At 35.0% G+C, this 72,089-nt stretch overlaps 2 protein-coding genes and 1 pseudogene across 2 annotated transcripts in view; 2 read left to right on the top strand and 1 right to left on the bottom strand.

Annotated features, from left to right (window-relative positions):
- The window catches only part of LOC140859073 (membrane-associated progesterone-binding protein 4-like), an 8,919-nt gene extending 3,219 nt beyond the window's left edge, over positions 1 to 5,700 (bottom strand). The window contains exons 1-5 of the mRNA XM_073260424.1: positions 5,423 to 5,700; positions 5,038 to 5,114; positions 4,858 to 4,929; positions 2,413 to 2,450; positions 2,039 to 2,082 (exon numbers count right to left, since the gene is read on the bottom strand). Coding sequence (XP_073116525.1) covers positions 2,039 to 2,082; positions 2,413 to 2,450; positions 4,858 to 4,929; positions 5,038 to 5,114; positions 5,423 to 5,692 — 501 coding nt within the window. The 5' untranslated portion in view covers positions 5,693 to 5,700. The remainder of the gene's footprint in view (positions 1 to 2,038; positions 2,083 to 2,412; positions 2,451 to 4,857; positions 4,930 to 5,037; positions 5,115 to 5,422) is intronic.
- Positions 5,701 to 29,339: 23,639 nt separating this feature from the next.
- LOC105048190 (uncharacterized) lies at positions 29,340 to 39,309 on the top strand (annotated as a pseudogene).
- An 18,526-nt stretch (positions 39,310 to 57,835) lies between these two features.
- LOC105048191 (protein VERNALIZATION 3) lies at positions 57,836 to 58,976 on the top strand. Its single transcript, XM_010927410.4, has 4 exons — positions 57,836 to 58,046; positions 58,183 to 58,244; positions 58,332 to 58,372; positions 58,469 to 58,976. Exons 1-4 carry the CDS (start codon positions 57,849 to 57,851, stop codon positions 58,696 to 58,698), a joined length of 531 nt encoding a protein of 176 aa, XP_010925712.1. The 5' UTR covers positions 57,836 to 57,848; the 3' UTR covers positions 58,699 to 58,976.
- The last annotated feature ends 13,113 nt before the right edge of the window (positions 58,977 to 72,089 follow it).

Raw genomic sequence — 72,089 nt, 5'->3', positions numbered from 1 at the left:
ACCCTTACGCTCTCCCTCTATTCTCTCTCCCCTTCTCATCTATTGTGCCAAATTCCTGACTTGATCGTCGGAAGATCCCCGTCGAAGCCAACTCCGGTCGGAATTTGTTTTGCAAGAAGCGTTACTCCAGCGGCTCTAGCCTACTCCGACGGTAGCCGGGAATCTTTCGCAACATGATGCATGACCATGTTTATAGATGATACAGTTATAACTATGTAATATGCATAATTCTGGATTTTCCATGAGTAATTAGTTTCTTATATAAATAATATCGATGCATTTTAGCATACTTACTATTGTTACTCTACAAAAATATCGATCATCATTCACCATCTACCAATACTAAATAGTCAAAACATAGATACCCATCTCACCTCAACTCTGCCTATATTTTGTACATTGCTTTGTCATAAGCCTGGATGAAGGAGGAAGGTTGCAGTAGATTGATGGCAAGTGTCAAACTATAGTCATATTTGATGAACATGAATCCAGAGAATAGCCAGAACATGGATACCCATCTCAACTCAACTAAGCCTTAATCCCAAACTAGCTGTTTTTGGCTACATGAGTCCTTTTTCTTATGCTGCTCTATCTAGAGTCACACTTTCTGAAAGCTATAGCAATATTTAGTCCTTCCTTACTAGTTCATCTCCTATGATTCTCAGTCTACCTCGACCCCTCTTTCCTTCTACATGTATCAAATCACCCCTTTGCACTAATCAATTCCTTGAGCCATGTTGTACATGTCCAAACCAACTAAATCACCCTATTAATTTGTTCTCAATTAGTGCTACCTCTATTTTTTCATGAATGACTTCATTCATATTCTATCCTTCTTGTATTACCACACATCATAGCTGGTCGCAGCCACTATTCGAATTTCTTGGGAAAAACGAATCCTCTAATCAATTGGTGAGCCAAATTTTAAAACAGCAAACCAGCATTTTAGTATCTCGCATTGGTTTCCAATTCCAAATGAAAATCCCATGAATTCTAATGATGTCTTCAATCTTCACAAGATTAAAATCAACCTTAAAACATTCCAATATATCAACCACAAAATTTTCTATTTGTTACAACAAAGTTTACCAAATACATAGTGTCACTTATAATATGAAGGTGAGATAGGAGTTAAACCTAGCACTCGCATTTGTAACTTTTTCTCCATTTCCTTCACAACAAGAATAAAGAATGCATCCTTTTCACAGAACTTCTAAAAAACTGAAACATAACACGTATTGGTACTCTGTAAGTTATCACAAAGAAATAAGCATATGAAAGACTCAATGCACAGAAAAAAACAATGTTTAAGAAGCCTCATCCCTCCCTGTAGAAGATACAAAAGTTATATTGCAGATTATTTATGAAACCAGAGAATAGGTTCCACACCCCCCCCCCCTTCTTTTTGTGGTGGGGGGTGGGGGGAGCAAGAGGGTGAATGTGTTTGGTTGAGGTGAGAGAGACAATGTGTTTGTGTTTGACTCATTTGCATTGAACAACTTCTACAGTGAGATGATGATGGCATGTTCTCACATTCTAAATTACATAAAATTCATAGTATTCTGCCAAAAGTATCCTGAAGGCTTCTTCAAACAGCACTTTTTTTTGCTGTAAATGAACATTCTTCTTCAAAAGGCTTCTTCAACTCCCAGAAATCATTATTTCATCTTATGTAAAGTTTTATTATTTAGCTCTTTTCATTTATTCTTTATTTAGAACTGTAAGATTTTTAGAAATTACATTTCTCCCAGTGGTTACACTCTAATATCCACTTCATTTCATGCTATTTAGCTGAGGTACATCATAAGCAGTAAAAATTATTAGAGCAGCAAGCGAGACCTCTTTGTTCCAAATAAAAGGATTTTCTACAATGTTTCCAGTATCAACTTACTATCCACTAAGCATTCAAGTAAAACAGCAACAAGCATGCCACAGATAAGTTCACATACCATTTCATTTTCTACTGAATATTTCCAACAGAGTACATAGCAACAAGACTACAACTTAAAACCATACACAAACCTCAAAAATCTACTACCTCTGCACTAGATAGACCATGCAATGAGTCGGTCAATCCATCACCTACAAGAGAAGGACAAGTTGATCATTTTGATAGCATGAAAGAGACGGTAGATTTCATACTGACATTATTATTCACTAATATAACACATCAACTTGCTGAGGAGGTAAAAAGGTTCAAGTTTGCAGTATATTCTCCACATTAGGTACCATATTCATTACATCATAAATAACAAGCCTTTTACCATTAATTTCGTTTAAGATGTCATGTTATTTGAAAGAAATTTAAAAAAATTTGATTTTAAGATTTGTGTTAAAGAAATATTTGAAATATCAATAAAGTTTTGTACTTTCTAAAAAGTTGTGAACCATGAATAACTATAAAAAGTTTACCTGTAAAGTTTCCAGAAACAAATGCTCGTGATGCATCTCTGGTATCCACACAACAATTGTAGATTCAGTATAGAAAGGAGTAAAAACAAAGCCGCTGAAAGACAATTATATAAGGCATAAACCAAAAAGTGGATGTGACTGAAGTGTGATGCTAGTGATGACATGCACCCCAATTTAAGTCAACATTGTAGTCAAGTTGATATTCAATTGGACTCAGCAGTAACTTTATCTCTAGAGCTATGTCAAATATTTAATAGAACCGCAGAGTTGAATGTTAAGGTGTCCCAAAACTGAATTCAAGTTAGAGTTGGTTACTGTGGAACCAGCAAGACTATCTTGGGACTCATGAAACACAGAAAGGGTGTTTAGACCACTGATCTGATAGTCTTGTTTGAAGATGGACTACCGGCCCAAAGAGAGTCGAAGTCTGAAACCAAATTCTAACATGTCATATTCAAGATAAATAGTTGAGATAGGACAGCAATTGAACTACTGAAGAGTGCCTAAAATTATGAAAGAAAAAAAAAAATTATAACATTGGATCTTCAGTTCACTGCAGTGGCCAGTCATCTCAATTACATGATCCCAAAGTCCTGTCACCTATATTTTTGTTTAACTAACACTTAGTGCATCCTTGCTTTGCTTCCCAATTTAACCCTCTAAACATGAAGACTTCTGAAGTGAAGGCTATTAGGCAAACTTTTGTTGTCAACATCAAAATGCATCTGAGATAGTCCAATATATAATTCGAGGTCATCTTGTCTGCCTTCAGCCATCTAGTTTTTATGCCACTAGCAGATAACCAAAACTAGTTAACATGGTTTGTCCCAACAAGCTCCTTAGAATATCTTGTCAAGATGATGGAAAGACAACAATACATGATAAAGTGCAAGGGATATAAAGTGGCATTTGAGATGCCTATTATATAATTTAGTAACTCAAAGGTTCCAATAGCAATTGGTGGAGGTAGCTCGAAGTCGGCATGGTAGTTAGCAAGAATTGCATAGGGAATTGAACAATTTGAAAAGTAAACTGCACTGAAAAGGCAAATTATGTTGTACACAATGTGGCAGTATCCAAAGGACATGATTTTGTAACCTCCAAGTTGAGCTAGGAGTCTTACCCTCAATATGAGCCTTAACTACACTTTAGCAGTATCCAAAGGACATGATTTTGTAACCTCCAAGTTGAGCTAGGAGTCTTACCCTCAATATGAGCCTTAATTACACTTTATTTTGAATATAACGTTGCAGTAGCTAAAAGAAAAAACAAGGAGATGATTGTTTTATTTTTAAACATCGTCAAACAATAGTAGCTTGTTGTCCTCAAAAGGTGCACCTTTGAATTTCCAAGTCTATATAAGGTCTTGATGGAAATGAAATATGGTGACAGTAGAAAAATATTATTAACAAATCACACAGAAAATCAGCATGTAATTTTTATTTCTAACAACATGAGGGGATTATGCTAGGTTGTAGGAGCCTTTTGAGATGCAAATCTGATTCATATAGCAGGAGTATCTGGATTCAGATAGACACATGCATGGAAACTGGAAAAACATGGCGACGTGTTGTCTCTGATGACTATGGTTGTTCTCATTGAACCGAATGCTAAAGTTGGCAGTTGTGGGTTGTAGTTAGGGTTGAGGAATTTGAGGACATAGTATGAGTGCGATGAATATGCAAAAATTTAGTGAATCTGTGCTCAAATCAAGAGGATCAACAGAGAAATAAGTAGATGAGAGAGTGGAAATAAGCTGATGGTATGAACATAAGCAAAAAAGATTTAGGGAGGCTCCTGATAGGAAAGAGGGTCATATTTACGTTGAAGGAACAAAACAGTCAATACTTCACATAATAAAGTTGAAAATTGTGGGACAACTGACAACTTTTCTAGTTCAATAGTGAGAGCTACTAAGACTCTTAATAGGAACAAATGGCAATAAAAAATACAGAAAGGCAGCCCAAGTATTGGGGACAAAGATCGTTGGTAATGGTTGTTGCTTCTTCAAAATCAATTATAAACGACTTGTCATTGTCTCAAGCTGAATTCCATAAACCTCAAACTGAATTCTCTTACCTGAATCTCCTTTTCTTTTCTTCCTTTCTATGTTCTCCCTTTTTCCTACTTTCATTTTCAAAGGTTTAAAGTCTAGCAAGTCTTATGTACTTTCTCCATCATCATCATTTATCCTCATATTTTTCATTTAGCATCGCTTAAACTTCCATTTTCACAGAGAAAAATATAAACATGTTTTATTTATTAAAAAAAAAAGTATATAAGCACCATGTCTGGATCATTTGAGTTACTTCCTATGACTTGACCAACTAGCAAAAAAATCATTACCGCCTAGCTTCTGATGCAAAAAAGTAAGTATTTGTCCATGAAATCATTTCATAAAACTTGGACTAACATAAGAAACAAATCAAGTGAAAAGAAACTTACCTTCCAGAGAAGTGATGGTAGCCTCCTCCTGGACCATAATGCGATCTCCCTTTCGTAACATCAAATACCGAACTGCACCTCAAATCAGATCCAACTTACTCAGATAATTGAACCAAAAAAAAAAAAAATCTTACATTTTTATATTGAAAAAGAAGAAGATGAAAAAGAAGATTAGATCACCCGAGTATTCCTAATAGAATCGGTAATGCCTCATTCGTTCCATTATACAAAGCTAACTCTTCGACAGTCCACAGCCGCTGGTAATAACAGGAAGAAAAATAACAAAAGAACCAGAATGTCAAGAACCTCGAGAAAAACGCCTTTAGACAACAAGAAGGATTTCCTTAAATTACAAAGGCCAGCAAGAACCAATCATTCATAATTCTAGAGACTCGATTCATCAAATTCCTTCGGAACCAAAAACACAATCAAATCTTTAAATTCTTTAAAACAAAGTCCATCAAGAAGTCACCCAAATTTTTTTTTAAAAAAAAAAAAAATCTTGAATCAAGAACTTCCAACAGATAATTCAACGGAAGGATGTGGGCATTAGGAAGTAACGAACCGGTTGGAGCGGCTTCTTTGACGAGAATTGGAGGACAAAGGCGATCAGGGCGATGATAAACCCTAACACTAGAAGGAAAGGGGACAAGGCCCTTAGCCTCGAGGGCGACCCCTTCCCCACCTCGCTAGTCTCTTGCTTGGCTTCTCCTCGCGATGCCGTGGAGTCCATGAGGAGCCCAAGGCTTTGCTTGGAATCTGCTCCGCTTTCACGTCTCCGATACGAGCCACAGGTACCCGAGACAAACCAGAGGACGACTCCGATCGCTAGCATTTATAGGCCAAAGGGTCCGCGTGTAATGAATCTAGAGGGTTATATAGAAATAAATGTATGACTAATTTGAACTAGTCCCGGCAAGTCCATTGCAGGAACTAGCTCAAGTTTTAAGCATCATTGCTTTAACGAAAACCCCCTTGTATTACGTGACCATTCTGTACCATGTTGGGGATATAGAGAAATGTGTCTCTGTTTACTTGAACTAGTCCCGGCAGGCCGCTTGCAGGTACTAGTTCGAAATTCAAGTTAAGCTTAATTACCTTTACGGATGACCCCTTATGTTAAGCAAATTACGTCTGGTGTATTCAAGGTAAATGTAAGTTCTAGAAATGACCTCCCATCTTAAATAAATGATGTAAATAAGTCTATGTTTAGATCGAACTAATATTGATAAGCCATGTGTATTTTGTATATGGGTCCTTGTGTTATTGTACATGTTATGTCCGTTAAGTTACATTGCCGAGTTTGCAGCAGTCGTAAAGCAAGTCGTGGGCAGCAACAACAGCCTAGTCAAATGAGCATTTTCTACGTGTGATCCCTTGAATTATATAAATATGGATAGAATTAGATGAGATCGATCAAATTTAGATTCAGATCATATCAAAACTAGATAATCTGATTCCTACATCGATTATCAAAATCATTGGATATAATCTATTATCTCAAAATTATTTATACACTAAAAATCATATAATTTAAAGACCTCTAATCTATGCATCAAATGATCAAAAAATACATTTAATTCAATTTTATTTAAGCTATCCAATTTTTGATTACTTAATACATAAACTAGAGATCTCCAAATTATATGATTTTTTATATGTAAGCAATTTTGAAGTAATATATCACATTCAATAATTTAGATCATTGATATAGTATCCTTATTATAGAGTTTTAACCTAATCGAATCTGAATTAAAATTTGATCGATATGATTCTAGTTCGGCTCCATAAATATTATGTATGAGTTAATTGGATGTGCTGATTTAGTTTGAACATTTTCTTTTAACAAAATATTTAGTTTGAACTTTGCTGACAACTTGCATGTAAAAACCAGTAAAAGCCAAATATAAGAAGTTTTGCATATGACCTGCTATATTGCATAAATACTGGGTATAATTTTCTTGTACAAAGAGCTAGACTAATGCACATTTGAAAATCCATCAAAAAATGCATGCTTGAAAAATATAAAGTTTCAAATTATATTATGTAATAATTATAAATTGAATAGTATGCATTTTTTAGTTATTAAAAGGTGGGATATTTCTAAAAATAATCAGATTTATTTACATAATATAGGTCTAGAGCACGAGGCTCTCGGCATCATGGTGAGATTAGGGAAGGATCAGACGTATGCAACCTTATCTTCTATTATGGATTGTGTGTTTGAACTAGTTTAAATAATGCAAAAAGATATATTTGGAAAAAAAATTACTGACATATTTGGAATAACATATTCCTTAAATATACCAACAAACAAAAGGCTCTTACGTTCTGGTTGAACTAGTGCCTTAGACTGAATGCAAGAACTCGCTTGATGCCAAATATATATAAATGGGCTTCACCTCGGCCCATGTGTGGCTGGATTCCACTGCAAATAAGTTGGAGATGGGCCTTCCTGAGATTTGATTGGGTAGGCTAAGCAGGGATTTTTTTTTTTTTTGACGTGAGAACAGTCCAAAACATTAAGATATAAAATATTATGAAGTACCCATGGGCACACATCCCTATGATATCATGATCAATCTCTGTTGTAGCAGGGACTTTTTTTTTTTTTTTACCCACAGAAAAGATTGTGGAAACTTCTATTCATCACTCAAACTACATCCGAGCAGCTTTCCTATCATAGCTTGTTTCCCATACCTGTGCTGATGCGGGACGAGAAAGAAATCTTATATCTAAGATGCATGCAATCCTAATAATCAGATCGGTAAAAAGAATTAACACAAGCAATTAAGATTTAAATGTAGCATAGAGACTACGATGAGTGCAGAAATTATACAGAGGTTATTTTGCAAAGGTTAAAAGTAAATCAAAGAAGAAAACTCGGCACATACCATCAGAGATTTATTCTGATTGGATCGGAGGTCGTTAAAGAACTACCTCGTTTTAGATTATGGCTTTACTCCTAATAATTTTCAGATAGATCAAACAAAGTAGGTTCTCGTGCAGCCAATAATGATATGGAGGAACTATCTCGAAAGAAAACCTCCTCTAGCATGAGATCTTGTACCATCTGGAGGAGAAGACCAATCTGGTAGGAGTCGAAGGATGCCGTGGGGGTTCGACATCGAAGATATTGTCTTGTCTTTAGATCTGAATCACAAACTTGTTTTGGAAATCTGGATGCTCTGGATCTATTCAATCTTCAAGGAGGTGTGAATCTGGTTGTGGGTGGTAAGGAGAGGGCTATTGTTGATTGGGATAAATATTGATAATAAATTAGGAGATAGAGGATAGGGGAGAAGAGGCAGAGGAGGAGGGAGGGAAGAAGAAAGGGAAGGATGAAACAGATAGAAGAGAAAAAAGATGCACCAAAGAGATCTCAAAAAAAAAACTTTCTTATTCCAAATATGCTGCTTACAACCATACAATCGGTAGAAATAAAAAGAGGGAGGGTGCCCTCAACAAATCCCAGATCTCGCTCCTGAGATCGCGCGTGGAGGAAATCGCACCCAGCCCTTTCTTGGCGTGCGTGAAATCATGATAGAAAAGGAAGAGGGCGGCACTTTGGGCAAATCTTATGCTAATGTCCTAATTATTTGAAATTCATATTTCTTACTTCAATTTTAAATAATCCAGACTTAGTCTAGTCAAATAGAATGACCCACACAGGACTCATAGGACTCAAACTCACAGAACTCGAATATATTAGACTCAATTACATGACTCATAACTCAAAACAACTCAATCGATGATCAAACCAAATACATAAGACCAAACCAAGTACAGACACATAACAATCAAATCAAATATAAATAGGTGCTTCCATGATGAAGATGATGGCCACGATCTATCATGATGAAGATGATGGCTATGATCTACTGGTGCTCCTGTAATGAAGGTAACAGCTATGATCTGCTCTGATGAAGATGGTGTCCTCACCATGTGCCAAACATAATATTAATATACAAAATCACTAACAAGAGATATTTTCACATTAATTAGCCAATGCATCCTTATTTGATTAATTTTTCCACAGACATAATTCATTTTTGCCTCAATAAATATCTTCAGTATGTCCCGAGTGCAATCCAATAGCTTGCAGAGAACCCAAGAAATCCATGCCTCATCATTCAAAGTCTTATATTACTATGAAATATCTTGCATGTTTAAGTTAAGTAATTATTTGTGATAACTAGACAATATGATACACCATTATATTTTGGTAGACTTAGTTAAGGTTTTTGGGGTTAGGAAGCAGGGCTGGTCAACACTCGGTGTGTACTGAATATCAATGTAGGAGTAGGACATATCCAGAAGTTTTGGCATGCCAAGTTGCCAAACCATTTTTATCCGGACGCAGCCACTGGAAACGACAGATTTAAGGGGCAGCGGGCTGGCATGACCAGGTGCACATGCAACCTTGCTCGGGAGCACGTGAGTTGGATCTGGGTGTTACCAGATGCAGTGAAGGAGGTTTATGTGGACCTCGTGCATTGTCAATCATACTCTGCCGTGTCAGTGCATAAGTTTATGCTCGCACAGGCATAGGTTGGCTGGTTTTGATGTTCACAGTCAAAGTTGATCGAAATAATTGGCGAACAAGTTGGTTTTCATGAAATATATCTGGCTCTCACTGGTGCCACTGCTTCCAAACATATATGCTCCCTTTGGATCATGGCCATATGTGCTGTCGGCCAAGAGCAGGCTCCTTGGTTCCCACACGGACTATGGCATCACATGTCACTGCCTTTCTACGTTGGGAAGACTCAAGATTCACTGTGCTGCAGCTGCACGGATTGCATTCCAAGATGCCGTGCAGCGTTCGGCGGCTGACATTAAAAGATGAACGACTATTGATAGCTAGTAATACACTGTGTATACGCATAAGATTGCTAGATTTAATAGTTATTTATCTCTTGATGATAGTCATTGAATACCATACAACATTTTGTGATGCAATCAATCATGCACAGCAAAGGATCCCCGCTCCATTGGAAAATCCTGAAAAGTCCCAAACATCAGATAGAATCCCATAAGATGGAAATTGATGTCGTTTTTTTTTAAAATATTCTTTAATACTATCTTTTTATATTATATTAATATTAATATAATATTTATATTGATATATATTAATATAATAAATTATTATGGTTTAATATTATATTAATTAATATTATATTGATATTTAGATAATGTTTGGAAGCAAAAAGATATAATCTTATATCTATTGAGGATATACTAAATATTTTATATAATTTTTTTTAAAAATAGATGTTCAATCAAATATTAATTATTTTTTAATGAATCATATTTCTATCATCAATCAAATATGCTAAAATCATTTTTACTAGCAATATATCCAGAAAAATCAACTTATCAAAAGCCTTCCCACGAACCAAACGTGTCTCAAAGTAACAAGAATGGAAGATACGGTGCAAGGGCCACAGAGGCTTCTTTGTCCGATTTACTGAAGCTTTGGGTCTTTCCATCCACGTGGAAGAATGTAATGAATAAGATTATATCCTTGCTAAGCAAAGCACGGCGCGGGATAAAGAAAAGATGAAACGTTCACATGTATGCGGTCCCGAGAGTCCCATGTGCCATCGATGTGTCAGAAAGTAGGTATGGCAGTTAGAAGGGCCGCATCATGGGGAGGGATGTTGCGAGATAGACTCAGATGCGAACTTCGTTTGCGCTTTCATACACTGCACGCAATCACCAAAAAATGGCATTTTTTTTATTGGAATAATTTTAAGTAATTGTATCTGCTAATTTGGTCCACAATCACCTTAAGTGATTTGATGAGACTATTTGCATCAAGTGGCCATGACCCTCAGTCCACAGGGTGCGCAAATGAGCTTGGAGACAATAAGCCAATACATGAAATTGAGAACTATTCCATTCAAAGGAGGTTTCCTATTGTGAGGAATTTGATATGCATGAAGGGTTCAACAATTCTAAATCCACAAATCATATTATCACGTTCTTGGATCGTGACTCCTTAGAACCGTATGAAGAAGGCTTGGTGGTCCTCTGAGAGGATAACAGCTTAAGGAAGCTATACATACATACATATACATCTATGCATATATATGTATACATACATACATACATACATATATACATATACATATATATATACATATACATATATATATATATATATGTGTGTGTGTGTGTATGGAGAGAGAGAGTCAGGCTAGAATCTAATCGATCGGATTAGGATTCAGATCCGATCAAATCAAAACTCTATAATAAGGATCCTATATCAATGATCTAAAATATTAAATTTGATTTACTATCTTAAACTACTTGCACACAAAAATCATATGATTTGAAAATTCCTAACCTATGCATCAAATAGTCAAAATTTGAACACCCTAAATAAATTTGAATTATATATATATTTTTATCACTTGTTGTATTTGCTAGGGGTTTTCAAATCATATGATATTTGGTATACAACTAGTTTTGAAGTAGTAGATCGTATCCAATGGATTGGATCATCGATGTAGGACACTTATTATTCATTTTTTATCTGACTATATCCGAGCAAATCTAGTAAATCTTATTCAAGATTAAATCCATGAATATCATAGACAACTTTAGAGTAAAGGTCGTAAAAGCAAGCAGACAAGTGCATAATAAACGGCTGGAACAAATATATATATATATATATAACGCCTCAGTTAATTTTTTATACAAACAATTACATGATATACTATATCAAAGTTTTCCTCAGATAAAAATGTATATAAGAATTTTGTCATAGAGCAAAAATCCTAGCGCAACACTGGAGTCCAATATACAAATAATTACACAACCATCAGGACATTGTTCTTTCCCCCTACTAAAATCTCCTCTCACTAGTCACTAACAACTAATCATCTATGAATAATGAAAGACATAATTGCAACGCTGCATGCCAACTACATAACCTTTTACTTTGTTTATTTTTGTTACTGAAACATTTTTGCTCTATAACCATATAGACAAACCCTTATTACTTCTCTGTCCAATGGTAATTTGATGTATATCTTAAAAGGTATGCGGAAGTGTCTTCCTGCAAAGCTTCACCTAACAATTATCAAAAATAATTAAAAAAGAATGATCAATCCTATCATGAAATGCAAACGGCCATGCATCTTTTCTGCATAATACGGTGGAAAATGTACATAATGTTGTTATGTGGTGGCCTAATGAGCAAATGTCTGAAGCTAAACATAATAACAATGAAAGGTGAATATATAAATAAAATGTTTAATTTACAATCGGTCAATTAGTTCCTTTGGCTCTAGTGGATGGAGAAGATCATCTAAAAGTTGCAAATCCCTGACCTCAGCTTATCCATTTAGGAAAAAGGCACTAGATATATTAACAAAAATCTGAACCATCCGGTCTTAAAATACCTTGAAGTTTTTTCTTGTCACTTTTTTTCCTTGCGCCAGCACCCACGAGGCGTATCACCAATTCACCACCCACGCCATCAAATAGCCCGACTCTCTTACCAAATAAAAAAAAAAAAAAAGACCCGACTGCACGTCTTCCCTTCTTTAACCATATATTCTTTTCTTTTTCTTTTTTTTCATTTTTTGAGCTGCTCTCGGACCAGACTAGTCTTAACGCCCACCTGTAAAAAATATAAAATAGAAGGAGAAGAAGAAGAAGAAGAAGGAACTCATAAGTTATGTGCATGCGGCGGAGAAGAACCAGTAAACGCCTTCCCCGCGCAACGCTGAAGCTATGCTCTCCGGCTTGATTCTCCGCGCTGCACACGTATCACCGACGTTGCTCCAACGCCCTTCCACGTGTGTTCCGCCAACGTGTCATGATCTCTACCTAAATTAATCATTAATCAACGAATTAGTTAGTTGACAGTACCATTTTTTCCAAACCTCTCCCCCACCCCAGTCCTCGCCTCATTAAAACAACAGGATGGTCTCATATGGACAAGCACACAAGTCACAAGAAATGGAGATAGAAAAATTAAAACTATGGGTCTAAAGGCATAAAATATCATCATTTCTTATTATTTAATTCACGTGAAGTTTGTCTAATTCCAAACGTAACTGCTCTCTGTGGGAACATGTGGAAAAGAAAAGAAAAGAAAAGAGAAGAAAAGAAAAGGTGGTCGATTGACTCTAATCTGCATGGCCCACTATTGCGTTGCCACAAAGATATTTAGAAGCGGAATAAAAAGAAGTGGGTCTGTCGGCAACAGATACTTTTTCCGGTCTTTTTTCAAAACGTGGCTACCGAATTATCTCTACAGTCAATTTCACAACTTTCCTTACCGCTTTCTACACCGACATTCAAACTATGTTGACTGATGTGGACGTTTGTTTAATTCTACGTCAGCTATACCATATATATATATATATATATATATATATATATTAAAATAAGGACATCTATATTAACACAACCTCCATCAGCCACATGCGCAAAAAAAGAAAAAAAAATATGGTGGGATCTTGATCATCATAATCTTGATCATCATACCGCTCCTCAAAATAAATGTCAAAAAAAAAAAAAATTAGAACAGCATCTAGCCATGACGAAGACACTATAAAAAAAAATATATTTTTATGATAAAATTATTTACGATATAAATACTTTTATCATCACTAATTATATTTATGATGAAAAATATAATTATTCATAAATAATAAAATATTTATAACGAAAATAATTTTTGATCGCAAATAGTTGCTTATCAACGATGAAAAAATTATTCCATTATAAATACATACTATTTACGATGAATTTTTTCATCATAAATAATATATCATTTATTTTAATTTTAAATTTTTAAATATTCATGATGAAAATATTTTCATCGTAAATAATTTAAGTATTTATGACAGAAAATATTTTTTCGTCGGCAATAAGATTATTGTCCACGAAAATATTTTTATCATCAATATTTAGAATAAAATAAAAAATTTAAAAAATTTAAAAATTATAGATTATTTACGATAAAAATATTGCATCATAAATAATCGAGTATTTGCAATAAAACAAAATTTTGATCGTGAATACTTGATTATTTATGATGAAAATATTTTTATCATAAATAGTTAAAAAAATCTAAAAATTTAAAGAAATCAAAATTTACTCATTATTTATGATGAAAATTTTTCATCATAAATAAGTACTTTTTACGATGAAAATTTTTTTATCATAAATACTTGATTATTTACAACAAAAATAATTTCATTGTCAATAGTTAAAAAAATAAAAATTTAAAAAAATCAAAAGTTGCTCATTATTTACAATAAAAATTTTTCATCATAAATAAATAATTTTTACGATAAAAATAAAATTTTCATCATAAATACTCGATTATTTATGATGAAAATATTTTCATCATCAATATTTTAAAAAAATTAGTAATTTAAAAAAATCAAAAATTGCTTATTATTTGTGATAAATTTTTTTATCATAAATAAATAATTTTTATGATGAAAATAAAATTTTCATCATAAATACTCGATTATTTACGATGAAAATATTTTTGTTATCAATATTTAAAAAAAATCAGTAATTTAAAAAAATCAAAAGTTGTTTATTATTTGTGGTGAAAATTTTTTATCATAAATAATCGAATATTTACGATGAAATTTTTATTTTCATCATAAATACTTTTATTTATGATAAAAATATTTTCATCACGAATATATAAAAAATTAAAAATTTAAAAAAATTATAAAATTTAAAATTTTAATTTTATGTAAAGCAACTACATCTATTTTTTGTAGCGGCTGTATACATCTTTTATCCTTTTATATGGTGAAGCAAATGTGAGTTATGATCCAGACCAAACTTTTTGTATGAAAAAATCATATGAAAATGGATGAAATTCGTGGATTAGAATGAATAAATCTTTTTAAATTAAATGAGTTATATGTTTATTTGCGACGTAAAATTCATCTGCTCATCGCGGTCACTGTTACTAGTAATATCAATGAATCTTTTTGATGGAGTGTCTGCCTTAAGCTGTATGAAAGGAGCCTTCTGTCATGCAGAAATCATATAGTTAAGCAGCGTATTCTAGCATGCATGCAATATACGAGCTTTGATACTCACACAATTTCAGATAAATTTTTCAAGCTCGATCTTCACATGAATGTAATATACGAGCTTCTAGACCTCTAACTTTCTGTCCCTATCCTGTCTTTCAAATCTCAATTTTGATGGATTTCTCTCACGATCTCAAAATTACCGTGATATTATCATACTCTGACTTCTAGAATGAAGACTACAAGAAGAAGATGAAATCTTTGGAGATCGAAGACCTCAAAGCTATCGATCTCTCATAGTGCCCATTTTATTACGAAAATTGAAGAGCTGTTCTTATAACAATTATTAGCGACATAAATTGAACTTTTCGTTGCAATTATATTTTTTATGCACGTAATTTTTTTTAAAAAATCATAAATTAACTATTTATATAATTTTTTTTATTAATAAAAAATTATTTTTTTGATGAAATTATTTTGAAAATTTTTTTAAATCAAAAATTTTTTAGATTAAAAAAAATTAATTTTATTTTTCATCATGAATATTTTTTTAGTGTCATTTTTTTGTTAAATTTTTTGGATGGAAAAATTTTTGATGAAAAAATATAAAATTAATTTTTTATAAAATTATTATTAAAAAGATATTTAATTATTAGAGACGTAAAATAAATATTCATCATAAATAGTTTTAAAATTTTTTATAATTTTTTTTAAGAAAATATATTTGTGACATTAATTTATTTTTCATCGGCAACTATTTTTTAAAAATATTATTTTAATCAATTTTTATGAATAAAAAATTTGTTAAAAAAATTTATTAGCAATGAAAAGACATTTTCATCAAAAAAATTAGTTTAAAAATAATTTTTTTAATTTTTTTGAGAGAAAATTATTAGAGAAAAAAAATAATTTTTTTTGGACGGTATTTATTAACGACGGAAACTATATTTTCATCTCTAATAATCTTATTAATGATGAAATTATTTTTGTCGTCAATAATTTATCTTTGGATGAAATTCTTTTAGAAAAAAAAAATTTTTAGTAAAATTTTTTTGATAAAAATTATTGATGATAAAAATAAATTTTCATCGCTAATAATAGTATTAGCGATGAAAATTTTTGTCACTAATAATTCTGCATTAATTGGACGTCAACCCGATGTCCCTTCGCATGAAACCCTCTTCCTTCCCCCTCCCTCTTTGAGCATGATGGTATAGGAGAACTATTAGATGATTTATATCAGGATATTTGTTCAAATGTACATATGAGTACTAGTGCATCTGAAGGTAATTCTGATTATGAACACAATATCTGGTTTGAGCTAGAAGAGACTTCTGAATAGTTTGCAAAGCTTGTAAGGGATGCACGAGAACCACTCTATCCAAATTATGCAAAGTTCTCCAAGTTAGAGTTTTTGATAAAATTACTTCATATTAAAATCGTAAACTGATAGAGTCAGAAGTTATTTAATCAAATTTTGACATTGATTAAAGCAGCTCTTTCTGATGGAGAGAGACTTCCGAAATCGTATTTTGAAGCAAAAATATACATATGAAAATTGAGACTTGGCTATATTCCTATATATATCTACAAAAATGACTGTATATTATTTTATAAAGATAACGAACAGGCAACTAAATATACAAAATGCAATGAGCCTAGGTACAAGACTGATAACATGAAAGGAAAGAAGATACCTCAAAAGATTTTGAGATATTTTCTATTGATTCTAAGACTTCAAAGGTTGTATATGTCCACAAAGATAGCTGAAGAAATGAGATAGCATCATGAATAATAGGTTTTGGAGGAGAACATACTTAGCCACCCAGCAGACTCCATAGTGTGAAAAAACTTCGATGCAAAGCATCCGTACTTTGCAAGTGACCGCGTAATGTCTAGCTTAGTCTATCGACAGATGGATTTAATCTCTTTGGCAATTTGAGCACTTCTTAAATATGTGGCCTGTGATGCTAGTTGTATATAATATGTTACCTTGAAAGTGCATGAAAGAACCATTTATTTTTATGTCACTGTTTATTCCAGATTGAAAGCACTAAGTAATGAAATTGATATATATCTACGATTGTTAATCGATGATCTGAAGGAGCTATGAGAAAATATAGTACAGACATATGATTCTATGAGTGAAAAAATTTTAAGTTGCATACTTCGATTTTATGAATCATAAATATTTTTTTGATATAAAACTTATCTGGATGGAGCACCAAAGGATATCTGGCATGTCCAATATGCAACAAGGATGCATCCTCCATATATTTAAAGTATGGATAGAAAATATGCTTCATAGGTCATCGATGATTTCTACCTAGTAATCATTCTTGGAGGATCCATTACAACCGATACTTTGATAGCAAGTCCGATCGGCGTCCGCCACCTAAGGAGTTAAGTAGAGCAAAAATTTTAGAACAATTTGAAGTCATTAAAAATGTTCAATTTGAAAAAACTTCGAATACTCATAAGCAGAAGCGTATTGAAGCTGAGCTGAATTGGATGAAGCGAAGTATTTTTTTTGAATTACTGTATTAAAAATAGCTACTACTTCGTCATAATTTAGATGTAATGTACATTGTGAAAAATATTTATGATAATATCATCGGTATAGTATTGAATATTTCAGAAAAAATAAAAGATAGTACAAAAGCTTACTTTGATTTGTAGGAAATGAAAATCCGATCAGAGTTGTATTTAGTTTATCGAGGTGATAGATATTTTATGCCACCTGCATGTTATTCACTGTTTGGCGAAGACAAGAAGAGTTTCTATGGATGGTTTAAAACTGTAAAGTTTTATGATGCATACGCTTCAAACGTATTAGATGTGTTGGCAACAACGACGGTAATATCTCTGGCATGAAAAGTCATGACTTTCATGTGATGATGCAACACTTGCTTCCTATGGTCATCCGTGGCTATTTGGATGGTGATGTTCCAACTGCATTGATTGAGTTGGGAGTATTCTTCTGAGAACTATATTGTCGAAAATTGAAGATTAACTTACTTGAGAAGTTTGAGAATGATATCATGCTCATTCTTTATAAATTAGAAAAAAAAATTTCACCATCATTTTTTGATGTTGTGGTGCACCTCACTATTCATCTTCCAAAGAAAGTTCTTTTGGCCGAACCGGTACATTATCGATGGATGTATCCTATTGAAAGGTAAAAAAATTGTATGTACTTTATCATATCAATTATAAGATATAAATATATTTTTAAATTTTAAATTTATTTTTATTTATAGATTCTTGTGTATCTTAAAAAAGTATGTGCGCAATAAAGCACGGTCTGAAGATCTATAGCAGAAGCATACATAGCTACAAAGTGTATCACGTTTTGCTGATGTATCTTGATGATATCAAAATAAGATTCAATCATATAGATCATAATACAGACCATGAATGAGGTGACAATGAACCAATACTGTCTATATGTAAACAAACGGTTCGATCCATTGGTGGAAGAAGATATAAATTTATGGACGTGAATGAGCTATTCAAGGACACTTTTACGTTCTAAATAATTATGAAGAAATTAAAATTTCATTGGGTAAGTACCATCTTAGCATACTGTTTAATGTTCTAAGCAATTTTTTCATGTCGATGTAAAATTAAAAATCATGACTTATTGCAGTGAGCACAAGAGTATGCTATGTAGAGAGAATAATACGGATACTGATGATCAATATATGAGAAAATTTGTAAAATAGTTTGGTGATCTTGTAAGTTATACTAATAATATGTTATTTTTAATAATTATAAAAATAATTATTTAAACTAATATAATTTTTTATGTTATGGTGTAAATGAAATATAAGTATTTCAATAAAGAAGAGGATGCGACCGATCAGATGTATGATTTAGCATGTGACTCCGATTGAAAAGTTAACCACTACGTATTCTGTATCATTGGAGAAATGAGATTTCACACAAGAAAGCTTGAGATACAACAACGGATCCAGAATAGTGAGATTGCTAAGATAGGATATGAAGGAGAAGAAGAGATTGAATATTATAGTGTACTAATAGATATCATAGAACTGAAGTATGGGTCCAGTAATTATATATTCTTATTTCAGTGTGAATGGTGGGATATTAGCAATAAAAAGATCGGTATTCATATCGACCCATACTTTATCAGTATAAATTTACATGAACATAGTACAGAATGAGCTATATATATTAGCAACTCAAGTGAAACAAGTAATATATTTGAAGGATCTAAAGTATCAAGGTAATTGGCATGTCGTATAAAAAATAATACCTAGAGGCGTATATGATATACTAACCCGATTAGAGATGGATGAAAATTTGAATTTACCTAAAGAGGAAGCTTTTGAAGAGGAAGAACAAACATTAGTCGAGCTTCTTGTTGATGAAGAACTTGTAACAACTTCTTTGAATAGGACTGATCTACTGCCTAACGAAGTTGAAACTGATTTTATATTTAATCTTGATGAGTCAGAGGACAACGATCAGTTCATAAATGATGATGAGATAGAAAATGATACATATATCGATTATTGTGATTCGGAGGACCTACACATCGAAGAAGATACGAATATTGATGAGTAGATTTATATTCTTTGTTCAATCTTCTCTTACAATAATGGTATGCGATATAATTCTATTCATTAGAATATAATTTATTTTTTTTATTATTATTTAATATTATATTCATTTATATATCAAAAATTATAGGATGGCACTAGGAGATAGATGACGACGTTCGCGTTTGTAGTCTACCCCGAAGGCTGAGGCGCCTTCATTGATTTTCACTGTCGCACCAGCCCGTCGCCAGAGGGTCCTGCACTGGTAGGTCCCAGTGAGGTGGATCTGAGTGAGGTGGGTCCGAGTGATATTATTATATTTTTATATAATAAAATTTAATTTTTTTATTTGGATAGCTATCATACTAATAATTTATTTATTGTTGTTTCAGATCAGTCTCCACCAGTGGTGAGGCAAGAGCGAGGTCCATCAAGAATCTCACTCTAGAGAGTTGGAGATGCAAGCACCCAAGACAACGTCTCCATATTGAGATACTATCCGCTACATCAGACCGATTAGGAGATGGTGTGAGCTGTGACAGATCGAGCTGGGCATCATATGCCGCAGCTATGCCCTCGCGATGCTTTTTGATTGGCGTCACGTTATACAGCTCAGAGATAGATTTTGTATATTCAGTTATAGATAAAATAAATTATACTATAAATATTTAATTAGTATGATATTTTTCTAATATTTATTATTGATGGCAAGCTGTGGACGCTTATTTATGTTTGCATTTCAAAAAGTATCGTCACTGCATCCATCAACATTGGTGCCATGTGATGCAGGATCATGGGATGGAGGCAACGCGACAGCGGCCCTATAGCAATATAACTATAGATGATTGAGCTCTCATATGTCGGCATTACGAGAATCCGGCATATCAGGTTATACATCCAAATTTTTTTCAGAGTTTAATAATTGAATCATTTATTCTTAAATTCAGTTTGTTACCTACTAATTTGACTGCTAACTGTATAGAGACGATGTGCTCAAAATGTCATGAATCAGACGAGACAGACTATATCATATTGTGGGGTTCGAGGTCGTTCACTTGTCATATGGAGCAGATGGTAAGTCATTTTTAATTAATTTATTTTAATTCTCTAACTATTTAAAAATTATTTAATTAATTATTCTCGAATTAGAGAGAGATGCAGAGAATGGCAAGCTTCCTGGTAGGATCGATATCTACCAGTGGACCCACCAGCGACGGTCAGGAGAGTGGACGACGGAAAGTCAGAAGCTTTTTGTAAGTTTTTTCAATTATTTTTTTCATTCGCAGTTTAATTTTCAGTACAAAATTAAAATAATTATAATTTTAATTTTTAAGACCGTATGATAGGCATCAGATTCCAGCCTATCCCGAAGGGCTCGACCGCACCCACAGATGATAAGATCTGTGATCAGATGCTTAGTATGAATCCTATTATGTTAAGGATCTAAGATATGAGATCAGTGCTCCCTCATCCTCACACTCGTCAAGGGCTGATATCTATGCTGCCGTGATGTTCGACTGACGGAGGTGCAGAGACAGGCTGAGCAACGAGTTGATGAGTTGACTGCATACGTGATGAGTACCAGTAATTTCAGATCCAGATGATGAAGTGGATAGCACTGATGGAGCAGATAATGCAACTAATGAGGCAGCAGCAGGCCGGTCCGAGCTCTTCCGAGTGCTCTCTTTCTCCAGTTTGTTCCTCTTCTACAGATGTCGATACTTGACGGCCTCTTTATATAGCTTTTTATTTTTATTTTAGATCTCTTATAATTTTAATTTAATATAATAAAATGATAAAATTTATTTACAATTTATTGTATGAATTTTTTATTTTTATTTTTTATTTTAATTTATAAAAATATTATAAATATAAATTAAATATATATATTCATAAATTATATTTTAAAAAATATGTGTAAATTTTTAGCAATGGAATTATTTCTAACAAAATATTAGTCACCAAAAAATATATTAGCAATGAAAAATTGACCATAAATAAATTTTTTAATAAATTTAAAATATTAAAATTTTATATTAAATTAATAGTGATGAAAATATTTTTATCATAAATAATTGATAATTTATTAGTGATAAAAATTTACATCAAAAATTGATATATTTACGATGAAAAATTTATGTCACTAATATTTTTTAAATTTAATTTTTATAAAAAAATTTAATTAAATTAATAGCGACAAATGTGATTCATCACTATTAATTATTTTTTTATTAGCGATATAATATTTCATCATAAATTATCATTTTTTACGACTAAAATTTTTTAGCATAAATAATTTTAAAAAAAAAATTAACGATAAAAATTTTTGATCGGTAATATAAATTATTGGTGATGAATTTTTTTTTAACGTAAAAAATTATCAACGATGCCATTATTTACGATAAAATATTAGCAATGATAATTTCGTCGCTAATAACTATTACCGATGAAAATCTATTATTAGCAACGAATTTTTTGCGTCGTTAATATTCTGCTCTGTTATAGTGAGATCGGATGACTCGAGTAATTTAAATCTCGATCACTCATGAAAATATCGAACTATGAGAAGATTGGATGAGAAGAAGATGAAGATCCACGGAGGGCGATGGAAGGCTGAGTGTCACCGAAGGAGATGGACACCCATGGTGTACGATCATAGAAAGAGAGGCAAAGATGAGGACTTCATAGAAGGTCGAGAAAGAAAAGGAGGGGTTTGAAGTGAAGGTCAGTTTGGAATGGAGGAGGGTTCGAATACATATTAAAACATAGGCGCGAAGATTCATAGAAGATAGCAGAAGGTAGAGCACCGTCGGAGGAGATGGACGCCCACAATGCGTGGTGGTAGAGAGAGGGCTAAGACGTAAAAGGTCGAGAAAGAGAGAGGGGGTTTGAAGGGAAGGTCGGTTTGGAATGGAGGAGGGTTCGGATCGTATCCAGATGCAGTCAGATTTTTTTAAGAATAAATCGCATCTCATACATCGCATGAGGTTATAAACTAGTATTACATAGATTTTAGATATTTGTATGGAATAAAATCTAAATAATGTCTTCTAACTGATCATTTTAGATGAGATCCTGATTATAAAAAATGATATCCAAGCAATACCAACCTAGACTGTATGAAATAGGGGATTATCCTGCAGTATAGATCTATTGGAATAGATCCTAGATTGATCTAGTGTTTGTGATGGGATTTCAATACATTTAGACTCTTAACTTGGCGAAGATGCCAGAGCTTAAACTTCAAAAATATATGGTCATCCATCAAGGATGACATACATCTCTGTTTGATAAATTTTAGATATAAATTCACAAGAAAAATTTTCATTCTTAAATATTATATATTTTGAAACAATAAGAACCACAACATCATGACTTCCAAGGCCATAAAAATCTCCAAAAATTAAATGCGATCATCATGGTAGAAAAGCCAATGGAGTTTTCTTTCCAAGCTAATCTTATCGTTGAAAACCCTAGTTGGTACTTGGAGGGTGGGAGAAACTTTCCTTGAGCATTTTGACCATTCAAAAACTACAGTTAAAATCATTTATCAGTTGTAGCAAGAGCTATCTTTTCTTTCAATAATATTATATGGGGCAACAACACTGCTGATCGGGTGGTATCTTTTATTGTAGAGCATTCAGGACATGTGTATACTGTGGACCGATATGGGGATGACTCCAGTATTTTTATGTAATATTTTATTTTTTGATTCTCTTGATTATTCTCATATCTATCTTATTAGAAAAAGAATGTTGAGTAAAGTTTTTTTGTTAGTGCATCTAATTTGGCTTTAACATCAGGGCTTCTTGAAAGTTGTTACATATTTTGCCCGACATTCTTCTATAGCTATCAGAGCGACTTTTCCTACTTTATTCCATTAGTATGGTGGAATATTTAACTACCATTAGGATGCACGGACCATCGAGTAGAGTTTCCTTATGATTGTAATACTCCATCCTTTAGATGGTATTTAGTAAACCAAATAGAATCATCGGTGATCCGAATCCTGAGGTGATCTGATTCTCAGCGTTCAAAGATCACCATATTTGATAGACATATTCCAGTGATTAAAAATCTCCAAATATCATGAGTAATCCATTTAGTATTTCATAGGAATCCAAGATCACTGACCATAAAATATCAAAAATACTCATGATATATTCCATAAAAATATATGTATTAACTATATAAAAAATTATAATAAAAATATAATACATTTATTAGCCCTCTAAATTATTAATTGTATAAAATATATTAATTATTATTATAGAATTATTACTTTTATTTATACTTGTAATACATCATTTATTAATAATAATATTTATTTTGATAAGAAAATAAGGACAATTGAAGTAATATAATAAAAATTTCATTATATAAAGATAAAGTATAATAATGTACTTTTACTCCAATTTAAAATCATCATTGAATCATAATATAAAAATAATATGATTAATAATATATTGTAATGTATTATATATCATAAATATAATATAAATTAATGGTATATTGATATGCCAATTTTTTTGTTATACTAAGAGATATTTTTGTCCTCAATTTTCTATCCAAGGTCATTGTTCGGTAATGATCTTGAATTTTCGATCTTATGGATGAATATCTCATCACTAGACTAGACGGTGATTTGAGAATAGAATTGATTTAGAATCACTGCCATATAGAATCACTATGGTATAACCAAATATACTATCTAAATTATTTTTGATTTTGGGTTGATCATCCATGTCAAAATGCCTTCTTATTTTAATCATGAAACCAAGATAGGTAGACAATGACAATAGCTTGCTTACTAACTAAAACCAATTGTAATCGCAAGATAGAGGGAGAAATTGCCATTACACACTGTTTAGTCTCAAGATATAGTACCTTATGCAGGATCCCATCACATCTGCACCTCGTATCGTATAACATAGTCAACACCATATGCCACCGACAATCGCCGATTGACCATTCAAAGAGGAGGAAGGTTTTGGTAAAACCCAACTTATCCGTGAATGGGGGACAAAATATACTAGAAAATATAATTCAAACCAAACTCAATCTAACTTTTTGATAAAAAAGTATATTATAAATTTGTTATTAAATATATTTATATACATTCATTTATCTCATATCTAAATAATTTGAAAATTATTTTAGGCATTAATTCATTTTTTATTATTTTATCATTAAAAATTAATTTTAGGATTTGTCAAACAAATGCACAGTAAACCACTTTTGTAATTTCAAAACAAATTTTTGATCTTAATAACCAAACAATATTTCAATAAAAAAATTATTTTATCTTGAAATAGTTTTTGATCTTCAGATATAATTTTTGTCAAAAACTATTCTTTGATCCGTTCCTAAATAAGATCTTAATAAAATTATCTATAGATTATTAATTTTATCTTAAAATATAATTTTTATCTAAAATTATTTTTTGATCGAAAGTTATAGCATCCTTAAATAAGAACTTAATGAGATTATGTCCATATTACTAATCCAGACGGATGTGACATTCGAAACCAAATTTCTGCTTGAGAATGGAATGGTCAGGTCAGAGGGTCGGCACCCCTCCCCACTAGGGAGAGGTTTCTTGCGGGATCCTCGATGCATATCCTTAAAAAGGGAAGATCCAAAATCCATGTACCAGGTGTCCACGTTGGAACATACCTTGTCTTGAACTTGTAGGTGTACATTAAATAATGCATGCTATATTTTTCCAAAAAGCTGTGTGAACAGCAGTAAACGAGTTGCTTGCGGGACCTTGGATGATATGATACACTTGGAAATCATTGAACCTAGTGTATCTGTTTACCGCGTTGGTCTACAGTGCAAACCATATATGCTTGATACTTTTGAAACAATATCCATCAAAGGGATCCACATGTCTCGTTCACATAAGAGCAGGTCTATATCACACAGTGCATGTACGTTAAGAATAGTTTTAACAAATTATGCATACATATACTTTTTCTCAAGACGAAAACTAGTTTATTCCTCCGAGCACATCCATTCGAACGTCTTCTTTCTCACCGGTCAAATACCAACCCTCTCCGAAAGAAATTACCGATAACATCGTATCATGATAAGATTCGTACACCGACGTTCTTCGAATATGCTTTCGGCGCATCTGCTCCCACTCCTGATAACGCGGAAATGACACCAATTCGCTGACGCAGGGACCCCAACCGAAGTGGTCCCCACGTGATAGTGGAAGGGTGTATCGTCGCGTGCTGTGGAGTAGGTGTCTTTTTCTTATCATCCCATAGTTCCCGTTTTGGCCAGAGCGCTTCCGGGAGGGAGCGAAGGGTAATTTCGTCAACTTATACCTGTTACGTGTCACATGGGGAATTGAAATTTGGCACATATTTTAGTGTGACATCTCAAGGATGGCTGTGGGCGGTCTTCTGAGGTGTTATAGCAGCAAGAGAGCAGTACCATAAGACAAAACCCCCCACAGATTTGTTTTAGAGAAAGGATTAATCTAGTTTATTTTATAGTTTTTACCAGCCAACTCCAATCAAAGCAAATATGAGTGCCTATAATCCAGCATGATTTGCATCAATCTACGCATGCTAAGAGCATCATGCTAGCATATTTTACTACCAGCATTAGCATGCAACAATTTCTTGGGAGTATGGTTGGTTCGAGCGTGACTATGCATCATCTGACAATTTCACTTCTCCTATTTGTCAACTAAAATGCACAATTGTTTGAAATGAAATGCATGTTGAAGTTTTTCATGCACCTCATCTAAGCCTTTTCCATTCCCCTATTTTGTGGGAGGTGCAACACTGAAGTACTCAAAATCTAGAGAACCTACTACCATAAGAGTCTGCATTGGCAAGAGCAGAGCAATCTGCTTAAAGAAATACAATCCTTAGTATAATAATAGTAATTATTAGCATGTCGTTTGGCCAAGCAATCCACCTCATCTAAGCTTTAATTTGTATGGAAGAAGCCTATTCTAGCTTATTAAATGCTGAATACCTTTTCTTTTTTCCCTGAAGATGACAATCATTACCATTTGAATCATGTGAAGCGAATGCTGCATTTTGTTTTGTTATGCCAGTTTCTCATTTGAAACCCGATTTTTTCTTTTTTTTTAACCAATGTTATTGCTAACACGACACTTATGTGTTAAATTTTGAGTGAGTTTATACTAGTTATTCTTTTGAGCATACAATGGTTACTCACCACCTCTCAAGTTGTAATTTGAGGCATCAATTATTATTTCCATTGACAATTTGCTAAATATCATTATTTTTAAGGGAAAAGAATATAGGATCCTCATAATTTTAACAAAGTTTATATATTATATGTCCTTATATATTACTACAAATCAAGTATTATTGAAATCAAAGCATTCTATGTCGTTCGTACATGCATTAGAAGCATATCAATTTTATTTAAAAAATATGAAGACTAATTCTCTAAAATAAAAAAAGCTTAATTATATGAAAAATTTTAAATTTTTTGAAGATTTTCAATTGCATCGTAAATTTTTATTTAGTATAATTAGATCATCAAATTTTCAGATTTCTTCAATTTGGACTCTGATTATCATTTTTATCGGCTTGTAATGACTAAGTCGTCATCTTATACATGCGATTCACTTACGCGGTCTTTTTTTATTGATATTAAAAAAAAAATTTGGAAGTCCTTTCCTCTTTTTCTTTTCTTCTTCTATCTAAGATTTTTATTAATAAGAAGATGAAAAAAAATCTCTCCCTTTGAATCTCTATTCTCTCTCCTTTCCGCTTATTTAGAATAGAAAATAGATATTTCATTTTCAGATTAGTAGAGATCATAGCTAATGCAATGCAATCTCCTTCAACCTCTTTTTATCCCAACTTCACCATTCTATTCACCTCTCATCAATGATTTGGATCACTTTTTGCTCAAAATCACTACCAATGTTTGTTGCTAAAGCAATCCTTATATCATTTTTTAGATTAACCGAGGGATTCATGATGTAAGAATTAGAGATTATGAAAAAAATCTAAAATCATAATACATTTATGAGTACAATTTAATATAAGTTGAAAATATTATCTCCGTTGTCAAAATTGAGGACCAATCACCAATACTCGTCGCCAAAGGCAAACACTACCTCTCTCAAAGCTGTTGTCGATGTTTAAGCATCAAAAAGATGATAGGGCTTTGGATCAGAATAGATCAAAATCCTAATTGAAGAAGGGCTAATTTGAGGAATAAAAGCTTCTATTATGCTTCATTATCATTTTTTGCTGTATAAACAAATTTTTACTATATAGACAAGTCATATCATAACTCTATCACGATAAGTTAATAGAAATCATAATCAAAATCTGAATTAAAGAAATTTAAAAGTTTAATGATCTGATTGTACTAAATAAAAGTTCAGAATGAAATTAAAAATCTTCAAAAAATTTAAAATTTTTTACATAATTAAGTCAATAAAAAACGACCTTATTTAGAAGCTTATTACAATATATAAAATCCAACAAACCTTCGCCATTGCTTATCACTCTATTTAGATCAATATTTGCACTGACAAATGTGTTCTCCCTCCTCTTCTATTATGGCTAATTTGAAATATAAGTACGCAAGAAGAGTAAAGTTATAAAGAATTCGGCCAAAGAAATCACATATTTTATATTGGGGAAAACTAACTGCAAATAGCAACAAACAAATCCCGATAAAAAAAAGGCCTACGAGTCCTTGGGTGGCTTTGACTTAAAACCTTGGGGTGTATGTCATATGTTGATATATTATCCTTCTAGAGTGGAGACTCGTCATATCTCAAAAATATAATTTTTTTCTGAATCAATATAAAAATTATCTTCCATTGATCTACCAATAAGATGCTGCACGCTAAAAATCAGAAGAATGCGTCGCATTTTGAACACCAAGTAGATTGATTGGCATATCTTTTGAGGTCAGGCATGGCTCAAAATGAGAAGATCAAAAATTAGGAATTGTGTAGTTCTAATGAAAACTTTAATTAAAATACTGTTAAAATGAAAATGAAAGCCATTGAATATGTTTACCTCAAAAAAAGAAAGCCATTGAATATGTATTTTTTTAATAAAATAATATATACTCATATAATGTACAAAAATACGTGCCTTCACTCAACGATAAAGCATGGATAAGACTGACAAAAGCATTGACTATTAATATACACGGCCCTATTAAATAATTCTCAAGTGATTCATCACTAATAAATACATTATAAAATTCTCAAATAAATTTAAAATTCTTATGACCAAATCCCTTTCATTTTCGCCAATAAGGGCAGGACGCATGTCATACCAGGAATATAAATTTGTGTTTTGAAAAATAAAAGTATCTTCGGAAATACCGTGCCAACATGTTGCCGGAGAGGCACCATGGATCACTTAAAACAAAAGAAACAAGACATGATATTCCGGAACCGGAAAAAAGTAAAAGCTAGCTATATTTCCGCATAATCCCTGGAACTGTACAAAATATAGTTCATTAATTCTCAAAGCCACCTTATTTTCACACCGCTTGCAAACTCACAATAACGCATACACCACCGTCGAACTTAAAAGAGCCAGCGTCACGAGAAAACCGGCATTTCCCGCTCGCCCCAAAGTCCTGCGATACCCGATACCGGAGCCGTCATGGGAGTAGCCACCAAGAAAGTGGACGTGAAAACAAAGTCAGCAAGAAATCATCGCACGGACCAGGGCAAATCTCGGAGCATATGGACGGTGGATAACTAGCAATCAGGGATGGGTGACGTAGAAGGGGCCGTGTGGCGTGTTATCCAACGTGGGATTAGGCGTAGTCCGTTGGACCTGGTACAACTAATAATTTGACCAAGAAGGACGCGGGCCTCCGTGGCGAGGGTATTTAACGGCCTCCGCGTCCTCGTTGATCATCCACCATCCTCTGCTTCGTACCGTTCGCCCCTTCTCCGTCTTTTGCAACGAGAGACCCTCGCTCTTCGAAGCGGCTCCGCGCATTTAGAGAGAGAGAGAGGCTTGGAGGTTGTCATCGCTCATCCCTTCTCGTGCTCCGCTTCCCCTGAGCTCCTATTCTCCTCGGTCTCCATCGCTCCCCATCCCATTATTATTCTTTTCTCGTCTTCTTTCTTGGGTTCTAACCTTCTCCCTCTTCGTTTCCTCCAAGAAGTCATTTGTGTTGGAAGATACACTAGTTTCAAAGATTTCTTTTTCAGTGTGCGTATATATATACTTCGAGAGACTGTTTTGTAGACATAGAGATAGGGGAAGGTGAGAGGGAAGAAGGGGAGAGATGAAGTACGTATTGGTCACAGGAGGCGTCGTTAGCGGGCTGGGGAAAGGGGTGACTGCAAGCAGCATTGGGGTAGTCCTCAAGGCATGCGGGCTCCGGGTCACCTCCATCAAGATTGGTAATCTTGCTTCCTATTTGGATCTTTTACGGTGGATGATTGATCCTGGTTGCTTTTTATATCTTTGACTCTGCTTTGAATGAGAAAGTAAGGTCCTTTTCTTGTTTCTTGGGGTTTTAGAGGTTTTAGCGAGTTTAATCTTTTGTTTTATCTAATAATCCGTGAATGTGGCTCCTTGTAGCTCGAAAGATTTGTGTTTTTATGTAGGAATCCAAGAAGCATTTTGGTATTTTGTTGCCTAGGGCATTGCAAGATTGGATCCTTTTTCCTTTCCTTCTATGCTTTATTTTATGTCATTAGAACTAATGGCTAATTTGTTTCTTTCTTTACTTTTATTTAAATATTTCTGTGCTTTGGTGCATTTTGGTATGTGCTTTTAATTTCTTTAGCAAAGAAGCATTTTGTTACTTTGCGGTTTTGACAATTGCAAGACTGGCCTTTTTCTTCTATTAGGTTTTATTTCGGCTCTTTTGGGTAATTTATTTCCTTTATTTATTTTACGTTTTCTTTAATTTCCCCGTGCTTCTAAATAGCTTTTATATATTTGTAACGTGGCTCTACGAGACCCTAATGAGTCCACGGCTTTTTCTTAATTTGATTACTTCTCCTTTAGTATCAAATAGTGATTGTTTATTCTAAAAAACGTTTTAACTTTTCAGCTTCTCTGTTCCCAAACTCGTTGCTTTCTTGTAGAAAACTTTAGGGTTTTGTAGTTCAGCATGCTCCTCTTTACATTGAGCAAAACTAGTTCATGCTGAAGCAAAGTAAGGAAAGAAGAGAAAGAGATGAAGTGGCAGGGCGGTTCAACCCCCTCATTTTTTCATATCAGTATGTTATATATCAGAAATATTTCTTCTGATAGAGACAATACACGGGAGGATGATACTTGTCATACGGTATAATCCTTGATTTGGCTCCTTGCTGGGTCACGGGGATGCACCTTTTTTATCCTAGTTTGCCCACCCTGACTCAAGTAAAAGAGAAGAAGATTGTACTCAGCTCAGAGATGGCCGAATATTGACTAATTCATCTCTTTCTATCATTTTTGCCAACAGATTTACTGTTTCTTCTGTTCATAGACATTTCTTTAAGTTTTCAGAATTTAATTTTATATGCCTGATGGATTTGGAAGCAGTTTCAACATTCTTGTCTCCACCCGTCTGGTGAATTTTCTGTTATGGTAGTTTGCTGAATGGTGATGCATGATTTTATTTTTGACATGTGCAGATCCATATCTGAACACTGATGCTGGAACTATGTCCCCATTTGAGCATGGAGAGGTGTTTGTTTTAGATGATGGAGGCGAGGTAAGGAAGGTCCTGAGATTGTTTTTGTTTTGGGCCTCTTCACTATAAGGGGTTTCTGAAGTTTGGCATCATTCTTGATTCTTCTTTCCAATCATTTTATGGTTAAGTTCATCTGGTGGTGTGGTGTAGAATTTTTCTTTTTTTTAGTTATCATAACCATGATTGATCATCTTATCTAGCTACATTTTTAAAATTTTTGCATTTTTTTAGTTGTGATTAATCATGATTAATCATCTTATTTAGCTACACTTCTAAAATATTTACCAACTCTTTATCTCTCAAGTCTGAAAGCTGTAGTTCAAACAGTGGTACCTTTTAAATTCACTAATTTTTCGTTCTGACTTTCTTGTTCCTTAAAGCAAACCTTGTTGCTGTGACATGTCCATTTGATAGAAAACTATTTAGGGGAAGCTCTATTTCCTTTGCTATCCTTCTACTTGGTCTGAAAGAAATTCCAAAAATAGAACTTGTTATAATTATAGGTGCTTCTCGGCTAAGTGAATTTATTGACCCTGACAGATGCTGATTTTTTAGGTGGATTTGGATCTTGGAAACTATGAGCGGTTTTTGGATATTAAATTAACTCGCGACAACAACATCACGACTGGGAAAATTTATCAGGTATTGCAATTATCAGCTCTGCTTCGTGAACTTGTATGTAAAAATTCTTGGTTCATTTTCTCAGATAATTAGCTTATATTGTGCTTTCAAAATTCTCCACTCCAGCACAATTTACTTTCCTTGCACATTTTCTTTAAGTTTCTCAATGGTTTTCCTTGTGTGATCTATAGTTTGTCATTGACAAGGAGAGAAGAGGAGATTATCTTGGGAAAACAGTTCAGGTGTGCCTTAGTTGTTAGCACCATTTTCCTGCTTTTATGTTTATTGGATCATTGAAATATTTTTAATGTGAACCTTACCTGAGTACTTTTTCATGGTTCCTGTAAAGGTCGTGCCTCATATCACAGATGCCATACAGGAGTGGATTGAACGTGCGGCTATGATACCTGTTGATGGCAAAGAAGGGCCAGCTGATGTTTGTGTCATAGAACTGGGTGGAACAATAGGTACCTTTTCTTTAGTTTTCTTTGAAAGGGAGCTGCTTTTATTTGTTTGCGTATTGATACATTTTATTATTTCTTTCAATAGTCATGTAGGTGTGCTACAGCAGTCACCATCAGCATAATAACAACATCATTCTTGATGCAGGGGATATTGAGTCGATGCCATTCATTGAAGCTTTGGGTCAATTTTCTTACCGTGTAGGTCAGGGACTATGCCTGCACATTCCTTTTTCATTTTTTTTGGTAATTAAATATCGGCTTGCTCCCTGATTCTAGCATTTTTTATTTTTTTGGGGTGCTTCTTGGTTTAGGGCCAGGCAACTTTTGCTTAGTTCATGTCAGTCTTGTGCCAATTTTAAATGTAGTAGGTGAACAGGTATGTCATTAGAATTTCTAACTTAATATTTACCCTGTGGAAATGTTTCTTGAATGATCCATTTCCTAATAATCAGTAGATATTGGTGACTTAACCTATTTTTCTACATGTAGAAAACTAAGCCCACCCAACATAGTGTTAGGTGGCTCAGAAGACTTGGATTGACTCCAGATATTCTAGCCTGTCGCAGTGCAAAGGTACCCCTGTTATTTGCCTTTCCATTCTGTACCTACTATTTTCAATCCTTTTTGGTGCTACTGTGGTGGTCTCTGATCAATGGGTTGAATTTTCTGGCAGCCACTTGATGAAAATGTGAAGGAAAAGTTGTCACAATTTTGCCATGTTCCGGTATTGTAATGCAACAAGATGATAGTTAATGTGCCTTATTAGTAGGACGTTTATGATGATAATCTTATTGTTTAACTATGTCTATTATGAATCATTTAAAATTTATTGCAGACAGCAAATTTAGTTACCCTCTATGATGTTACAAATGTTTGGCACGTTCCTTTACTTCTAAGGGTAGGTGATTTTCTTTCTGTTTAAATTGTCTTTGTGTTACTGAAGTCGTAGTTTTACCCATTTGAACTGCCTACAGGCAGTTGGGGAGAGTCAATTTAAACAGTCATGTGGTTTTGTTGTTTTCATTAGGACCAGAAGGCACATGAAGCTATTTTAAGAAGACTGGACCTTCTATGGTTTGTCCGTTAACCTCAACCATCCATTTTAAATATCCATCTACTGTAGCTACTGTTACTTTTTTGGCTGCATAACGATTTTATCTCCATTCTATTCAGTGTTGCTAGGGAGCCCAAGTTGGATCAGTGGATGTCTAGGGCTAAAATTGGTGACACGTTGCATGATCCTGTGGGTTTCAAGCACTTATTTCTAGTATTGGGGTTATAATTATGTGTACTGTCTTTTTGGTACAATTATAGGTACTGTTGATTTGCGATATATTGATGCTTTTTGTGACCTACAGGTTAGAATTGCCATGGTCGGAAAATATACTGGTCTTTCTGATTCTTATCTTTCAGTATTGCAGGTGAATTTCTTCTCAGCTCTCTTTGTATAATGTTTCTTCATTCATGTCTCTTTTCTATAGGTTTCTATTTGCATAAGAGTATTTATATGTCATGTTGATTCTGTTAATCTGTTCAGTTGTCCAGACATGGCATTCAGCCCAGTACCTCTCTCTCCCAGCCCTACCTTCTACCATTCGCTCTAGTGACATGAAATTACTCTTGGGGGACTGTTTTCATGTCTGTGCTTGTGGTCTAAAATTTTGATTACAACTTTTCTTATATATATATGTATGTATGTATGTATGTATATTTTTTTTCTTAAGGAGATATGTTTTGTTTGGACATTGTTTAAAAAACAGTCTATGCAGCTGCACATGCAGGCCCTGACTACCCTTCAAAGGGTTTAGGCTTCCTTTGTATGTGGAGAGGCCCAACCGTAGGTGCAAAAGTGGCATCCATAAGTATAAATTCCAAATGTGTAGCCCACTGCCTCCTTCACATAATCCTCTCTGATTTTTTTTAATCTGTTACTGATTCATCTCTAAACCCCTCTTAAGGGTTTAGGCTGCCCTTGTATGTGGATAGGCTGCAACATAAGTGCAAAAGTTGCTAGCATAAGTGCAAGCCCCAAATATGTAGCTCTCTGCCTCCTTTCTATAATATTTTCTTATTTTTCCTAATCTTTACAGATTCATCTCTTTTTTAAATGCAAACCACCTGCCTAAATGACCAATATCACCTACAATTGTAAAGTACCTCAACCACCTGCATACCATCGCAATTTTTGAAATCTTGAATTTGGATAAAGACAGTCTTTAAGGAGGAAACTGTTAATATTTCTGTGAGTATTGCATCACATGATTGAAATACTATAATATTCTGCACTACTCAGGATTAATGATCTTATACTTCAAATGACACGGTATGGCTTAAATGCTGTCTTTTAATCTGTTCCATATTTTTTTCAGGAAAAAGAACCAGTCTGATGCATTTTAATTAGAAATTAAGTTGGGACTTCTTTTTCTTCTTTTCTTTTCTTTTTTCTTCCTAGGTTGTGGTAGTGTTGGCAGTGGTAGCAGCCAGAGTGCTTGGCCCATCGATAATATGCACATCAAATATTACATTGCTTGCTAGGAGTTAGCGCACTACTTTATTTTAATTTGGTAACCTTACGAGTACCTTGTCTACTGCTTTCCCTTGGTATTTTTCTTATTTGATGCAAACTAGATGCTTAGTATCATATTGAAACTAAGGGGCATGTTTTAGATTTTAAAGAACTCATGACTGCAAAGTGAGATGTAAATGTTGGAACATCCAAGTGATGCGGTAAATGTTTGAATATCCAATTGATGCTGCTACCCAACAAAATACCGCAAATATTTTTGGATGAATACACTAACACTCGTTAAGGCATATTGTATGCATGGAATTTGCTACTTTGCATAGATGAGAGAATTAATGTGTATTATGTTTAATGGTTGTCCTCTCATATATTTTAACATGTAATTTCTTGCTAGAAGGATTCTTGGATATTTTTTGGGAATAAGATCAATTATTTGCTAGGATTGATTGTTTTTTTGGTTTTGTCAGCCATTTGTTGGAATAGGTGGTGAGCCTCAAACTTTAAGTGGATATGGAAGTATTTGAAGTAGAAACTATACATGTAGATATGCAAGGTTGAATTTCAGTTTCCCTAGATTCCAATGCATATAACTTAATACTTACTAAATACAAGAAACTATGGTCTTGTCAAGCTAATGTAGCTTGTACAAATCATTTCATTTGTTTACTTAGATATGCTTTTATTTCAATTTGTGTTGCATCTTGGGATGGTTGACCATAAGTGCTTTAATAATGTATATCATGTTCTTAGATGATGTGATTTTTCAAATGTTAACTATAGCTTCCATCAATCCTTTTAGTCGTGACCTGTTCCAGGCTCTACTGCATGCTTCTATTGCTTGTCATCGGAAACTTGTAGTCGATTGGGTTCCTTCTAGTGACCTCGAAGACACGACTGCAAAAGAGGTTTATTGCTTGACTCAGTCCTTGTATTTTTCTGTTATTTTGTCTTTCAACTTATACTATTTTAAATATTTTTCCTATTTATCATGTATAGGCACCTAATCTTTCTGAAAAGGCTTGGAGTCTTTTGAAGGTGAGCTGCTCCTTTGCCTATGGTGTCAGCATTTTATAGCCAAACCGCAATTCTATCACTATCTTTCTAAATCCTATTTGATTTTGCTTTATTAATTTATATGCTTCTCTTGCAGTCATCTAAATAGTATTTCATCTCAGAATGCAGATGGTATTGTAGTTCCCGGTGGCTTTGGGGACAGGGGAGTGGAAGGGAAAATTCTTGCAGCAAAATATGCCCGAGAAAATAATATTCCGTATCTTGGCATATGCCTCGGAATGCAAATTGCTGTTATCGACTTTGCACGTTCGATTCTCAACATGCAGGATGCAAACAGCACAGAGTTTGACCCAGACACAACAAGTCCATGTGTTATTTTTATGCCAGAGGTCAACTTGGTTTTAGAACTATCTTCAAAATGATTCATTTATATTTCAAAATCAATTTGACTATGGTAAGTCTTTCTGTATCATGATACAGCAGTGACATTTGCAGGGTTCAAAAACTCACATGGGAGGGACCATGCGACTTGGATCAAGGAGGACATTTTTCCATATTGCTGACTGCAAATCTGCAAAACTGTAAGGACTGAGACATGTCCTTAACAAACTTTACCTGTTTTGTGATGCATGCTTTGGCAGATTGAGTTAATACCTTTTCTTCTTTTAGGAAAAGAAAAAAAGTTTGATTTATATTTTTTTCCTTTCTCTGGTAGGTATGGCAATGTGAAGTATGTTGACGAACGACATCGACATAGATACGAGGTTGGTCTTATGACATTGACATGTATAGCGTTTCATTGATTTTGTAATTACATGATTGTCTGGTATATATTTGTTGACTTTTGTTCTACTAGTGATAAGATAAGTTATATTTCTCTTTTGAAGTGGGAACCCTTTTTTTTCCCTGAGCATCACCACCACATATTGGAGCATTAGGTTCTTATATTATCGATTCATGTGTATATTTATATTTCAATCCAGGTAAACCCTGATATGATCATGGAACTTGAAAGAGCAGGTCTTGCATTTGTAGGTAAAGATGAAACTGGAGGACGTATGGAGGTACGCCGTAAATTTACATGCTTGATTCTTTTCCTATTTTGCAGATGCCTTTGCATTGTTCATGGTTTTCTTTTTTATTCATTTTGGTTCTTGCAGGTACTTGAGCTGCCTTCGCATCCATATTTTATTGGAGTGCAGTTTCATCCAGAGTTCAAGTCGAGACCTGGAAAACCCTCAGCTCCATTTTTAGGTAATTTGTCACTTTTTCTTGCAAACAAAAAAATGATGAAATGTGATGATTCTAATCTAATTTACTTTCTTCAAAGGAAACCAAAAAAAAGAGGCTGATTTTTATTGGTTCCAACTTATTTATTTATTTATTTATTCTTCCACATTTTAAAGCTCCTTTTTCACCTCTTTTAAGGTAAAACTTCAGAAAGATGTTTCTTCCCTAGATTCTTTGTGATTTCTCTTTTCTAGGAAAGTATTGTCTCATTTTCCTTGAGTTAAAACAGCATTAACATGGTAACTTGGAATTTTATCTCTCTGGGTGCTTAAAAACTAAACCTGACACACAAGCAGTTATTTAGTTTGACATGAAATTTGCTTGCATGATTTCAATAATGGACTTGCTCTATTGATATACATGTTTGGGCAATTGGGTTTTTTCGCCTTCTGAATGTGGTAGATTAATCAAAAATCAATCCTATCAAAACATTCCTGGATATGTTTGCCCAACACAAACAGTCAAAAATCAATACCATCAAAAAAGGAACGTCACACTCCTGTCTATGTTTGCCTGATATAACACTGCTCCTCCCTATCCTTAGCCAAGCTATTTGCTAGCTGATTCACCAAGTTGAGGATGGTACATGATTGACACCCAAGGTATATCCATTAGTATATCCCTAATTTCCTGCAATCAGGGCTTCTACACATAGTTAAGACTTCTTGACAGTTTATGACTCTTGGACAAGGACCTTGAAAAATTAATCTCAATCTGGGTGCAACAGATCCTTCTATTTGATTTCAATGTTATATATGCTATATTTACCGTAATGAGTATATAAAGTTGAAATTTTTGTTACTTATTCATCATAGATAATGCTTCAACTAGGATGCACATCAAAATGTAGATATTTATGCACATGTATGTTCACTTGAATCATCTTATTCGTGGCTGAGAGAATCTGACACCTTGCACCTATTTTTGATACCAAGGCACGATCTCTGTGTTGTTTGATGAACATCACAAGTTATAATTTATGGTAGTCATGTACAATCTGGTGTCTGAGTGTGCTAAAACTAGCATATTCAGCCAGAAAACAAATACAATTTCTTCTCTTCATATGTATAAAATTTACCCTTTAAGAATTTGTTTTCTGTTATAATGATGGTATGTACCACATATGAATAAGTCCTCAGGTTCAGATCTTTTGGTCCGACCATGACAAAAGTTACTTTGTTTTCTGGTTCTAGTGATCATCTTGATATGAATATCCATCTCTATATTGTGAGATATGCATGTTATTAGTAACTGTTGCATAAAAGGGATTCTTGATTTCATTTTGTTTTGTTGCTAGCCTCTAGAGACTTCATATTTAGTTTTTCATTGTGAAGATAATATTGGGCTATGGGGGTATTTTGAGTAATGTGCTTGCATAAAATGGATGAACCAAGTTGTCATTGATGGATATTAGTCTCAATCTGCCCGGCATATGTTGGGGCAATCATTTTTCTTTTATTTTGCCATTCGCATGCTTGTTTTTGCTTGCATCTGCGGTTCACACTTTGGAGGTCCATGGTCTATTTATGCTTAAAAGAAATGAGACATTGTAGGATGTCCTTATTTATTTTCATTTACAGTCCGTCTTAGAAGTCTGCATTTGCACTGTTTAATAGGGCTTATAGCAGCCTCATGTGGGCAATTGGATCCCTTGCTGGAAGGTACCACCCATTCTAACCAGTCAACTACAAAAATGCTCCAAGCGATGCTGTTTCAAAGCCAAAAGCCTGCCAAATTGGGAATACCAAGAAGTCTACGAAAAGCCTATTAGAAGGAAGCTTGTACTCCAATAGACATGGCTTGCATATCTAACAAAACAATTGGTGTGGTTTTAGGGCCTTCTTCTTCTTCTTCTTTTGTTCCTTCCGTTGTTGGAGTTATGATTTCATGCCAGTTTTGTCTTTTGATTTGGCTTGTACAGCTAATTAGGTGTAATATTTTTTTACTAGTTTTGGGTCTGTGGAGCTTGTTCCAAGGTTTTAACAGGGAACGGCTTGTATGTATATTTGGGTGGGTTTGATAGGGTTTGACAGTAATAGTTTGTTTTTCTTCGGTGGATGGAAATACCTTGTTCTTGAAGAGCTCTATATTTTATGTGGGCATATGAAGGCATGGTTTTGGCTTCACTTGGCACTGAGCCTATGGCATAGAGTATGTGCACTGATGCAATTTGTAGCCTTCTAGAGCAATGTATGTAATTTTGACTGTTGTGTCAATATGCTTGATGAATAAAATACTTACCGCATGTCATCGTGGAGAATGTATTCAAATCTTGTTTTCATTATTTATTTTTCTTGGGCTGTCTCTGTATATCTAGTGTCACTTGACAAGTAGATGGTAGACATGCAAGCTGCTTTAGCATAAGGCTGATGTCAAGACACCCAGGATTTTGAGGTTCCCACTTTTGTGCAATGCGGCTATCAGAACCTAAGATTCTCTTAAAATTAGGGTGATGTGCCTAGGCCTAAATAACTATCTTGTATAAGTAAGAACAAAGGTTGGAGCACAAGAAAAAAAAAAGAAGAAAAAAACCTTTGAAATCTGATTGATAAGAAAATCACCACAATCATATCACAAAGAGATAGAACACCACACTCAAGAAAAGAAGAATATGAGTGATAAGTTATAGGGTTTATAACTCGCTACTAAAATACAGAGATTAGATAAGAGAATTCAGCAACACTCATTTTCATTCATTGAAATCTGAATTGAATACATAGGTTGCCTCTCTTTATATAGATAAGAGAGGAAACATAAGACAAATTCAGTAAATAGAAGGAAATAACAGAATTTGACTATCATAAAAATGATGGTGGCTATATCTTGCTACAAAAAAAATGATAGTAGCCGTATCTTGCTACTATGGAAATGATGGTGGCTGGAGATCATGGTGAATTAGAAAAAACAAAATAACTTTGGCTGCATCTTGCTACTATGGAAATGATGGTGGTTGGAGATCATGGTGAATTAGGAAGAATAAAATAACTTTGGTTGCATCTTGCTACTATAGAAATGATGGTGGCTGGAGATCATGGTGAATTAGGAAGAACAAAACAAGCTTTTAAACTCGACCCTTTCTTAAGCAATAATTTCTTTCAAATTCCTGCCAAATCTGATTCGCACAACATCATGCTTCTACGCACGTGAGCAAAATTATCAATTTGGCTCTTGGATCCGTATATGGCATGTGATCATCTTTTTCTTCATGATGGTGCACATCATTCCTCCTTGTTGAGTAGGATTTGCCCTCAAATCCAAGTCCTCCCCATTATCCAAACTATCCTCCAAGTAAGAAGAAAGATCTTGAACATTGAATGTAGCGGACACATTGTAGTCACCAGGCAATTTAATCTTGTAAGCATTGTCATTCACTTTCTCAACAATTCGGAATGGACCATCAGCACGTGGCATGAGCTTAGATTTTTTTTGGCTTGAAAATCGTTCCTTGCGAAGATGTATCCAAACAAGATTACCTAGAGTAAAGCGAACTTGTTTTCTTCCTCTGTTGGCTGCCTTCTCATAAGCCGCATTCTTCCTCTCAATCTGCTCTTTGATGCTCTTATGCATGAACTTAACCAACTCAGCTTTCTTCTTCCCATCTATACAAACCCTTTCGCTGATTGGAAGTGGTGCCAAATCAAATGGGGTGACAGGATTAAACCCATAAACCACTTCAAAAGGAGAATGCTTAGTAGTGCTATGAATACTACGATTGTAAGCAAACTCAACATAAGCCAAACACTCATCCCAATTCTTCATATTCTTGTTAACAACAGTGCGAAGCAAAGAAGAGAGGGTATGATTTACCACTTTAGTCTGACTATCGGTTTGCGGGTGGCAAATCGTGCTGAAGAGCAATCTAGTACCAAACTTCTTCCACAAGGTTTTTCAAAAATAACTCAAGAACTTGATATCTCGATCAGACACAATGCTCTTTGGTACATCATGCAGACGTACTATCTTTTTGAAAAATAATTCCGCAACATGTGAAGCATCATCGGTTCTGTGGCATGGCACGAAATGAGACATTTTTGAAAATCGATCCACAACCACCAGAACCGAATCCTTCATTTGCGATGGAAGGGAGACTTCTTCACCTGGAACCTACTTGGCTACAAGAACAAAAATAGTTTCATGGTTAGTCAAAACTCACTTCACTTCCCCCTTGTTGGCAAACAGATTCTCTTTCTTGCCCTTTTCGATCACAAGCTGATCCTTCTGGACTTGTTGCGGGCTAAGTGGTGCCAACACTATACTCTTTTCATTCTTGACAAATGAATAGATATTTTTGAAGCCATCATGAACAGCCCTCCGATCGTACTGCCAAGGCATTCCCAAAAGAAGATGGCTGGCTTTCATAAGAATCACATCACAAACAATCTCATCTTTGTAGGACTTGCCAATAGAGAAAGGTACTACAATCTGTTTTGTAACCTTCACATCACTATCGTCAGTAAGCCATTACAATCTATAGGGACGGAGATGCTTAATAATCATCAGATTAAGTTTTTCCATCAAAATAGTGGAAGCCACATTGGTACAGCTACCCCCATCAATGATAATACCACATACCTTATCATGGATGGTGCACCTGGTATGAAAGATATTTTCGTGCTGCTCATCATCCATTTTGGCTTGTAGGTTCAAGTTGCGATGAATAACCAACAGGTCTCCTTCATCTGCAAACTCCACATAATCTTCTTCTACCTCTTCAAAATAGCCTCATCTTCACTTTTAATTTCTTCTTGTGACTCCCGAATGAACATCACCCTCTTGTTTGGACATTCAGAGGCTATATGACCGTAACCAAGACACTTGAAACACTTGATATCTCGGCTTCGCCTGGGAGGTTGTGAATTTCCCACTTTCTCTTTTTTTTTGGCCGCATCTGTGACTTGCTTGCTAGAATCATCTTTTTCTACTTATTTTAGAACCGCCTTAGGGACGGACCATGGTGATAAAGAAGATGAGTTGGTAGTCTTACTCGGCTTATTTGCACCACGCTTGCGCTGTCTTTCCACCTTAACAGCAAGTTTGATCACATCGTCAAGGAACACATAAGATTGCAACTCCACCGTATCAGCAATCTTCTTGTTCAAGCCTCCTAAGAACCTTGCAATAGTTTGTTCTTGAGATTTTCGCAAATCGCACCTCATCATCAGTATCTCAAATTCTTTGACATAATCCTCAACACACATCCCCCCTTGTCTCAAGCTTTGTAACTTGATGTACAGCTCCTGCTTATAATATTGAGGGACAAATCGCTTCTCCATGATCCGCTTCGTAAGCCTCCAGTTCCGAATCTCCTCTTCTCCATCCCTCCTACACTGAGCTTTCACATTCTCCCACCAAAGATTAGCATAATTAGTGAATTCAAGGGCAGCAAGTTTACATTTTTTTATCTCAGAATAGTCTTGACATTCAAAGATCTTCTCCACATGTTGCACCCATTTCAAATATTCTTCGGGTGAGCTGGTTCCTTTAAAGGATGGGATTCTCATCTTAATATTATCTTCCGAACTCCTTTGCTGCCGCCTTTACCATGAGTGTTCCTCCACACCATCATCATCTTCAGGTTCGTCATACTCCTCTTCATCATCGCGATCAACTCGTCGTGGTGCTGGATGGCCATGCCGCTGTGGTGGTGGAGAAAGTGTTGCCAACCGCTTAAACGCTTGTGTTGGGCGATTGAGTTGCTCCATCATCTCTTCTTGACGTCGTTGGAGCCCCATAATCTGAGCTTGTTCCAGACTCATGCCTCTATGAATAACAAGGGCCTCGTCTCCTCCAGACATGATTTGAATGTCAAACACTCCCTCAGGCTCTGATACCAAACTGATGTGTCCAGGCTTAAATAACTATCTTGTGTAGGTAAGAACAAAGGTTGGAGCATAAGAAAAAAAAAAAGAAAGAAACTTTTGAAATCTGATTGATAAGAAGATCGCTAAAATCAGATCACAAAGGGGTAGAACGCCACACTCAAGAAAAGAAGAATGTGAGTGATAAGTTCTAGGATTTATAACTCGCTACTAACACACAGAGGTTAGATAAGAGAATTCAGCAACACTCATTTTTATTCATTGAAATCTGAATTGAATACATAAGTCGCCTCTCTTTATATAGATAAGAGAAGGAACATAAGACAAATTCAGTAAATGAAAGGAAATAACAGAATTTGACTATCATAGAAATGATAGTGGCTATATCTTGCTACAAAAGAAATGATAGTAGCCGTATCTTGTTACTATGAAAATGATGGTGGCTAGAGATCATGGTGAATTAGGAAGAACAAAATAACTTTGACTGCATTTTGCTACTATGAAAATGATGGTGGCTGAAGATCATGGTGAATTAGAAAGAACAAAACAACCTCGGTTGCATCTTGCTACTATGTAAATGATGGTGGCTAGAGATCATGATGAATTAGGAAGAACAAAACAAGCTTCTAAACTCGGCTCTTTCCCAAGCAATAATTTCTTTCAAATTCCTACCAAATCTGATTCGCACCACATCATGCTTCTATGCACTTGAGCAAAATCATCAATTTGGCTCTTAGATCCGTATATGGCATGTGATCATCTCTTTCTTCATGATGGTGCACATCATAGGGACTGCTGTAAGCGGCGCTGCGGTACAGCTCAAGTTGTAATCCAACTTAAGGTTGAAAGTAGTCCATCTGCAGGGGCTCCATCATCCTTGTTTGGATGGAAGATGAGGAGGGGTGGAAAGAGTGGATAGAGGGAAAAGAAGGCCGGGGCATAATGACACCATTAAAAACATTAACCGGACACACAAATCTTCATATATAGGTTTCAATATTCTGGCTTTTTGTTGGAATTATCTGAAATTTATCAGCATTATAGGTTAGAATTCCCAAAGTAAGAAACGTTTCGATGATGATATAGAGAAAATGGGATGTACATAAACTTTCAAGATCATTCACAAAATATTTGAGAAGTCTGAATTCTGAAATTGTAAACCAGCTTCAGTGTCAAAAAAATTATATTCAGCAATGCTACACCTTATGACTATGCCATGATAACGTGCAGTGCAATATAACCTTGTTTCTAGTGCATGCAAAGGCATGGATAATCTTGCATATTTGTTAGATCAGCTTTGGCTCTCATAGCTCGTAACATTGTACATCATAAAGGGTACATCTTTTAAAATATTAGGGGCTTGTTTAGTTCGTGGAAAAAGTTTTTTTTTTTTTATTGGAATGTTTTTTTCTGAAAAGTTGAGTTTTGAGATTATGGAAAGTGGATTTGTTATGTTTGATTTCATGGGAAAGTGATACACTCCAAAGTACCTTATCTTTGATTGAATATCTATTTCTCTGAGAAAGGTATATAAAATATCTATTATATCCTTAATATAAGAAAAAAAACTTTATCGTATTCTATTCATGACTTGGGCATTTTTAGAAAGAAGGATTTCAATTCTCTTTACATGGAAAAGCTAAAAATTTATGACCCATAAGTTTTTCTTTTTCATAAATATGAAATGCTTATTTTTATGAGAATGCTACTTTCCAATCTCTTTTCTTTAAAAATTTCATTTCAAGAGGGTTTATTTATTTTTTGGATTAATTATGCAAAAAATCCTAATTTTTTTTTGTTAGGAGGTGAGGGAGGGTTTTCAATTTCATCTTAAACTTTTATTTATTGTAATCAGATTATTGAATTTTTAAATTATTCCAATTTGAACCTTGACTCTAATTTTTGTTGTCCTACAGTAACAGAGTTATCAATGGCCTGCTTATATGGCACCAAATTGCTTATGTTGCAAGAGATTAAACAAAAAAAAAGATTAATTAAAAAAAAAAGGCAGGAACTTACAAATAAAATCTTTCTTGAAAGCTCCCAAGCCATTTGAAAAATCATAAAATGAGCACCATCATTCTCCTAGTCCTCCTTTGTTAAACAAACCCAACAACAATATCAATGTTGGATAGGCCATGGTGAAGAGACCAACAGAGAATACCTAAAACTAAACTAAACACAAATAATAAACAAAAGGGAGGGAGGAGGTGGCCTTTTCGTCGTGGCCATGGAGAGGTGGTCCAAAGGACACCTTTAAGAAGGGTGGCGTCACTGACCAAAAGGAGAGGAAGAGGACTTTGGGTGAGTGAAAAAGAGTTTCTCCCGTTGATGAGAAGTGAGTGGAATGATAAAGTTGGAAGGAAAAAAATTAGAGGAGATAAAATTACATTAATTTTGATATCTATTAATTTAAAAATAAAATTTTTTATTTTTATTCTAAAAAAGCAGAAAGGAGAGACAATAGAGATCCTAAAGGAGGAGATTTTTTTAATCTTTCCATTGATACAAACCCTAGATAGAATAAGATAGAAAAAAATGAGAAAGGAGGACTTTCAGAATCTTTTCCTATATCAGTCAAAAGAGGCCAAATAAAGCAGATCACATGATATCATGTGACAATTCAATCAATACAAGTAGATGAAAATTAAAGCCAGGATTTGAATTGAAATAATTTAAAATTTTGATGATTTGATTGTACTAAATAAAAATTCAGAATGGAATTAAAAATATCCAAAAATCTAGGATTCTTGATGTAATTAAATTTTTTTTTTTCATTGACCATATTGTTCTCTATTCTCTTTCCATAAACCAAAAAGGCCCTAGGTAATATTTTTTTTGAGAGAAATTCTTTGTGCACCATGAGCAGTATAAAAAATCCGATGTAAAGTGCACCATCTTATCTGATTAGTCCACAGCCACTATTTTCAAATATACATTTAATACATGCAGTTCTGTTTTTTCGTTTGAAACTTTGAATGACAAAAGTATCCTTCTTTTTTTGAAAAATTATGACATCCTATAGCATATTATAATATCTTGCGTCAAATTATAACTTTTTGGACGCAGGATGTCATAATATGGTTCAGAAAATTATGACATCCTATAGCATATTATGACATCCTGCATCAAATTATAATTTTCTGCATGCAGAATATTATAATATGATCCAGGATGTCATAATATAGAAGGGACATTTTTGTCCAACTATTTTTCAATACGTATTTAATGTCTACAGTTTCGCTTTTTCATTTAAAAATTTTGAATGATGAAAATATCCTTACTCTTTAGAAAAAATTATAACATCATGTGGTATATTATGATATTCTGTATTAAATTATAACTTTATGTACTAGGATGTCATAATATGGACATAAGATGTTATAATTTTTTCTAAAGAATGAAGATATTTTCGTCATTCAAAATTTTCAAACAAAAAAATGAAACTGCAAGTATTAAATACGCATACGAAAGTAATAGCTACGTGAACTAATTAGATAAGATAGTACGCTCCACGTAAGATTTTCTATACTGCACAAAGAATATATATATATATATTTTTTTTTGGTATGCCAAACCTAGACTCACCACAAGCCTCAAATTTGATGTCCCAGTGCGGCAATAGCTTGATGGTCAGTGGTCACCCTTCTCATCCACGGGATACAGGTGACAGAATTGGATGGGCCAATTGGCCGTGACCGTAGTCCTGGAGTTACTGGGAATAACATATGTTACGTACCAATGTTTGCTTTTTTGCCCCTAGATATCCCTAGACATCTTTCTAGAGTTTCCAAATTTACTTCCCCGTCAAGAAATATGATAATACCAGTACTGTTTATGTTTAGCAAAATAGTGGCCCCAAGGAGGACGCCGCCACCCATTTCATTATAACACAAGTATAATGTATTATATGAAAATCTTATGATAGTATATGTTTATATATTATCTGGTTATTACATGAAATCATTGCACACTCATGATGAAGAATGTGAGGATATACAGTATTTGAATATTTACAAAATTAGTTGTCAAATGGTATGTATATTAAATATTTGATTGGGAGTGTTGGATTCCGAAATAAAAATGGAAATAAAAATTTTATTTTTATTTTAATTCCAAGAATAAAAATTAAGACTGCAAATGGGTTGGATTGATTTGTAATCCGATTCGATCTAATCCATTTATATCCAATCTAACCCATTTCAAAAGATCTATGGAACCAAATCGGATTCTAAAATTGAAATCATTCTATTTTTCAAGTTAAATTTGGGTTTACTGAATTTGGACCTAATCCGATTCAATCCGAATTTCGTATATTGTTAGGATTCGAATTTGTTTGGGTTTCCAGTAATGATTTAAGAGTTGTATGAGCAATTTTTTTAACATAAAGATATATTTAAAATTATATTTATATCTTAATTTATTTTAAAAATAATATTATTTATTGTATGCTTTAATTGTATGGCTTATAAAAGTTGGCTATGTGGTAATTAAAACGTAGTTGGCTACGTTTCGAACCTAATCCAAATCTAAATTTTTAGAGTTGAAGCCGGAATATTCATGGACCCAATTCTACCCAAATGATCCATCAAGTCGAAAATTTTAACCATGGATATGATCTTTTATTGGGTTGGATCTGGATCCAATATTAAGATCCGATCAAGAAACTAGATCAGATCGAGATAACTCGTGACCCCATTTATTTGACCCATTAGCATCCCTATTAGAAATTCTTTAATTCTTTAAAACTCAATTCTTACCCATCTTTAGTATTCAAATCTCTTTTAGATTCTCATCATCATGATCCAATTGCTTGGAAGGATATGGTCCATCTTTTTTTTTTCCCCCCTATTTCAATACATTCCGATTTCAATTCTCGTTCCAGCAGCAAACTATGGGCACCCTGAAATGCAACTTGAGAAGATAAAAAGGTATCTTCATAAAAGAAAAAAAAAATAATGAGAGAGAGAGAGAGAGAAAGAGCGCGCGCGAAGAGCGTTTGGGCGTCTTTTATAGGACTCTTCACAATTGGCCAAAGTCAAAGTGGTCAGCATAGAAATCGATTTCGTAACTGCCCGTAGGCTGTGACCTTTCTGCCCAGCAAGGCCTGCGGATCCCCGATGCTCCCTTCAGCCTTGGCAAAGAGGGTCTGGAAGCTAGTTTGTCTTGCGTTGAGGATGGTCCCGCAAATCCCAAGAGAAGAAGTAGAAAAGAATTACGAGGCAACATTTCTACAAGCCAAAAACTGAACAAATCGATGTATGCGTGGAAAAAGCTGATAGCCATAGTTCATATCACAAAGGTTGGCACGAATGCAATTCTTCACCTCATCCTGCTGCAATCATAGACATCAGTGGCGCATTGGGTTCATGGTTGGAATCAGAATCGAAATGAATTGGATAAGAACCGAAATAGCCATGACATTTGGGAATGTTTAGTTTGCGATCGAAATAAGAATCAGAATAGGTTGGAATGAGATTGAAATAGCCATATTGAAGCATTTGCTTCGTAATCAGAATGTGAATGGAAATAAAGATTTGAATCCTCAAAAAAGAGTCGGGATTGGATTTTAAGAAATTTTAGACATTTTCATTATGCCTCAGAATCGGAATGGGACTCTCCCTAACCAAAAGGTTGCATTGGGAGTCATCCATTCATTCCAGATCCCAACTCTTCCTAACCAAGCACCCTTTTAGTTCATGACTAGATCGGAATTGGAATTGAAATGAGATTTAAATACTAGAAAGAAGTAGTGATTGAATTTTGAAGGCTTAGGGCATTTTCATTCTCCTCTGAAATTGGAATGACAATGTGATTTTTCCAATCAAACAGCTAGAATGAAAGTTACTTATTCCTATTCCATTCCACAATCCAACTCTCTCCAACTAAACATACCCCTAATGAATGAAGAAGAATCACTGAGGAATCGTTGTATTTCTCGGAAATACATACCTTTTTACCTATATTTTTTCAAGCAACATAGTACCTAAACCACAAAAGATTTCATTAAAATATATGAAATGAGAAAGAAGGCCTATAGGCCAACATGAAGGCTAAACAACAACCCAAGTGCCGGAAAAAATGCAATCAAGAAAAATAATACCACAAATTATTTTTCTCTCTTTGTGCAATTAGATGGGATCATACTATGATTCACCAAACATCAATAATATCTATAATTCATGTAACTAAGAAGCAAAACAATGAAGCAACCCACAAATTAATGAGAGATACCATAATTTTAACATGGAAAACCCTTCGATGTGAAGAGAAAAACCATGGAACCTATTCCAACCAAAATCTTCTATTATTTAGAATAATAATGTTACAATAGGTTCTCTCTAGTTTAACTAGATGTTGTACAAAATATTATTAAGATTGAGTCTAGGCTTCTGCAACAAGAATATCCATCACTAATAAGATAGATTTCAAAAATAAATGACAAAGTAGAGGATGGATCTTATCATGTATTTATGCTTGAAATATCCAATGGCGAAGGCTTTTCAAAGATCCAAACCATTCAATTTGTAGCTCTCAATACTGAAAACAATATATTGAAATTTCAGTAAAATCTAAATACAATCAACAATCCGATCATTCAATAAAATAGTACTCTTTAACATTTTTTCTAGTCTTCTTCTCCATCCTTTTTTTTTTTATTTCCTACCACCCTCCAAGCAAGCCAAAAATGGCTTGTGAAAGAGAATGCCTAAAGAGTGGCCATGTGCATCACTCCTCTTTTTTTCTTTCTTTTTTTTTTTTTTATTTTAAATGTTGTAGATCCCATGCGAGAAGGGAACCTGATCCGATAAATCTCCTCTCGACTTATGTAGGGGGATTCTACCAAGCCCACTTTCTCTCTAGCTACAAGCAATATTTTTTTTTTTTATGGATAAGATTTAATCATCATCTTCGATCCATTGTCATTGGTATAAATTTTCTTAAAATACAACAACTTTATCTTTAAAACACCCCGAACCCAATAAAATCTTGTATCAATGTGCTTGGATCTGGAATGAAATATTGGATTATTTGAGAGATGGATTGCTCTTTGACTACTATAATAAAACACATGCTTCACTTATTCTCCAGACTCAGCTCTTCTAGAAAATTTTTCATCCATAAAAGTTCTCTACAAGCTTTTGTGGCTCAATATACTTAGCTTTCATAGTGAACAAAGCACTATATTTTTATAACTTGGATTGTCATGATATTACTCCCTCAAAAAATTCATCAAATATCCTAATGTGGACTTTCTAGAACCTATGTCACTAGATTTATCCATATCTGATATCCATCTAATATAGGTTTGTCATTACCAAAACATAAACAAACTCTAAAAGCACCTCTGAGATACTTAAGGATCTATTTAATAGTTATCCAATGTTCCTTATCAAGAGTAAAGAGAAATCGATTCATATTACTACTGCATGAGTAATATCTGGCTTAGTACAAATCATGGCATATATTAAACTATAATTATAGATGTATAAATAATCTTCTTCATTTCTTCTTTATTTTTCTCAATTTAGAATATTATCTAGAACTTAATTTGAAATGACGTGCAAATGGAGAGTAAACTGGTCTAAACTTGCTTAAATTAAATTTTTCTAGCACCTTTTCGATATCTCTCTCTTGAGATAATCAAAGCGTTTTATTCTTCTCATCACAAGTAATTCTCATGTCAAAGATTTGTTTAGCCGGCTCCAAATCTTTTATGACAAAAGATTTGCTCAAGTCTCCTTTCATATTTTCAATCTTATCAGTATCATGGCTAAAATCAACATGCCATCCACATAAAATTAAAGAATAATGAAATCTCTATCAGAGAATCTCTTTACAAATATATAATGATTAGAAGTGATTTGCTATACTCATAATTTATCATAAAGAAATCAAACCTTTTATATCACTGTTAAGGTGCCTAATTAATTAACCTCATTTAAGTTCTTCTTTATTTTGCATAGAAAATGCTCTTTGCCTTTAACTATGTGATAGTCCCACATCGATGGGGTAGGAATTTAAGTAGAATTTATAATAACTTACATGAGCTACTACCAATAATTGGGCTTAGACATTTTTGGGCCACATGGTTTAAGGTCCAAACAAGTTGTTGGGTCAGTCATCGATGCAGGACGTGACAGAAATGATATCAGAGCCACTCTCGGAGGTACTATCATGTGGAACCATGCTGGAACAGACTGTGCATTCCGGTGAGGTACCCTCAATCTCTAACAACGGTATGGTGGATGATAGTTCGCGATGTTGTCGTTAAGACACCGTAATTATTAAATTAAATCTAATTTTAATAAAAATTAAAAAAATACATAGAGAGTAGCGAGTCTGGTCGAATCCACATAGAAGCAGTACTTTCATTTTATAAAAAAATAAAATTTTGAAAAAAATAATTTAAGTCGAAAAATAAAAATTAAAAATATGAAAAATAAATTAGATACTAAGATCTACTATTTAGATCCTAACTTTTACTTGCAATAAAAATAAAAGATAAAAATTTAAAGAGCATAAAAATAAGCATCTACTTGTAAAATAAATAACAGAAACTTAAAATGCAAGAAAATAAATTATTGTATTAAAAATAAAATTTAAGTATAAAAAATTTAAAAGAATAATGAAATAAAACTGTAACAAAGACTCAGAAGTTGATTGGCGCAGCCTCGTCGAAAAGATAGTTGATGATCTCTCTTTTTTTTCTTCGTACTCCGTGAAACGAACTGGCTTCTCTTCTTCTTCCTCTTTGGATCTGATCTTCCAGATGGTGTAGGCATGTAAATGGCGTAAGAACAAAACTTTCTTCTAAACTCCTCCTTTTTAGAAGCCTTCTCTGCAATCCAAAGCTATGCTTGCTGTCTCCTCTTTATTTCTCTTCCACTCTTGGATAATTTTTTTTGTATGTCTAGACTTTTTTTTATAGCTTTCACAAACCTCATAATCTTAGACGTTTTCAACCTCTTGATTCCTCGTGGATTAAGATTCCTTGCCGCAGAGAACTCTATGTTTGTCGCGTTCATCACGCATCTCAGGCGCTCTCGGGTGTTAGGCGCTTTCAGTGTTACAGGCCATGTCTCAGGGTCTGTCGCAAGTCGCAAGTCGCAAGTCCCAAGCCACAAGCCGCAAGCCCGCTCCACTGTCCCGTGTCAAGCCTTGCCGCATGACCACTAATTTAAATCATACAGAAACCCATGGACCGCCTTAAAACCCTTGTAAGCGTGTAAACCACGTCCAAGCCCACTCTCAGGACCAATCCCACTTGGAGACGCTATTGATGCTTCCTCCTGTGGACCCTTCATGCGCCCAGCCATAAACCACCTAAAAGCTCTTACTTCATTTGAGCCCAGCACGCCCATGACCCTTTTATTTTTCCATAGGCCATGGGTCCCTTGTGGCTTTTAATGCTCTTCCAAAAATAACAACCTTTCTCTCTCTCTCTTAGAGGCCATGGATCCCACTCCCCTTCTTTCTTTCTATTCTTTTCCTTTTTTTTTTTATCTATTAAATTTCTACCACACATCCATGTATCTTCGCATATTATGTATATCGCAGATCTAAATTTAGACTTAAACTTCATCTAAACGTGTTGAAGGGCCATTGCTTGTTAGTTTGTGATGATATCTTCATAATTAATTATTTTTGAAAAAAATATAAAAAATATCAAATTTAAAATAATAAAAATTAAATATAAAATATTTTAATACTTTTTTATGATATATTTGATGTACTGATTAGTGGGCTTGCCTCCGGAGTCTCACATGAATATGTACTGAGAAGAGATACTGGGGCCAAGTGGGTCCTGACAAGGACGTCAAGGATTTAAATGGGAGAGATTGTGATAGTCCCACATCAGTGGGATAAGAATTTAAGTGGGGTTTATAATAGTTTACATCAGCTACTACCAACAATTGGGCCTAGATGTTTTTGGGCCATGTGGTTTAAGGTCCAAACAAGTTGTTGGGTCAGTGGTCGATATGGGGCGTGACAAACTATGAATCCCTCTGGCTATTCTATATAAATTTTCTCTTCTAACTTACCATAAAGGAAGACAATTTTTGCATCATGCTACTCGATCTCTAAATTCATGCTTATAGCTAAGTTAAGAATAACCTAGATTGAAGACATCTTAACCAATTGTATGAAAATTTCTTCAATAATAATTTTTTTTTCTGATCAAATTCTTTTGCAACAGATCATGCCTTATATCTTGACTGAGTGCTCTTTTACTTCACGTAGTTCTGTCATATGGTTTTCACATAAGGATTTTATACCACTTTGCATAGCTTTTAACAATTCTTTCTTTTGCTCATGAACCAAAGTCTTTTGGAAGCATTCTATTTTTTTCTTATGGCTCATCAACTATGTTATCATCATTTTTCTGTATATCTCCCTCATTATCATCATTCACCATAGAGAAGGCATTGAACTCGAAGATCAACATAATTTCTAATGACAGAATTTAGTTTCTCAACCTTTTTAAAATCTTGAATAATATGATATTTTAGAAATACAATATCTATGTCTAACCATCTTCTTATCAATAGAATCTCATAATGTATAATCAAACTCTATATACATAACCTATAAAGATGCACCGTTTAGACTTGCAATCAAACTTGCAACTCTCGTTCTTAAGAATGTGAATAAATATCCTGTAGTTAAATGCCTTCAAGTGATTATATGATATATATTTTCCAAACTATACTTTTTCTGATACATTATGTTTAAACGAAATTGAAGGAGAAAAGTTGATCAAACCCACACTAATTCTCATCGCTTCACTCTAATAGGATTTAGGCAATTTAGTATGAAAGAATATACACCAATTCTTTTTACAAATAGTTTGATTTGTTCTCTCGGCAACTCTATTATGTTGAAGTATTTTAGGAATAGTTTTCTTAAGTCTAATGACATAATCTCTTATCTCTGCAATATTTTTTAAATGGATATATATATCCACCATATATCAAAAAGTGCATATCCAAATCTATAAGATTTCTATCCGAATCAAGTTAGATGCTAGATATAAATAGAGATTCTGCCAGCTTACTTTCAGTCCTAATTTGCAACAAAATATAACAAATATTTTTATTTGGTCACATGTTCCTTGTCATTTTTTGAGTTATTTATTGATAAGTTTTCAATCTTTTATGACCTCAAAAATCGTCACAAATATTGGTCTTTAATGATCATTTCAATTTCATTACTAATTGTATCACGACGGTCATTAATTTCTTATCAAATCATCTTTAATGATTTTTTTTTGCTATAAATAAAATTTTTACTAATGTTTACCTTCAATGATCTTCGGCATCTCATCACCAAGTATAGTAATTTTTTTGACAACTTTATTTTTAATCACTAAAACTTTTAACCATGATATCTTTAGTGGCTATCTGTGATGAAATATGTTTAGCCACTTAAAATTTTTAATAGCAAAAGTAAAAATTCTGTGACTAAATTTTTCATCTCTAAAATTCTAAATTTTTGCAGTGCATAGAAAGTTCGGACTGTGATTATTGTGCTTCCCGGTTCTGTTTGCAAAGTCTACAAAATGAATGAAGTACTGTTTATTCTTTGTTGTTTTTCTTGGAGACAACACTTGCTGCTGTCCTGAGACAGTTCTTGCTGCTGTCCTAATCTATAATTTTTTCATCTTCCTAATAAAATTGGGGGGAACCCTTGTTTCCTCCTCCTTGCACTCAAGAAAAAAGAAAGAGAATCCCAAAGATGGCCACATGCACCACTCCTCTTTTTCTTTTTCTTTTTTTAATTTTAAAAGTTTTGGGTCCCACATGAGGAGGGAATCCACTCCAACAACAAGAAACAGCATCGCCCAACCCAATTCCATCGCGATAAAATAACTGAAATGGCTCCAGGAGGGCCCTAACAACGGGGTCGAGTTGTATCTTTCTCACAAAAGATTGAACAATGAAAAATATAACACTTTTCAAAAATTTTGTGTGATATTTTATTTTTTAATTTTATTAGATATATTAATACCAAAAGATATGATCTCCCTATCTTATCGAAAAAGAAGAGGAAAGAAAGATACAACACATTCCTAAGAAGATGAATCATTCTTTTGCGCAAAAGATGCAAATCGGACACCTCACAACCCATTCCCAATATCATCCGAAAACAGACAAAGAAGAAACTCAAATCTCCCTGGCACACCAATACACAGCATGCAAGCCTCTCTGAAGGACACTGCAGCTTGAAGGACATCATTTTTTTTGCTCTAGGCCACCCCATGAACACTATAATTATCTCAATTAGAAATCCGACCATGTCAAACCTTGGATTCAAGCAAAGGTTAATGTCTGGCCAATAACCGTGAGCTGGCTGACATCCTTGTTTAAGTGCTTACTTTTGAGGATCCGTTCTTTTGTGGATAAAAGATTTATCTAAAAAATTATAATTTTTTTGTAAGTATTTTTCAGGCATCATTTAGATAGAAAAATAATTTATCTATGTTCTTTATGCATTGAAAAATGACTTAGAAATCTATTACCCATATTCTTTTATATTATTATTTTCTTAGGTAAGTTGCTATGATCTATTTATATTTTTCATAATATCTTTTATTATATAAATATTATTATATATTATATTATATTACATTATATTAATATATATTAATACATAAGAATATATATTATATTATTATAATATATTATATAACTATTATATCTTATTATTATATATTGTATCATTATAATATATCATCATATATTATAATTATATATTATATTGTCATATTATTATTTATAATATTATAGTATAAAATATTAATATATTATATTTTATTATTATATATTAATATAATATAATTTATATTATATTATATTATAAATATTAATATATAATGTATTATAGTATATTATAATATATTATACTCTATTATTATATTATTATAGTATTATATAAATATATAATATTATATATTTTATTATTATATATTATTTTATTTTATTATAACATATTATATTATATTGTTATATTATTATATTATAATATAAAATATTAATATATTATTTTATTTTATTGTTATACATTATTATAACATAATATATTATTATATTATATTAATATCTTATATTAATATAATGTAATATATATTACATAATATGATTATATATAATAATATAGTATAATATATTATATTATTATATATTATTATATTATTATAATATATTATATAAATATTATGTTATATTAATATATGTTATTATATGGTTAAGGGTATATTAAGAATGAATTAATTGGATTACTTTTTTGATTGATGGGAAAATGATTTAGCTATTCCCTAGATGGGTAAGATTTTCTTTCATTTCATGAATAAATGCTATCTATGGGAAAGTAACTTATCCATCTTGAAAATCATAAGAATATGGATAAGTTGGTCAATGAAAAAGTTGATCAATATTTTCATAATATTTATCCACAAAAGAATATGCCCTAAGGGAGATCGAGGGTTCTAATCTTGGACGTAGCAAGAAGGCCACTATGTTGCTCGAAGAAAAAAAATAAAAAGAAGCAAACCTATTTCCTGCAATGCAAATCCGAAGTGCACTATAATATCTTCTCCATTTCCACTGAAACTCTAGTCTCCGGGCCTCCAACTATTAGTATTCTCCATTTTCACAGGATCTAGTAGCTCAGAGTTTACCATAAGACAATAATTCTATCCTCTTCTATTTTTGGGGAACTTACAAACTGATCCCTCAGCGGACCCGGTCATATTAATAAGCCTCGTTTGACCATTCTTTTAATACTAGTCCACTCGATCAGATGTCTTTTGAACTCCTGGTCCTTCTCAACCATACACAACATGCAGTGGGGGTGAGGAGGAGAGAGACTGCAAATTAAAGGACCAATTGATGGGCTCGTATATTCTTACGCAAGAATCCATGGAGAGATGACACATTAAAATATTTTTTAATTTTTTGGCGGTATTTGTCTTTCTTCTTTACCACACATTGCGCGTTAGAAGTTTTTCTTTTGATCATAATAAGATATTAAAAGTTTTTTTTTGAGGTTTAATAAGATATTAAAAGTTGTATAGGACCAACTGTCAAAACAGTTTACAAAAGCGCACGCATGTTTCAAGCTCCTTCACAAATTTTTCCAACTCATTACACAGGAAATGATTCCTTGGAGATAATGTTTGGAAGCTTCGTTTCCTATCACGGCAGTTACGTATTCTCTAAGCTATACCTATTTCAGGTTTTAACACAATGCGGTCTTCTTCGTTCTTTTCGACCACAATGCCTTCTTTTGACTCCAATAATTTGAATAATTTTATTTTCTGGATGATTATTTACTGGTGCTTTCTTAACACCTTTTCCATCATGACTACCGGAACCATATCTTCAAGGAACGGTCGAGTGTATATATGCTTATTATCAGTGGCAAACCATAAAGATACAAAAGAAAATGCCTAAACAAATTTAGACCTGCAAAGTACCGAAAGGAAAGATGGCAAAATATGGAATGGTCGATTCATGTCTGCCAACAAGTCTGATCCTGTGAAGGTGAGAAATTGCACCCATCAGTTGGCCAACTACAGGGAGGAAGGGGTTCACTTAGATGCTGCTCATAGCTAATAGAAAGCTTCTCTATTAGCTCAAAATCGTGTAATTAAGAAAATTCCGTTACTCTTTAAGTTGTCTTTGCAACAACCTTAGAATGATATGACTCCACTATCACTGTATGCCTTTCACCAAATTCTACAGGCCAATATCAAAGGTAGGAGAATATAACCTACACCAACTCTGTGGGCTAGCTGCAAAGCAGTTAACGATGACCACAAGCCCTCTATTAGAATCTGAACAGATTCCAAGAACTAGAAAAAAGCCTTTAGGCAAAGGCATTCACCTTGCACACGCACACACGCACACACACATATATATATAGGTCTCACTCGTGAACACCAACATCCACTTCAAATATTTTGGTCATCTCCAGCACACCGGCCTATGAGCAGAGAAAGGGATCCTTTGGTTGTCGGTAGAGTGGTTGGGGATGTGTTGGACCCCTTCAATAGAACCACCACTCTTAGAGTGTCTTATGGCTCTAGGGAAGTGACCAACGGGCGCGAGTTCAAGCCCTCCCAAGTGGTCATCCAACCAAGGGTCGACGTTGGTGGGAATGACCTCAGAACCTCTTACACACTCGTAAGATACTTAAATCCGATTGAAGCCTGCATTTCTTTGATCCTTTCTATCTTCCAAGAAGGACACATAAGAACAAAAAGATAGGCCTATTCATAAGATAATGATATACAAAGTGGCTTTGGTGGTGTATATTTAGGTGATGGTAGACCCAGATGCTCCAAATCCAAGTGATCCAAGCCTTAGGGAATATCTCCACTGGTAATTAACCTCTTCTTGTATCTCCACTGACTGCTACCTCTTACATAAACTCTTTCAATGGTTAACTAGTCTCTGTTGATGGTGCAGGCTGGTCACAGATATCCCGGGAACCACAGGAGCAACCTTTGGTAACGAATTCCCATATACTTTTTAAGAGCACAAACTTTGTTCCTTCCGCATTCCCCCTTGATTTCCACCAACTTCTGATGGTCGAGTGTTTTCAGGGCAGGAGGTGTTGTGCTACGAGAGCCCGAGGCCAACGATGGGAATCCACCGCTTCGTGTTCGTACTCTTTCAGCAGCTCGGGCGGCAGACCGTCTATCCTCCGGGCTGGCGCCAGAACTTCAACACCAGGGACTTTGCAGAGCTCTACAACCTCGGATCCCCAGTTGCTGCCGTCTACTTCAACTGCCAGCGAGAGTCCGGTTCTGGTGGGAGAAGGATCTCAGCTTAATTAGTACTTGAACTTGCATCAGCCGTGATGCATGCACAGGTCTATCTCGAACTTCTACCTGTGTAGAATCCTTTTTTTTTTTTTTTGAAATAAAGGGAGTCGAAGTGCCACCCTGAATCTATTAAAGAGCAAGGAGTAATTACAATGGTAAATTTACAAGGCATAAACGGGAGAAGAAGAATAGAAAAGAGGAAGAGTACAGGAAGAAGACCCCAATTGCAGAATACATTGCTGCTCTAAATGATGGCAAAGCAGGGGAATGCAACCACGCTGCAGCAAGGAGACGTCACGAGCAGGATAAGGGAAGTACGGTATATATTATGGTTAACACACCTTTGTACTTTTTTTTTTTTTTTTTAGGTGGGTAATCTCGCACCTTTGTACTATTGCTAAGCTGCTTCTTACTCGGACATGGAGCTATGGTATGTAGTTCGGTGGTCTTGCATGTAAATTTTTTTCTTCGACTGCAGGGTAATGTGAGGTGATGTGATACGTAAAAATGAAGCGTATATCTAAAAGTTAGATGCTGAAACTACTTCCATTGATTGATAATGGGTTTTTTGAGGCAAGGAAATTAAATTTGGTCGGGACAGGATGGATTGATGCAAGGTTTAACAGGAAGTAATATTCCTCTTTATTGCTTTTGTCAAAAAATATTCCTCTTTCTTGCGATTTGATTGTTGTTGTTTCTGGATGCTGAGGATGAAAAATTACTATATCCATGTTGTTCAAGGATAAGTGGAGAAAAAAGGGCAAATTTTCAGCGTTTCTTCTCATAAAATTAGGCTAAGTCCCGGCTTAAACCCAGGTTGAGAATCGTACCAGGTTATCTACAGTACGGATTTATCTCGGTTAGATCCAGTTTGACCAGATTATCGGGTATATCAATCTTAGCCTTGCAAAACAATTGTTTGACAAATTATACAGGATAAACCGGGGATAAACCTCCTATATAATGAATCTGAGAGGAGAGGGTTCAGATTTGGATAGGACAAGTGGGATGGTAGTATCGACTATCGGTGCCCATCCCAATTATTAGGTAGACTCATTCTACCGTAGGCAAAATCTTTTGTAGGTTTTGATTGGCTCTTTTTCATCTCACAATCGATCATAATCAATCATGATTAGCAATTAATGAAAAATCAATTGATATGTAAATTTTTTATTGACTGTACCAATGGTAAAACGAGTCTATCTAATAATATCTCATCGGTATGATCCATATATCCGTTTCAGTGCATTATATACATAGAAAGACCCATCCAGCCTTTGCTTTTTTCTTTTTTTTGAAAGTTAGACTGCATGTAAGAAAATTTAATTAGTACTCCCATAGACTCATTATTGACCCATATTTTACCAATCGATGAGTCATTCCTTTCACTAGAGAAGCAATTCTGAATAAGTTGGTACGATTATTAATTTGATTTGTGTATGCATGCGTGCATGTGCTTTTATGAGTGTATCAGATAGGATAATAAGCCTTTAAAAAAATAAAATAAAATAAAATAGGTTAGATGCATGATTCTCCAATTCATAATTTACTGATCAAGACCCGAGTTGAATGCTAAACATCTTTGGCCAAGTCTTTAATTTGATGATGTAGGCATTTTTGGATTAGAGATGCCACAAAAATCTTACGATATGTTGATGATATTTTGATATGTGTTAGAGCTAAGAAAGACTATATGGCAATTTTAAAGATCATTCTTTATTTGCTAGGTGAATCCTTCTTTCATGCGATGGAGATAACCATAATCATTCTCTCATTATATCTTTTGTCCATGCTCTCTATATTTTTGTCTCCGGTGCAACTCTCTCCTGCTAAGTCAAGATCCTTTATGGTGCGTGCTTTGCCATCGTCACCCAGAAAAAGCTTGGACACCCTTCGATAGCTATCAAACATTCAAGAATTATGTGTTGTGCAATGGCATACAACTTGGTATGACCTATCGCGACCAACTTATAATAGTCAACTATCTCCAATATTAGACAAAGTGTCAGCTAGCAAGGGTTGTACGGCTCTCTACGGTGCAAAACCTGCACCGCCGAGGATCCGAACCCCCCTCTACTTTGTTTACCATGTTTCCCTCTCCATCCCATCCTAGGACAACAACTGTTTCCATTTGCCCTCTCTTACACTCATTGGCACAATCTATTTTTCGATGTTCTCTCTCTTCATCTCTTTGTTCTTTTGCATGGCCAAAACCTTAATCCTAATTCAATATCTGATGTTCTTTACACTCGTCAAGTAGCTGGTTTTATCTCTCGGTGAAGAAGAAGAGAAGTGTTCAGATTCGCAACTTGGTAAGATTTGTCCTCCTATCCAGGCTTTTCTTCTTTAGGATATGTAACTTAGGATTTTAGAATTAATGATTTTAATTGTTGAAACTTAGACGCTATGATTTTAAGGTTTGAAGGTAGTTTAAAATTATGAAAGAGGAGAGAGAATGTAGTTATATGCATACGTGTGATCCTCGTAAAGGTATACCCAGCCTGTTAAAAAAAAATTATATTTCAAGATCTGGTAAGTGGAGGAGGTCTAGACTAATGCTGGTTGAATCTTATGGCTTTTTGTTACTCTCCTGAGATTCATATAGAAGAATCCCAGTTTTTTATTGGAACTCTTGATAATTTTAAATTTTTTTCATTGTAAATATCTAAAGAATTGCGGGCTGGCCATGGTGTTCTTCCTACCGACTCTATCATAAATAGAAGCGAAATATCTTCTTCTTTCTTCTCTCTTCTTCATGAATCGATGTTTGGTTCGCTTATTGCAAACCATTTGACTATGTTGAAGAGGAATTTAATGAATTTGTGGGGCAACACCCAGTCAGCCAAGGGCATCATGTTGCGCGCATAACATGTCATGGAAGGCTAGACGAGAAGCAAAAGGCCGCATAGACAACGTACGTCTATGGAGAGAGCGGGAGCAAACTACAAAGCAGGGTCGTGGTATGCCTTTGCTTGCCTTCTGCTGATCAATCAAAAGACCGGCAAAGTATCCACCTTTGTTAGTGGGGCTCAAATGGAGGAAACACATATATAACTTCTTCACTTTATAGCTGCTAGAAACTGAGAAGGAAAGCAGATTCCATTGGTACTGGAACCAAAAAAATTCTTCTATGCCCTCGCATAGAACACTTGGATGTATATTGACATAGCATTTGCATGTATACCCATTCATACAACCTTTTGGACAACTAACCCCACTGGGCGATTGGTACTTTGCCTACAAACTCTTCATTCACTTCTGTTTCCCTTTTCTTTTAGCGGCCGTCCGCATGAGTGGGAAAGGTGCCCATTGGTCGTCTCTAAGTGTTGTTGGGAATGTGTTGGACACGTTCACCACAACCATGTCGTCGAGGGCAGCATATGGCTCTGATGAAGTTTTTAAGGGACAAGAATCAAGGCAAGATTAGCGCAGAACCAATGACGTGCACGAGGCCCAGCAATCTTTCCGTTTAAGCTTTTATGTCATTATGAGGTTGAGAGTCTAAATTCAATTACAAACATGCTCGTGCTAAGTGTCCTCGAATACACATCGAACTTATCCAAGAAAAACTGGCTGGAATGTTTCTTTTTTTTTTTTTCTAAATTCTGTATTAGTATTGAAGGTTTTTCCAGGATATAATCGACATAAGAAAAAAAAAAAAATTCCCTGATGGAAATATAAGATTGGAATCTCTCAAGCCTTGTTTACAATTCCAAACTACAGTGACTTCCGGATAAAATCAAGGACTTTGCTCCACCAATCTTTTGCTCAGGCTATCAATCTCCAACATTGGCAGGCATTGAAGCAAGATTCTTTTAGCCATTGGTCCCGGGTGTCTGCACCAATCAAAGACATACCTTTTACAGAATTTATTTGTGAGAGATTTTAGCAGCCAGTTCCTTCAATTTCAAGGGATCTATCAATGATCAGATCCGACGGGAGGACAGAAGGTGCGGTTCCAATTTTTTTAAAATATTATTTTTTTAAAGATTATTTTTTAAATTATCATAAAACCAAAGTTATTTATGGATTTATGGACATTTGGATTATATGGGATATCACGCATAAAATTATGAATTCAATTTACGATTTTACTACCACCTAGGATGAAATTATGGATTCAACCTATGATTTCGTTTTGCTAACAAATTGTGACTTCAACCCATGATTTCATTCAGTCTTCCACACAACCCCCCCCCCCCCCCCATAGGAGTGGCAATCGGATTGGGTCAGGTATAAATAGGTCGAGTCAGATACGGGTCGAATAAAAAAAACTCTAAATCCGAATCCGATCTGTTTATTTAAATAGATCATGTTTTAAAATTGAAACCCGACCTACTTAATAAATAGGTTATCTGATCTAACCTGCTTACTATCCATTTATAATCCATTAAAAAAAATAAAATCCAACCCAAAACCATTTACAAGAAAAATAAAAATCTGCTCTCCAAGAGGGCTCTACCCTGCCGCATCTCCGCCCAATTGCTGTGCTCTCGACCGCCTCTAGCTCCATTCGATCGTCGTGCTGTCGACCGCCTCCAACTCCATTCGACTGGAAGCCCTCACCTCTAGCTCCGTGGGTGGTCCGATTGAAATCCTAGATGCATCCATAGAGCCCCCAACACTATCGGATGAGTTGGCCTGACTTCTAGTTCGGGGACAAGCCCCTCAATGCTATCGAAACCCTAACCCTAGATCCCTCCCCCCAGGCATCGCTGGTGGCAGCCGGCCCTGACCTCACTACCCTTCTCTCCGACGAGCTTCTCCTCCACATCCTCGATACCCTCCCAGACCCCCTCCATAGCCCCACCTCCCTCGTCTGCAAGTGATAGCTTCGCCTTCTCAGTCGCCTCTGTTGCTCCCTCACCCTCCTCGACTAGTCCTTCCTCCACCGCCACCTCTCCCTCCGATTCTCCGACCTCACTGAGGTCGACATCGTTCCCGCCTCCTTCGCATCCCCTTCCTCCACTGCTACCGTCGGTGTCCTTCTCACACGTGGCCTGGTGTCTGTGCTCCACACGGAGCCCCCCATCGATGATCTCTTAGAGGGGATAAGAAAATTCGAGCCAATAGCCATGCTGGATTTGAGTCATTTGATGCAGATTATGGAGGGGAGAGGGGAGGGGTTGGGTACCGAGGAAAATTAGAATGGGAATAAGTACTTAGCCCAATTGCCCACTGGCCTAATTTATTTTAATGGCCCATACACTAGCTAAATTAGTCCAATCCAAAATTTAAAAGGATTAAATAGGTTAAGCAAGTTAAACATATGAAAACTATATCCAACCTAAATAATAAACAGATTAAACGGATTAACTTGTTTATGACCTAAATTTGTTTAGTCTAAATCCAAACCTATTTATGAAAAGTTGAATACGGATCGGATTAATTGATCGAGTCAAGTTTTGCCACTCCTACCCCCCACTCCCACTCCTCCGATCGGCCCCCCTCCCCTTTCCTACAACTGGTCCCCCCTGCTCCCACTCCTTCGATTGCCCTCCCCCCCTCCCCCCTACTCTCCACTCCAACCATGCCCCCCTTCTCCCCACTCCTCGAACCAGGCCCCTGCTCTCCACTTCTCTAACCGACCCCCCCCTCCTTTAATCTTTTTTTCCATCCCCATTATAAGTTTTTTTAATTTATTATGATTTTTTTTATTTTTGTAGTATATTACATGTAGTTTGATGTTTTTATTTTTGTTTCCCATGCCTATTTTATGCTTTACCTCACCAAGATATTATCTAAAATTTGGTGTCTTGAAACCATATATAAGTAGTAACTATATGAACCGCCAGCATATTAAATGTTGTGTTTCTTCTATTTGGATTAGAAGCTCTTTTTTATGTCTAATGACTTAAATCCTCCAATATCCTTGAGTTTTCACTTTCATATCTCATCTCAATCATGACTTATAATCCTACTTTACTTTGGATAATCTAATTAAAGTATGTTTCATACCTAGAGTTCTTGAGAGACTACCTTAATGCTATACTAATCCATTATTAACTAAAGAAGTAATGTAGCTCATCTCTTGATGCGCACCATACTAGGAGGCAAATGCATATCCAATGGGATATATAACATCTCATAGATTATCTTATATAACTTGCTCACATGAAAGAGGAGAATGGTTCGTGGAGACCTTGGGATCTATTATGATACATATCCTCCTAATGACAAGACAATGGAAGCTTTTTATTAGATCTAGTTAAGCATCCCTACATATATTTTGATTCTCTTAAGTGCTTGTAGTAGTGGATTTATTTAATATGGGAATGGTGATCTTATGCTAAGCATGCTAAACTTATTCTATCTATTGTATATGTAGTGAGATATGGAAGAAACTATCACGATCTTATGCTATATTAATGGTTCTATGGTTAATAACCATATGACACAGAGTACAATGGGCGATCACAAAAGATTATTAGAATTAAATGTGGAATGAAATTTTATGAGTTGGAGGATAAGTTATGCATAGTTTTTCGTGTAGACAGAAAAAAATAAAATAATGATAGTATATAGATATCCATAAGTTATGTAGCCAACAGTATTAAAGTATGAAGTACATGTTCTAATTATCGAAGATGGAGATATTGAGATAATCTTTTCATCTATAAGTTCACATTCATATTTATCCAGTGTAGAGTTGTACCTAAATATGCAATCAATTGAAGACACTGGACCTATTCCTAAGTGGGATATTAATAAGTCAGAGCAACAAACAAATTATTTCCTTTAGTCCATATGCCCCAAGATGAGATCCAAATGAAGCAGATGATTCGGAAAAGATTGGAGATCTAAGTGCAGACCGAGATCTTGACCTATCTGGATGTTCCTATTATGAGATGGTGAGTTCAGAGGATCGAATGCAGACCCATAGAGTAGCAGGTTCAAGATTGCCTTGAGAGATGGCAAGCCAATGTCCTGTCCATGATGGGCTGGACGACTCTTGTGAGATTGGTGCTATACTCCCTCTCGATGTACCTCTTGGCAAACATGATTGTATCGAGTTCTTGTCTCAAGAGGATGGAGTAGTGGTTTCAAAACTTCGTGTGGGCTCGGGGCAGGATGGACGTGGGATCCACTGGCTATTTTAGGAGACAGTCTACTAACTTGTGAGAGGTGGAGGTTTGGAGATTTAATTCCTATTGGTCAGGAAGGAGATCATAATTACCAGACATACTACCAGATTTCTTATCCAGTCCGATTGCTTGTGGAGCAAGATAATGGGGGCCTGATATGGGGCACAATGTCAAGGGTCCCACATCTAGGCTACCTATGGTTGCTCCTTCATCTGAAAGAAGATTTATGCTCATGGGCCAGCAGTTCTAGCATAAGTCAAATGGTTGATTGGGGACGGGACATCGATGGATGTGAGCGAGGATGTCTGGATTTTCAACCTTCATCAGCAGCATGGTGGATGATCATCTGTATGTTTGCTACTTATTCAGTATTGATGGTAGAGGTTGGAGAGCTCAAAAGATCATTCATTTCTTAATTTGACGGTCTACTTGTTGATCGGATCCTTGCCACTTCAATTCTAGTACATCGCAGTCAAGATTTGAGGGTGTAGGGTCGATCTTACCCTAAGATTTTTTGAGGGACTTGTTCGAGATGTTCAAGCCAGCGATGGATAGGAGGATCAAGGTTGCTTAGATTTGAAGAGTGATCACCCATCCCAAAGTAAATCTCTTTCTCTAAAAGCTGCATCAGACCGGCTTCAAATGCACATGCTTCTCAGGAATAGGGGTATGGAGATTCTGACTTCATGTCTGATCTACGGGCTGGAGAACGAGTCGATGGAGCACGTCATTCTATATTGTCCAAGGGTGAGGCTGATTTGGAGGAGGTAGATAGCCAATCTTGGGAGGCGAGTAGTAGCCCTTGGCTGGAGTCCTTCCTGAGTGTGGTCCATCATAGTATGGTTAAGAGGATGACTTCTACTTAAGAGGGTCAGATGGCTTATATCGCTAACCAGATCTGACTTTTTAAAAATAGCTTGATCTTCAAAGGTGAGGTGGTGCCTGCTCACTGGATGCTAGAGAGAGCCATTTATTTGACTGCAGAGTATAGCTAGTTCGATGCTGCCAGTCCGTCTCTTGACCACCCTGATTTTAAAGACTCTCATGCTACTCCTATAGCAATTTGAATAGTTATTTTTATTTTCTGGGAGCCCCCTCATTCAGGATTTGCCAAAAAGAATTTTGATGACAGTGTCGGGTATGGTAGGGGTGGTGCGGACTTTGTCATTCAGGATATCTAGATATCAGATTACTGATGGTAGGGGGCTTTTTTCTTTTTGAGCCTTCAGTCTCCAGAGCTAAGCTGACGGATATTATCTATGCCAGACAAGAGCTGCAGACGGAGAGAATTTTTATTGAGAAAGATTCTGTCACCGTTGTTGGTTGGATCTGAGACGTACGAAGCAGTTAGAAGCCCATTTACTCTTCTATGACATCTGGACTACTCTTTGTCTTTCTATGTGGTGTTAGTCCAACATGTCTACTGAGTGGCAAACATTGCGACATATTGGGTCGCATCTTATATGGTGAAGCACTCTGGAGACTGAGCCTGGAGATAGGGTAAGACTTATCCAGCGGTCTTATGGGATCTTTTATATTTTGACTTTATGGTCTGCTCTCATACTAGAGTAGTGTTACTATCTGCATATACCAAAAAAAATACTAGTTCGAGACATATAGAGGACGAATTCTCTATAGTGGACAATGATATACCACAGATTATTTCAGACAAGCTTCAATTTGCATAATTACTGATGATACGGTTTATATAGATAATTAACTTTTTCAAAATTATGATATACCAAGTGAAGATGATATGGAAGATGATACCCAGCAAGTCGGTACATCACATGATGAAGAGTGCTCAAATTTTTCAATATTTGAAGCTCCTTCTACAATATTCAAGAGGGTTGATTGGGCAGCTGCTAATGTGTCAATATCTTTTGCATTGCAGACATAGTGTAATACAGAGAAAGAGATGAAGAGTTATGTAAAGAGCTCCATTTTACGGATAAGATAGAACTGCAAACTGCAAGAGATGGTGGAGAAAGCCAGAACAGATGCGTACACACTCATATAAGCTAAGCATCAGAACAGATGCCAGTAGATGGTGGAGGAAGTGCATAAAATTAATTGCAAAAACCATATAAACACTTTTCCTGTATTTGAAGAATATGATTCCATGTAATTAATTTCAGTCCATCCATTTTTTTTCTTGACATGGAATCACAAAAAATAAAATAAAATAAACATAAAAATTATAAGTATACAAATCTAGTAAAAATAAAAATAACAATAAAAAATTCCAAAAGAAACAAAATTAAAATGTATGCAAATTTATAAATAAGAAATAAATATATCTAAGCTATATAATTAAAAAAAGGAATAACTTGAAGAATTAAAAATAAAAGATAAATTAATAGAATAGAAGAAAATAAATTAAAGATATCAAATATTGATATGATAATAAAATTAAATTCAAAATTTATATATATTTGTAGAAAAAGAATGGATAAATTAGCATATGATATAACATGGTTGGGACTTGGGATGTCTGCATAGCTGGCCTTCTACAAGTTTTGAGGTACCATTTAATTACCAGCTGATTTCTAGGAATATTTCGGCTAATGGTAAAGATTTGAAATCCAGAAAAATAAATGTAAAAAAAACAAAAGTTAAAAATCAAAATTAGGATAACTAAATCAAAAATGTAGATGTGGGGCTATTGAAATGTTTATATTCATTAATTTCTTCACCCTTGGAAACAAAAATGCTTTAGGTTCCAATCATGCCTTTTTTCTTTTTTTTGATGGAAGCATACGTGCACCATATATTTTTTGCAACCTTAGACTGGCATCATAATATCACTCATCAATCCCTATGCTATGCATTATATATAAATCATCCATCATGCATGCATGACTGGAATCACTATGCATTCATGGTACCTTATCATGCACGCGTCTAAGCAATGCTATATCATGCGGGCCTACCAAGGGATGCTTTTAAAGGAGCTGCGAAATTAACATGATTTATATATGCTATACTGGCGAAAACACCCATCATCCAAAAATTACTGATTCGATCAAATTTACTGTGGATCATAAATATTTTATTAGTTGAAAGGAAAAAAATTAGATAGATCAAAGCGCATGGAATGTAGAAAAAGGAATTCAACTCAGGGGCTTTGATGTATTTATTTTTTTTCTTTGTCCAACCAATAAACTATTTATGGTCCATGGTGAATTCGGTCCAACCAATAATTTTTTCTTCTCCTTAGCAATTAGTAGAAGGCACAAGTTTTTCTGTAGGAAAAAAAAAAAAGAAAAAAGAGCCACCTGCCCGGTATTGCTCACACGATATATATAACTAATGGAGAGAGTGTGAGCAGAACAAAAGGATGGAGAATGGGTGTCAGGCATCAAAATAAGTGATGGCATGTGAAAGTTCTCTTTCCCAATTCTAGGATGACGTGTTGCTAAAGTTATTTCCTTAGATGATCCGGATCATTCTATAATCTATATCTCATCATGGAAACAGAGGGAATAAATTATCTGCACCTGGCCGCTCGTGCGAATGTCGACAATGCGAGCTTTTACCAGCTCAAAAGTATTACCTTATGCTAACACATGCGATTGTCGACAACGTGAGCTTTTGGCCAGCTCAAAAGTATTAGCTCATGCAAACACGCTGGCCTACCACCACAAAAAAAAATTGTGGCCTACCACCACTCACAACTTTAGTTGTCTGAATTCATGCGTTTTCTTTTATTTCTTCTTTTCAAGAGAGCAGTGCATGTGGATGTTGTGCTTTAGGTTCTTCAGACCAAAACCCCTCTAGACTTTTCAGACAGAAACCTTAAGAAGATTGCAGCCTTGGAATGAGATACCTCATCTTCTCAAAAATTTAAGCATGACAGGCATTCATGTCATTAATTAGTATCTTCTGCTATGCTTTTGCCTTCTAGCCCAACGAGGACTGGAGTGGATTCTGTTGCGGCCAATCGCCTCGTCGTCTGATCGTCGGAGAACGAGCGCCTGCAAAAAGGGAAGTCCACACTGACCGGAGGCGGCTCCGGCGGAGACCCTCCGACGGTCAAGTCAGAGAGGTTACTGGGCAACAGTGAAATGAAGACAGAGAGCTCAATCGAAAGAGAGAGAGAGGAGCGAGTCTGTGGTTTCAAAGTCGAGAAGTGGAGATCCCTTACACTGTTGTTTTCCCCGATTTATATAGTGGAGCACGGTATGGCGCCGTCATTAATGGCGCGGATAATTGAGGAATTGTCAACTCACTGTAGACTGTCAGAGTCGCCGTAAAAGTGTCATATCGTCGTGGGGCTGTCAAATCACTAGGGTTGACAATGCCCTAGGCAGGACAATGCCCCAGGCAGGACAATGCCCCTAGGCGGCAATGCCGCATGTTGCTGTCAGGACTGACAAGCTCTGGCGGCTGTACGGCGATCGGAGGAGTCGACCGACCCTAGGTCGGTGGCCAGCTGAGTGGCGTCGGGTGGAGATTTGGGCTCCTCTGTTGGTCGGCGAGTCTTACGTGAGTCGGCCATCAGACTTCCAGGTTCAGTCGGTCGGAAAAAATATGCCCGACCGACACATCCTCAGTCCGTCGGTCGGTCGCTCCGGCTGTCGGTCGGTCGGTCGGTCCCTCCGGCCGCCAGTCGGTCGGTCCCTCCGGCCGCCAGTCGGTCGGTCGGTCCCTCCGGCCATCGGTCGGTCGGTCGGTGGGTATTTTCCAACAGATTTCATGTCTTTTAGTTTTATTTTCAAAGATGTCCCTTTCGGTATTAACTGGTGAGAAGAAACAGGGTGAATAGAATATTTAACATTGAACTTTGGCACTGATGATTTGGCAATATAAATCAGGATCGTAAATACCAAAAGATTTTACTGGCGTTCGATACACATGACTGATATAGAGTGATGGGTTTCATAATAATCCTCGTACATTCTATCATACACATTACAGAAGTGAAAAAAATATCCTAATAAGAATATACGTTATTCTAGCAACTAAAACTTACTCCAACCATCTAGAACTGGATGCTCCATAATTTTTTGAGTTATCACTTGTTCCAAGCCATCTAAATTTACTATGGAAGGGCGGATATGTTTTCAGTATTGATTTAAGAAAAAAATAAAATTTCATCTCCTCAAATTTAAATGATTTTCACACACATCTTCTCATCTTGGGCCACTTTGAAAATTTTTAAAAATAACAAGATGAGTAAAAACATTTAAATTTGAGAGGATAAAATTGTAATTTTCTAATTTAAAACTAACTATTTAATATATTATTTGGCTTTGATATAGTGAAAATAGTTGCCACGAATTTTTTTGGGTGTAATTTTCTTTTTATTTTGAAAACTAGCTATTTACTAGCTTATAATTTGGTTTTGCTACGGTGAAAATAGTTGCAGCTCACCCTCTCTCCGTACTGCGTCTATGTCCTGGTTGGGTTGGGGGTTTGTTGGTTTGGGCCTTCCTCAAAATTCTTTGTGCACGGCGGGGGGGCAGAAAATCCTACATGCAGCGCACCGTTTTGCACGTAGCCGCCGCTTCCTAATCCATAGCTCGTAGTTTATTTTTTTTTTTTTAATTTAAAATTTTAAAAAATAAAAATATTTTTATTTTTTGAAAAAAAATTATAACATCATAATATGACTCAAAACATTATGATATCCCGTGTATATTATGATATCCTGCATCTAATAATGATTTTCTATATATAGGATGTCATAATGTGGCCCAGAATATCATAATATAGAAGAGACATGTTGTCCAACTATTTTTCAACGTATATTTAATATCTACAGTTTTATTTTTCGTTTGAAAATTCTGAATGACGAGAATGCTCCTACATTTTAAAAAAAATTATGATATTTGTTGGGACGTGATACCCCAGCTACACCGAAGACACAAACAAGAAAGGAGATTCGTGGCAAAAGGCATGCAAAAATATTATTATAATACTGACCCAATATGATAAATAAGCATGATCCTGACGGCGGTAAATTATGGGGCCGATCTCGATTTCGACCGGCAACTTTGATCCTAACAGCCGATCCTTGATTCAATCTGCAACATAGACTGTCAGCTCAAATATGGCACCCAGACATCGGATGCCGATCCAAAGAGCATCCCGACCCCAGGGATGCTGCTATCACGACTTCTTTCTTGAGGATCTTGGACTGATCTTTACTCCTAATCACATGTGATCCTGATAACTATGACAAAGTATTTGGGAAAAGATAACCCCCACATGGTCCCACCAACTCATAGCGCTGTATGGTGGGTCATGCCCCTCCAAAGTTGTCTACAGATAAGCCTCAAGTTTTTTCTTGTATGCCCAACTTCAGTCAG

Source organism: Elaeis guineensis, chromosome 7, assembly GCF_000442705.2.
Source record: "Elaeis guineensis isolate ETL-2024a chromosome 7, EG11, whole genome shotgun sequence".
In the NCBI taxonomy this organism is placed as follows: domain Eukaryota; kingdom Viridiplantae; phylum Streptophyta; class Magnoliopsida; order Arecales; family Arecaceae; genus Elaeis; species Elaeis guineensis.
The sequence above is the reverse complement of the archived record's forward strand: the minus strand, read 5'-3'. Positions and strand labels throughout refer to the sequence as shown.

Bases quoted from the DNA above. Each gene is read 5' to 3' on its own strand.
- LOC105048191 (XM_010927410.4), top strand. From the start codon at position 57,849: ATGAGCAGAGAAAGGGATCCTTTGGTTGTCGGTAGAGTGGTTGGGGAT. The intron at 58,047-58,182 runs GTAAGATACTTA...GTGTATATTTAG, and splicing joins TCAGAACCTCTTACACACTC to GTGATGGTAGACCCAGATGC. The intron at 58,245-58,331 runs GTAATTAACCTC...TTGATGGTGCAG, and splicing joins CTTAGGGAATATCTCCACTG to GCTGGTCACAGATATCCCGG.